At 48.5% G+C, this 65035-nt stretch overlaps 2 protein-coding genes across 2 annotated transcripts; both read left to right on the forward strand.

Moving 5' to 3' along the window:
* The first annotated feature begins 23841 nt into the window (after window positions 1-23841).
* LOC136479085 (ethylene-responsive transcription factor ERF027-like) lies at window positions 23842-25268 on the forward strand. The gene is made up of 3 exons (XM_066477062.1): window positions 23842-23860; window positions 24612-24892; window positions 25044-25268. The coding sequence occupies exons 1-3, from the start codon at window positions 23842-23844 to the stop codon at window positions 25266-25268; spliced, it is 525 nt and encodes a 174-aa protein (XP_066333159.1).
* Window positions 25269-25945: 677 nt separating this feature from the next.
* On the forward strand, window positions 25946-31948 carry LOC136481216 (protein REBELOTE-like). The gene is made up of 13 exons (XM_066478570.1): window positions 25946-26163; window positions 26272-26335; window positions 26698-26803; window positions 27009-27060; window positions 27143-27237; window positions 27889-27957; window positions 28097-28609; window positions 29142-29441; window positions 30078-30404; window positions 30630-30836; window positions 31107-31196; window positions 31313-31385; window positions 31471-31948. Exons 1-13 carry the CDS (start codon window positions 26046-26048, stop codon window positions 31485-31487), a joined length of 2031 nt encoding a protein of 676 aa, XP_066334667.1. The 5' UTR covers window positions 25946-26045; the 3' UTR covers window positions 31488-31948.
* The last annotated feature ends 33087 nt before the right edge of the window (window positions 31949-65035 follow it).

Below are 65035 nucleotides of genomic sequence, written 5' to 3' on the forward strand. Positions count from 1 at the left end.
TACTTCGCCCAGGCGCCTACCGATTGAAAACCATCAAAGGCGAGGTCTTCACCAACGCCTAGAACATTGAGCAGCTATGTCGTTTCTATCCTTAAAATAAGCTTACACTTTTCCTTATCAGTTTTTGTCTTAACAGAACCCCGATCCTTAGTGATTTCCGACCCCTGCAAATCGCGAGGGGTCAGACCTCACTCAGGGGCTGGCATGTGATCGTAACATATGTCATGTGTAATACAAGTATTGCGCTTGCAAAAAATCCCTGTGTTATACTTACAAACATTCTCTAAGTTTTCCATTCGCCTCGTAAACGAGTCTCGAGGGCTAAGATCTTGGGAACCAATTCTGAATACAACTGGTAGGACTGCGAGACACCCACGCCCCAGCGGCTGCAACCTCTTTGCTAACCAGTTCAATCAGAATTAGTTCGCCCACGTTCCTAGCTTCCTATGACTTAGACCATGAGAAGAGTTGGAAAGCGCTAAAATTACTTGCCATGAGCAAAGGATGTAATTTTGTTCATTTTTTGCACAAATTCACCACTTACAAAGTGATGTCATTACAAAAAGGAACAATATACTCAGAGGACTGTTTACTTGGGGGCTTCCCCACAACATTATTTCATTACAGTCTCGGCTCAGCTCTACCACAAGTGCTACTGCGGTCGCCGTGCCACGCTCTCCATCGGCGACATCTTCGCTGGATCCTCGAAGGCGCCACCATCTACGACGCCTCCGCCGGAGCGTCCGGGACTACGCCATCGTCGTCAGCCGCGACCCCCGGCAGCGACGCCACCGCCATGATGTCTGGAGACTACGCCATCATCCCCAGCCATAACCCTGACAACGGCGTATGGGCAGGAAACGCCTCCCGCCAAGGGAGGAGCACAGCGAACGACGACGCAGTCAACGACGTACGACGCCCACCGGCGCCTCCTTTCCTTCGGCAGCAGCGACTCCTCAGCAAGGGCCGCGCGCACCATCTCATCTACGTTGGATAACCTCCGGCTCGACATCACGCACCAGACTCACGAGCAAGTTTGTAAGTTCTCTATCTCTCTCTGGCATTACTCTTCCTCACTCAGGAACCACCGCGACGCACGGACGCGTTTGGCGGAAAGGAAGAAGGAGAGATAGCGGCTCGGAGGCAGAAGAGGAGGTGGGATGAGAACTCCTCTCCCCCTCCCTATTTAAAGAGGAAGCGCTGTAACTAAGGAAAGGCGAAAGGTCGGACAAAAAACCCTCTCCCTTCCCTCTTTTTTAATACGCAATCAATGCTAATTGATATCTGAGGGGACGCGCCAGAAGTGATGGGACGAACCTCGGTCTACGAGGCGTCCCTCTTTGGTCAAACTGAACACTGCCTGGGTATGGCCCGCCACTGACCCGCTCCGGACACGGCGATTAAGGCACCCACATAGGCAGACAACTTTTCGCCTCCCCATGCAGGACCACGGACGACACGACGACGGGACCTTTCAGATCTCCTGGGTTGGCCGTTCGGCCTAGAAGACACGACGAACGAACGACCAAAGAAAGATAAGCCTCTCAGCTTTCTCACTTTATGCGTTAAAATTCGTTCGCAAGATTCCGACCCCGTCAAATAGCAGGGACGCGAACATCACTCGGGGGCTGCCGAGGATGACTACCAGTCTAGACATCCTCTCCACCCGACCCCTCCGTACGCTTGAAACTAAGGGCGCGACATACAGGCACAAAGCTTTGAGTAAAACTAGACGAACTAGCAAACCCTATGCCCCGATAGCTACGGAGTTTCTGTTCACCAGAAAAATCATGCTCAACGCCCCTCGCGTCTCTAGTTTCGACGTCTGCCTTCCCAAAGAAGGGATCGGAGGGGTTCGCCTACAGAATCTCCCCCAAAGGAGAAGCTGTCAGGTTGCCTAAGTTAATCGAACAGCTCGGATTGTCACCGAGACACGAAAACAAAGAATAGCAATTCTTACGCAGGTTTTTCCAACCTCGTCACAAACGTCAGGGCCCGAACCCATCTGGTAGGAGCTTTTCCGCCACTCATACCACCAAGGTAACATCACCGCCTTTACTTTCAATTAAATCTTGCATTCAAAACATTTCATATGCAAAAAAAAATTGCATCCCAACGATTCGTGTCGCACCACGAAACGGCTGTCGCCTCATTTCGATATAGGCAACCACAGGCTGAGGTTCGAAGGTCGGCCCGCAAAGGGCTCGAGGCCGCCTCACGCCGAACAGAGCCAGGGAGAGATAACCAAGACGAGCCCCAGCGGCCCTGCCCGACCCCGCTCAGAAGCAAACCGGGACGTCTCGACCTTCTCTCGTTCGATTCTAACCTCGAGCCAAACCCACAGAATCTCCATCGAGGAGAGGCCATCGGGCCCCCTGAGCTTATCGAACGACTCAAGCATCTGCCGGGAGGCGGGTTAAGAAGTTGTGGAGTGCCACCAGAGGGCTCTGCCGACCCCATCAGCAAATGATGGACCCGGATTCCACACGAACGTACCCGTTAGCGAGCTCGTTGAGCGCGGTAGTCAAGCCATCGAGGCAAGTGTCGTTCACTCAGCCCCTCCGATTGCGAAAACCGAGGACGGGGTAACACGCAAATAACGGCCGACCCCTATCAGACCCCAATAAGGCTCGGGGGCTCGGGCCAAACAATGCAGGGACACAGGTTCAAAGGCCCCACCTTGCCGAGCCCATAGAGTCCCCAGTTGGGATTTCTGTTGGAAGACAGGGCGGGGATTATTGCGATGACATCCATTGTCACCAAAACCACGATTCCGGTCTCCAGTAACACCCGACCCCAGCAGGTGTGGGGGTTGGACCTTACTCGGGGGCTGTTAAGGTACGGCTACCTCATCAATCTCCTCGCATTATAATCAGCGGCATAATTCAGGGGAACATATTGGTAAGACCGTAAAAAATCAAATCGCAAAAAATCAAACAAAACGAAATTAAGACGCAAAAGCACGAAAGGCGTCCAGACTCGAAAAGTACCGACACTTGTCCACATATTACATATAAGATGTTCTCAAAATTGTTCGATTAATTACTCCCGCGGAGGGAGAACCATTTCTTTCAGACTGTCTGCCAGGTTCTTCGCAAGGGGAGCGACCATCTTCTCCATTTCCTCCAGCTCTTCATCCTCATAGGTGGACGGGAAGCCTTCGCTCATCACCTTCAGGTTTATTTCCTTCTCATAATGGGCGTGGGCGACGGTGAAGGCCTGGGTAATCCTGGCGTGAAAGGCACTCTCCTCAAGTTGGCCCACCTGAGGCGTGATACCTCCGACACGAGCCGCGAGCAGGCTGGTCTCCACCGGCTCCGTCACATTCAGGGCGTTAAGAACCACCCCGACCATAGCTTGTAGAAGATCGTGCTCATCGCTCTCAGCCTGAAGGGCCCTTCGCGTATAGGCAGCCTCTTTCTCCAGCTTGGTGGCGACGTTCTCAGCACTCAACCTTCCTTCCACCGTGTCACCAAGCTCCGCCCGGAGAGAGCGGACCACCTCGACGTCCTCGTCCACCTTCTGCTGGAGGGCTGTGGCCCTACTCTCGGCCTTCCGCCGGAGGTCCCGCTCCATCTCCAGCTCCTTTAGGACTTCACCGGTGTAACACCCCGGTGTTACGATCCTTTTTAGCGCCGCGATTTAGGCCTCAATAAAGTTTTCAAAACGAGTTTCTCGGATTTTTATTTAAAATGTATTCGACGCGATACGCGAATCCTGTGTGACGTAATTTCGCAAATTCGAATAAACGTCCAGGTAAAAATTTCAGTGCGTAAAAATAGTTAAGAATTGCTGAACGACAATTCTGGCCAATCGATAACGAACGGTTCGTTCTATTAGATTAAGCATGAAAAGCAATGTTTATAAATAAAATAAAATCCGTTAATAAATAGAACGATATATATATGTATATAGATTTAGAATCAAATTTAAATTCGAGCTTGCTGAATTTTTCCTGTGCCTAGACGTTGCAAATTGACTAAAGTAATAAACCATTATATATATATATATATATATATATATATATATATATATATATATATATATAGGTATCATGTGTATATATACACACGCACGTCACGACAGTCACTTTAATAAAAAAAAACTTGTAGCAGTGCTTGCCTGTGGCCTGTCTATGTCTGTCCCCGCTTCGTGCTGCTGCTGCCTTCTCTCTTTTTCTATTGATGCTGTCATGTATCATTTTTCATTTCCAACCAATCTTGTACTAGTACGGAGGAGAGACGTTGGGCGCGAATGCTGCTGCTGCTTGTCCGTTCTCCCTCTCTCTCTCACGAGTCTACTCCCTTGCTTTACCTCTGTCTACCCTATCTTGTCTCTGTCCAGCGCCTCCAGGTGGCTCCTGCTAATTAAGTCTGATGGATGGAGCACGCAACGCATGGGATCAGATCAGCAGGGGCAGGAGCATCCACGTCCACGGCCAATGTCAGAAAGTCCTCGGCAGCCCATACCCTGTCCTCTGCTGTCCTTGTTTGCCCGACCTTGTTTCTTTTTTTTTTCTACAGGCAAGCAGTCGGAGCCGTCCTTACCAACCTGCTTTTCCTCGGTTCCTGCCTCGCGCCAGCCATGAGCGCCCGAGCTCCTTGCGCGCGCGCCCCTCGGCTCTACGCAGCCGAGCCGGCCGAACCGCGACCGCCCGAGTCTCTTGGCCAGCTGTTTCCCCGAGCTGTCCCTGCTCTTTCCCTTGCTCAAGGCAGAAGCATCGACGATCTCTTCGTTTCTCTCTCGCGCTGCTCGCGCGGGCTCGTCTGCACCGCCTCGGCGCTGCCCCTCCGTCTTTGTTGTTTTTCCGAGCCGAGCACCCACCTAGGCGGCGTCCGCAGTCACAGCGCCTCCCCCCCCGCACTCGGCTCTCCCTTCCGTGCGTCTGCGCCCCTTCTCCCTTCTCTTCTCGCGCTGCTCGCGCGCGCTCCCATGCCGGGCCGCCCTTCCCTTTCCGCTGTTGACCCCGCACAGCGCCCGCTCGACCCACGCCGGTTCAGCTGCTCCACGGCGCAGCTCCTCCAGCGCCGGTGCTCCTTGTTGTTCCATGGCCGTCTCACCATCGCTCAGGCCGAGCATCGCCGTGCCTCGTGGCCATGCCGGTGCTCCGCCCTCGGCGTCCTGGACGCCCGCACCCCGCCATGCGTGAGTGCGCGAGCCTCGCCGTGCTGGACCGTTCCACCACACAGCCGCGCTCCCCGGCGTCAGCTGCGCCATGTCCACCGGCGTCGATGGCCGCTGCCGCTTGTTCATCCATCGCCGAGCCTCCAGCGCCCCTCCTCCTCCTCGGCGCCCGTGCCACGGTGCGCTGGTGTTCCCGCCGTGTCCCACGGCTGGACCGCATCGGGCCGTCTCTGGCGAGGCCATGGCCACTGCCGTGCGCCCTGGCTCGCGTGGCCAGTGGGCCACGGGCTGTCACGGGCCAGGCTGCGGGTGTCCGCAGGTGCGCCTCACCGCCGCGCAACTCCCGCGCTGCTCCCCTCCCAGCTCCTCTGCTCGACTCTACGATGAAGACAAGGTGAGGAAGGGTGGAAATCCAAGGAATAGAAATACGTAGGGTGTTTTCTGAAAAATACGTGACACGAGTGAATAGTGCCTATGTCATGCAGATTGATTTAAGTAAAGTGCGAGGGTCGAAATGCTATTTGGCAACGCTGATGTCTGGTCCTAGCCGGGTGGGCCGGCCTGCTCGCTGCGCCGCACGTGGGCCGCTGGCCTGCCTGCCGCTGGGCTGGCCGGTCAGTGCAGCGTCGAGTTGGGCTTGCTCACGCCCGCCTGGGCCGGCCGTTGGCCACTGACTGCGCCTGGCCCGTTGGCCTGCCGCCTGGGCCGCCCGCGCCAGTGCGCGCCTGCGGGCCGAGCTAGGCCTTTCGGCCTGTTTTCTGTTTGTATGTTTTCGGTTATTTTGTTAAATTAGTGCTCTTCAAAAATTGAAAATAAAGTGTAGAAAAATCATAAAAATGTGAAACCAGTTTTGTTAGTCTCCTAAAATCATGATCTACTTGTTAGTATATTTTGTTCACATAGTTTGATAATAATCTTAGGAGCTATATAATTAATTTGGGATACTTAATAATGTAAAAAGACAACTGGTAGGAATTGTTCTGATAAATTGGCAATAGTATTGAATATGAAATTTGTATAGTAGGGTCCTAGCAATATTAGGTACTCACTGTAAAGTTTGTAGCTCTGGAATAATGAGTTTGCTAAATCAATGATGATGCCATATTTCGAATAATGATTAAATCGACGGAATAAAATAAATAAACAACTTGGGTTTATGTAACGAAAATAATTGTTGGGAAATAACGTCTTATGCGACAACGTGTATATATAACCTAAGTACGGTCGTCGTTAGAACTAGCTCGTTAACTTGAGATGCGTAAGGCGTATTTATATGAGTCACGATTGCAGTCAATTAGTTATATCTTTGCATGGCATTACATTGCATATCATAATAGGGACGTCGATGGATCACGGAGTCGTCGGGAGTTGCTGGAGGAATGGTGCTTTTGGAGATCATGTCGCCATGATGGAAAGCTAACTTCTAATTATATTTTCCCAGGCAAGCCCCGGTGCATAACCCCTACTTTCTGCAGTTTAAATTATAATTGTGCATTAAGTTTTAAGGAGTTGAATGAAACCCACTTGCATATATATATCTTTATCCTATGAGTCTTACTAGTATGACAGGATCGTGTAGATTGCTATGCTACAGGACTCCGGTAGAAGTCGAGTGATTGCCTGTCACTCGCGAGATATAGGAAATATGTTACTATATGATTATCACCTGGAATATATAAAATGGTGGAAAGGAAAAATGGTGACTGGGCAGGGATGTGGTTTGGGTATTGGTGGGTGTAAGAAGTTGTGTCGCCGTGGAGGCGGGTCATAGCTTGGTTACACCGTTTCTCCCTGTCTGGTCGATTAAGGACCGATCGTGCATATGACTCTAGGCAGGTCACAGACTTATTATCCCGAGCACATACTTATGTATGGGCGCTTGGAAGACTTGTTGCTCTCTTGTCGCGGATCCGGCTCTTTCCGGACCGACTGTCTGGGTTTGTTTTTGGTGGAGGAGGTCCTTGCACCGCGCTGAGTCCGGGACTCAGGGGCGGGGGCTTGGAGTCCCAGTTTGGATGGGGACCTGGACACCCGGGACAGGAGAGTGATGGGTCGGTCCTGCTTGTGCCTAGGGTACAAGCGGGGCGTGTGTTTTCGGGGTACCCAGCTGGGGGCATTGATTCGCGAATCGCCGGGCTATCCGGTACGGCTTGTCTACGGTTTAGCATCGTAGTAAGAACTGAAAGATGAAAGATGGAAGATGAACAAAGGAAATCTGATTGCTTACCACTTGCTTGAAAGTAGCACAGGTGCTTACATAGAATGGTTAGTTAATGAACCAATGCGTCTATTAATAAAAATCAAATATAAGGGCGCACGCTTAGTAATGCTTTCTGCAAATGCAACCCACAAGCCAGATGGCCTTTCACATCCTTGGAGTCTTTTCTTTTCTCCTATCGGGTAAGTCTTGCTGAGTACAATTGAGTACTCAGGGTTTTATTCCCCCTGTTGCAGGTAACAGGTGGACGCTTGAGCTGACCTTTGTGTGTGGATTCCTCCTGGTGGGCTCAGAGAGGATTTCCTTTACGCTGCGATCGTAGTTGTTATGTATAACTCTCACCAAATGTTTTTATGAATGAAAGTACTACAATTGTGTCATCATTTACGTATCAATAATTCATCATGCCATGATTAGATATTTATTTCCGCTGTAATTCTGATCACATGCTTATATTCCGTTGTTTAATTAAATTGTTTATAACGCTGATAATATGATTACATTCCTCTATTATAATAATAAATGTTATACTCTGATGTACATGTAAAGTGATGTAAGAACTGGTTAAGAATGATGTAAGCTTTATTCTCTCATTTGTGATCCTGATGGCAAAAACGTGGATTTTCGGGTTCTCCCCTGGGGTGTGTCCGACGGAACCGAGTAATTTAGTGTTCTCCCTCGAGTGCTTAGTGTCTAATAGAAGACGAGCATTCATGTGAGGCATTAAATTAGGCGGTTCTGCCACAGGTGGTATCAGAGCATAAATGAGGAAATAAAGCTTCGAAAACCTTTTCTAAACTAAAATTTGACAACCTATTGTTGCAAAAGTTAGGACGTTTATATGCGAAGTTATATAAGTAGCCCTATTACTATGGTTATGTATCCAGGATAGATGGCACTTAGCTGACTTAGATAGGGTTAATCAAGTTTCTGCAGGTACACTGACTCGAGCATAGTCCGATAGTATCGGCTAGTTACAGGGAGAGAACGATGTGCCAAAACTTTGAGAACGGTTGCCCTATATGTGGCAACAGTGAAAGGACGTATAGGACGTGCATTCATGCATATCCTGCCTATGCATTGTAGTACTCGTATTACTTGTAGATACGCTATCCATAGGTGTCACGCGTGTCGTATTGTGCACGACTGACTCGTCCTGTTCTAGAGTTAGGTCTGAACTGTGGCTTCGTGTTTCGTGTTCGCCCGTGGTTCACGCCGGTCGTGACCCACGTCTCCCCATACCCCTTTCTGCGCTCTTGTCGAACCCTTGCCCTGCAGTCGTACTAGTCAATAATAGCATCGCACGTCGCTCGCCTCGAACGCACGGAAATTGGTCGATTCGTCGTAGTGACCCCGCGCGGGAACCCTAGTGAACCGCGCCAGGACCACTGAACGCTCTGCCTTTATAAGTAGAGCCTGACTTAACCATTGGTACCACCACTCGGCGCCCTTTAGCTCGCTTAGCTTTTCCTTTGAGCTAGCTTTTCGCTCAGCCTTCCTTGCAACCACCGCCCAAGATGGCAGGAGCCTGGGTTAGTGCTTACTGCCTAAACGTTGAGGGTTTTCCCAGAATCCTGCATGCCACCTTGCAAAAGCTCGGAGTCAATGATCGCCCCGAGTATGAGGGCCATGAGTATGAGGAGCATGGCACCGAGCGGTGTGAGGTTACCGTCTATATCGGGAAGAGTGAGGAGTTCCCCGACCGCACTGAAGCCTGGAGTGTGACCGCAACCGGGTTTCGCTTCGTCGACACCTACCAGGTTGTGGCCCGCAAAGCCTTGCGGTACCTCTGCCAGATCTATGAGGAGCCCATTGCTCGTACCCCCATGCGGTTCTTTCCTCCTTTGGACAAGAATCGGCGGGCATGGAGGGCCCGCATGGAGTTTTTGCAAGGACGAGATGTGCAAGAGGACAGTCCCACCGTGGTGCACTTGACCACGTACCTACTCGCTCTAGATGAGCAGTACGACCGTCAAGCCTTGGAGCTGAGGGCGTGTCTTCGGCGCGCCGAGGAAGCCGAGATCTTCAACCGGATGCTCCAGGTGCAGCTCGTCGAAGCACATGCCAGCGCTGCAGCTGCTGAGAGCCGAGAGGCTACCATGGAGGAAACTCTAAAGGAGGCCGAAGATCGGCATGTCCATCAGCTGCAAGTGGCCTATCTTGTCACCAGGGCCGAACGGAGGATGTTGGCTGCTGGAAGGTAGGATGCCCCGATCTTGGAAGGGATCCCTATCCACCCGCCCGAGAGAAGAAGAACCGGTGTTGCAGCACCGCCAGCACCTCCACCCTCGGAAGTGTCAGAAGAAGAACCCTTGATTCCTCTCACTCAGCCGTTGTCCCGTGAGGATGTAGATTAGTTTCCTTGGGACGTTGTACCCGTAGTAGTAGTGCTTGTTGTCGCTGTCCCCCGGTATTGTATTCTTGCCGTTGTTGTTCGTCCGTAGTTGTTGAGATCGTCCGACCGTAGGTGAATGCTACGTCGTGAATGTGAGCCTGAATGCCTGTACGTTGTACCCGTATAAGCCCGTTGGAACATGAATTTTATTTATTCGCTGTGTTTATTGCGTTCATCTACCTTCGTTAGGTGTGCTTAAGAGTTTCATGGGTGATATCAAGTGTGTTATAAGAGAAGTTGCCATTCAGATGCCAAGCAGATCAGCCGTGATTGGATGTTATTGGACATTGTATCAACTAATTGTGGATGTCCCCAACAGAACACTTGAATCTCTTTAAAACAAATCCGCCGTTGGATTTGAATTCCTTGTCCCTTGTTGCGAAGGGAACCTTTGTTGTTTGAATTTTTCCCTTGCGATACCCCCTTACTCTGTGGTCTATGACCCCACTGCCTTCATGGTGTGTAAGTTGATGATAGTTGCCTGGTTAAAAGCTTATGGTGCCGCGACGAAACCGAGGGCTCCGTGTGGAACAGCTGCCACATGTGACGCTGCTCGGCACGCGCTGGTATCGAGGTTGTTAACCAAGTACCTTTACCAAGTTACACCGCCGTACCATTTTGTTTTAAAGTTTTCTTCTTGAAAATGTTCGGGTGTTCAAACGGGAAATCCATAATGGGGATGCAAAAGTGTCTTTCAAGGTAAAAAGGAGATGGTTTGGAGAAAGAAAGTATGACATGATCTGGGTTTACAGAAAAGACGGATGTGGTCAAGGAAGGTCAGCAGTGGATAGTCGGGAGTTGTTGCAAAAGTCAGAGTGGACGTTTTGTCCCAAGCCCTGTGCTTAGTTGACCGTGCTATGCATGCCGGGTTATTTCGATGCGTGCCCTGCGAACGCCGTCTATGTCGGGATCGGTAGCATCCCATTTTTGCGTGGCCGCGGCATCGTGCAGTGCTCGCCATCTTTGTGCACTGTGCACTTCTCCTTTCCTAGCATCCGGTCGGCTCTCTACCCCGCACCGTCGTTCACCGTACCGGACCCCCACTCCATTTCCCTCTCTTTTCCTTCTTCTTTTGGTGACGCGACCGCCCGCACGCCTACCTCATCGAGCGGACCCCCTCTACTCTCCTTTATTTCCCCCTCCGCCGCTCGCACAGGAAGCGCACCATGTTTTCGACCTTATCTCCACAGCATGCACCGTCTGTGTATCCCATCCCCACCGCATCCGCCATCGGTGTGTTGCTTTCCCCTCTTCGTTCACCTCTATAAATACCCTTGGTCCTTGCTCTCCTTCTTCATCCCCATTCCTCTCGCTTTCACAGCAAAGCTACGAAATCCAGTCGACGTTGTGAAGCTAGGTTCGTCTGTCTGAGGTGATGGTGTGACCTGAGAAGAAGAAAGGATCCGGTTCGTCGAAGAAGTTCAAGTTCCCTTGGTTAGTTGGCCTTAGGATTCACGATGTTTTACTTCTCAGTCGACTGTTTTTGGATTTGTTGGTGCTACGCCATGTTTTGGATAATCATTATCTTGTTGTTTCTCCATTGCCCTCGTCTATCTCGACTTCTAGAGTAGGTCTCGGTTGTATAAGGTTGCTCTTAGCCATGTATCTCTAAAGCCCTGCGTGGTTTAGTTTTCGAAGTCATGTAACCTTTCGTGTAACCTCTGATCTATGAAATGTAATCGCGTTTTCCCCTTCTGGTTCTTGCTTTGAATCTCGGGACGAGATTCTCTTTTAGGGGGGGTTGGTTGTAACACCCCGGTGTTACGATCCTTTTTAGCGCCGCGATTTAGGCCTCAATAAAGTTTTCAAAACGAGTTTCTCGGATTTTTATTTAAAATGTATTCGACGCGATACGCGAATCCTGTGTGACGTAATTTCGCAAATTCGAATAAACGTCCAGGTAAAAATTTCAGTGCGTAAAAATAGTTAAGAATTGCTGAACGACAATTCTGGCCAATCGATAACGAACGGTTCGTTCTATTAGATTAAGCATGAAAAGCAATGTTTATAAATAAAATAAAATCCGTTAATAAATAGAACGATATATATATGTATATAGATTTAGAATCAAATTTAAATTCGAGCTTGCTGAATTTTTCCTGTGCCTAGACGTTGCAAATTGACTAAAGTAATAAACCATTATATATATATATATATATATATATATATATATGTATATATGTATATATATATAGGTATGCATGTGTATATATACACACGCACGTCACGACAGTCACTTTAATAAAAAAAAACTTGTAGCAGTGCTTGCCTGTGGCCTGTCTATGTCTGTCCCCGCTTCGTGCTGCTGCTGCCTTCTCTCTTTTTCTATTGATGCTGTCATGTATCATTTTTCATTTCCAACCAATCTTGTACTAGTACGGAGGAGAGACGTTGGGCGCGAATGCTGCTGCTGCTTGTCCGTTCTCCCTCTCTCTCTCACGAGTCTACTCCCTTGCTTTACCTCTGTCTACCCTGTCTTGTCTCTGTCCAGCGCCTCCAGGTGGCTCCTGCTAATTAAGTCTGATGGATGGAGCACGCAACGCATGGGATCAGATCAGCAGGGGCAGGAGCATCCACGTCCACGGCCAATGTCAGAAAGTCCTCGGCAGCCCATACCCTGTCCTCTGCTGTCCTTGTCTGCCCGACCTTGTTTCTTTTTTTTCTACAGGCAAGCAGTCGGAGCCGTCCTTACCAACCTGCTTTTCCTCGGTTCCTGCCTCGCGCCAGCCATGAGCGCCCGAGCTCCTTGCGCGCGCGCCCCTCGGCTCTACGCAGCCGAGCCGGCCGAACCGCGACCGCCCGAGTCTCTTGGCCAGCTGTTTCCCCGAGCTGTCCCTGCTCTTTCCCTTGCTCAAGGCAGAAGCATCGACGATCTCTTCGTTTCTCTCTCGCGCTGCTCGCGCGGGCTCGTCTGCACCGCCTCGGCGCTGCCCCTCCGTCTTTGTTGTTTTTCCGAGCCGAGCACCCACCTAGGCGGCGTCCGCAGTCACAGCGCCTCCCCCCCCCCCGCACTCGGCTCTCCCTTCCGTGCGTCCGCGCCCCTTCTCCCTTCTCTTCTCGCGCTGCTCGCGCGCGCTCCCATGCCGGGCCGCCCTTCCCTTTCCGCTGTTGACCCCGCACAGCGCCCGCTCGACCCACGCCGGTTCAGCTGCTCCACGGCGCAGCTCCTCCAGCGCCGGTGCTCCTTGTTGTTCCATGGCCGTCTCACCATCGCTCAGGCCGAGCATCGCCGTGCCTCGTGGCCATGCCGGTGCTCCGCCCTCGGCGTCCTGGACGCCCGCACCCCGCCATGCGTGAGTGCGCGAGCCTCGCCGTGCTGGACCGTTCCACCACACAGCCGCGCTCCCCGGCGTCAGCTGCGCCATGTCCACCGGCGTCGATGGCCGCTGCCGCTTGTTCATCCATCGCCGAGCCTCCAGCGCCCCTCCTCCTCCTCGGCGCCCGTGCCACGGTGCGCTGGCGTTCCCGCCGTGTCCCACGGCTGGACCGCATCGGGCCGTCTCTGGCGAGGCCGTGGCCACTGCCGTGCGCCCTGGCTCGCGTGGCCAGTGGGCCACGGGCTGTCACGGGCCAGGCTGCGGGTGTCCGCAGGTGCGCCTCACCGCCGCGCAACTCCCGCGCTGCTCCCCTCCCAGCTCCTCTGCTAGACTCTACGATGAAGACAAGGTGAGGAAGGGTGGAAATCCAAGGAATAGAAATACGTAGGGTGTTTTCTGAAAAATACGTGACACGAGTGAATAGTGCCTATGTCATGCAGATTGATTTAAGTAAAGTGCGAGGGTCGAAATGCTATTTGGCAACGCTGATGTCTGGTCCTAGCCGGGTGGGCCGGCCTGCTTGCTGCGCCGCACGTGGGCCGCTGGCCTGCCTGCCGCTGGGCTGGCCGGTCAGTGCAGCGTCGAGTTGGGCTTGCTCACGCCCGCCTGGGCCGGCCGTTGGCCACTGACTGCGCCTGGCCCGTTGGCCTGCCGCCTGGGCCGCCCGCGCCAGTGCGCGCCTGCGGGCCGAGCTAGGCCTTTCGGCCTGTTTTCTGTTTGTATGTTTTCGGTTATTTTGTTAAATTAGTGCTCTTCAAAAATTGAAAATAAAGTGTAGAAAAATCATAAAAATGTGAAACCAGTTTTGTTAGTCTCCTAAAATCATGATCTACTTGTTAGTATATTTTGTTCACATAGTTTGATAATAATCTTAGGAGCTATATAATTAATTTGGGATACTTAATAATGTAAAAAGACAACTGGTAGGAATTGTTCTGATAAATTGGCAATAGTATTGAATATGAAATTTGTATAGTAGGGTCCTAGCAATATTAGGTACTCACTGTAAAGTTTGTAGCTCTGGAATAATGAGTTTGCTAAATCAATGATGATGCCATATTTCGAATAATGATTAAATCGACGGAATAAAATAAATAAACAACTTGGGTTTATGTAACGAAAATAATTGTTGGGAAATAACGTCTTATGCGACAACGTGTATATATAACCTAAGTACGGTCGTCGTTAGAACTAGCTCGTTAACTTGAGATGCGTAAGGCGTATTTATATGAGTCACGATTGCAGTCAATTAGTTATATCTTTGCATGGCATTACATTGCATATCATAATAGGGACGTCGATGGATCACGGAGTCGTCGGGAGTTGCTGGAGGAATGGTGCTTTTGGAGATCATATCGCCATGATGGAAAGCTAACTTCTAATTATATTTTCCCAGGCAAGCCCCGGTGCATAACCCCTACTTTCTGCAGTTTAAATTATAATTGTGCATTAAGTTTTAAGGAGTTGAATGAAACCCACTTGCATATATATATCTTTATCCTATGAGTCTTACTAGTATGACAGGATCGTGTAGATTGCTATGCTACAGGACTCTGGTAGAAGTCGAGTGATTGCCTGTCACTCGCGAGATATAGGAAATATGTTACTATATGATTATCACCTGGAATATATAAAATGGTGGAAAGGAAAAATGGTGACTGGGCAGGGATGTGGTTTGGGTATTGGTGGGTGTAAGAAGTTGTGTCGCCGCGGAGGCGGGTCATAGCTTGGTTACACCGTTTCTCCCTGTCTGGTCGATTAAGGACCGATCGTGCATATGACTCTAGGCAGGTCACAGACTTATTATCCCGAGCACATACTTGTGTATGGGCGCTTGGAAGACTTGTTGCTCTCTTGTCGCGGATCCGGCTCTTTCCGGACCGACTGTCTGGGTTTGTTTTTGGTGGAGGAGGTCCTTGCACCGCGCTGAGTCCGGGACTCAGGGGCGGGGGCTTGGAGTCCCAGTTTGGACGGGGACCTGGACACCCGGGACAGGAGAGTGATGGGTTGGTCCTGCTTGTGCCTGGGGTACAAGCGGGGCGTGTGTTTTCGGGGTACCCAGCTGGGGGCATTGATTCGCGAATCGCCGGGCTATCCGGTACGGCTTGTCTACGGTTTAGCATCGTAGTAAGAACTGAAAGATGAAAGATGGAAGATGGACAAAGGAAATCTGATTGCTTACCACTTGCTTGAAAGTAGCACAGGTGCTTACATAGAATGGTTAGTTAATGAACCAATGCGTCTATTAATAAAAATCAAATATAAGGACGCACGCTTAGTAATGCTTTCTGCAAATGCAACCCACAAGACAGATGGCCTTTCACATCCTTGGAGTCTTTTCTTTTCTCCTATCGGGTAAGTCTTGCTGAGTACAATTGAGTACTCAGGGTTTTATTCCCCCTGTTGCAGGTAACAGGTGGACGCTTGAGCTGACCTTTGTGTGTGGATTCCTCCTGGTGGGCTCAGAGAGGATTTCCTTTACGCTACGATCGTAGTTGTTATGTATAACTCTCACCAAATGTTTTTATGAATGAAAGTACTACAATTGTGTCATCATTTACGTATCAATAATTCATCATGCCATGATTAGATATTTATTTCCGCTGTAATTCTGATCACATGCTTATATTCCGTTGTTTAATTAAATTGTTTATAACGCTGATAATATGATTACATTCCTCTATTATAATAATAAATGTTATACTCTGATGTACATGTAAAGTGATGTAAGAACTGGTTAAGAATAATGTAAGCTTTATTCTCTCATTTGTGATCCTGATGGCAAAAACGTGGATTTTCGGGTTCTCCCCTGGGGTGTGTCCGACGGAACCGAGTAATTTAGTGTTCTCCCTCGAGTGCTTAGTGTCTAATAGAAGACAAGCATTCCTGTGAGGCATTAAATTAGGCGGTTCTGCCACAACCGGCCTTCTCATTGGCCGCGGCATTCCTCTGCAGCAGCTCGTCTCGCTCTTTTTGGAGTCTGGCAATCTCCTCTCCATCCAGCTTAGACCTCGCCGACAGGTCATCGAACATCCCGTGCGCCTCCTCCGCATCCTGACGCGCCTAGGCCTCCCGCTCCTGGACGATAGCAAGCTGGGCGGCCATGTTTGCTCGCAGCCGGGCCTCCTCGGAGAGGCGATCCCGCTCCGCCTTCTGCTCACGGAGGAATTGGGATTTTTTCCGGCTACGAGCAACAAGAATCTGAGGAGGAAGAAGACTGATATCAGAAATGCGAAAACACAAAAACATACGAAGAAAGAAGAAAGCCCAGAAAATACCTGAGTGGTAGGGATAACGATCTCACGGAGGGCTCCTCTGGCCTGGTCCAGGGCGTTCAGCATGGTCGAGATCCCGATGTCAAGACCTTCTCGCTCCATACTCTCGGAATGATCATTGAGCGAGAAAAGAGCCGACGTCAGGTCTTGAGCAGCCATCCACTGGAGCGGCGGCTCCCCCCGCGTAGGGGAGCGGCTTCCTCCCGACAAAGGGGCCGGTGGCGGCTCCCTCCTGACCCTGTGCGGCACCACCGCCGCACTCAAGGACCCTCCGGCTGGACCCTCCTCCGTCTAGACCACTTTGAGCGCCATGGGCAGATCCACGTGGGCGCCTGGCGGTGCGGATTGCACCATGCCCTCGGGTGCCACCACGACCGCGCCTGGCTGATCCTGGCTTGGCGCAATCACGATCACCTTCACCGGCAGTATGCGGTCCTCGGCGGGCTGTTCCACGCCCGCCATGGAAGAAACCGCTCGCTCAGTAACCTCCGCGGGCGTGGGAGCCACCATGGACGCCGTCGGTTCGGCCAACGTGGCCCCAACATCGGCACCACTCCTGCCCGAAACAGGGGCGACTCCAGGCGACGCCGTCTGTCCCGCTTGAAGGGCGAGACTCTTCTTGGGCGCCAGCCCCAGGGGGTGACCCGTCCGTAAGAACCTACACAAAGGTAATAACCGTTAAGTCAAAATAAAAATGAAAAAGGATGAAAACAGAGGAATCAAAAGCTTACGTTGACGTCCTCGGCCGGCGGAAGCGTTTTGGGGACGGATCCCCAAATCCCTGCCCTGACTCGTCCGGACAGGACCGTTTCGTGCCTACCCCCTGCTCCGGGGCAGGGGGGTTCACCTCGTCGGGCGCGACGCCGGGGTTGCTCCCCTCCATCATCTCGTCGGGCGTGGCACCGAAGCCGTCCCCCTCCATTATCTCGCGGGGCGCAGCACCGGAGCTGCTCCCCTCCATCACCTCGCAGGGCGCGGCATCAGAGCTGGACGCGGCTCCGGTGCCACCCTCCTCCACGATCGCCTTAGGGCCGGCGACAGCAAGCCCGGCGTCCCCCGTCCACCGATCCTCGGCCGGCACGCCGTGCGAAGCGGCGGACTCGCTGGCCTCCACTGACCTCATTGATTCACTTCCCTCCGCGTGAAAAGCGAAGGGCCCCTGCACAGGTGGGTGGCCACTCGTCAGCATTTCCTCATCCTCCAGGACGCCCCAATCTACGTCGATGGCTACCTCGTCGTCGTCATCATCATCATCATCATCGTCGTCATCCTCACTGCTCACGTCCTCTCCCCGATCCCGTGCCTCCTGCTTCAGTCGTTTCGCCTTCTTCATCTCCTCCTTTGCCTTCTTGTCCCGCTCGGCCGCGAGTCGATTCGCTGCCGCCACAACCTTGTCCTTCGGCAGCGGGGCTGGACTATCCTTGAAGACTAGCCCCCTCGGCTAGCCCCAACATTACAAAAGCAAGTGTTAAAAAAGGGAGATTCAGGAGAAAGAAAAGAGTGCGGGAGAAGAGGGCTTACGAATTCGAAGAACCCAGGCTCCGGCCGCATTGGAGGATGCCCGAGCACCGGATACACGATGTCGAGGACCCTGCCGGCGGAATCCTTCGTCGGCTCCGTCGCCTCCTTGATACACTGCGCCACTTCCGAATAAGGGAGCGCCTCGTCAACGAGCACCGTCCCCTCGAACGATATCCCGGGCATCATCTGATGCAGGGGAAGCACACGCGCCATCAGTGGTGCCACCCTCGTCGCGTGGTAGGCACCGATAATCCCCGACCCCTTTACACCCCGACCCTTCAGGGCATAGAGGGCGGAGAGAAGGTCGGAGATATGTTTCTTGTCTTTAGACTAGACGCCCCAGCCCCATGACTCCGGAGCATCCACAATAAGACGTCCGGTGTACTTCAGTAGGGTGGCACTCACATCATCCCTAACATAAAACCACTACGAATGCCATCCCTTGTTGGATGTAGCCAGACACATGTACGGGTAACCCTTCGACCGGGTATGGCGCAGATGAATGCTGGCGCACCCCATCGGCGCGTTCACTTCTTTCCCCCCAATCTTCCTCTTCGACAGACTAATGCTAAAGAAATACCGCCACAGATCAAAATGGGGATCGATCCCTAGGAAACCCTCGCACAGGGCAACGAACGCCGCCATATGCGGAATCCCATTGGGAGTGAGATGCTACAGCTCTACCTCATAGTAATCTAATAGCCCCCGAAGGAATCTATGCGCGGGTACCCCGAATCCCCGCTCATGGAAGATGGCAAAGGAGACAACATACCCTTCAGGCGGCACCGGCTCACCCTCGTCGCCGGGGAGTAACCACTCCTGGACGGTGGATAGCGGGCGGAGAAGGCCACGGCGGACGAGGCCCTCCAGACGCCGGGAAGTGATGCTTGATCTGCCCCACAACTCCATTGAAGCAGTAGGGGGGAAGGGCAGGCGCGAGCTTAACGGCGGCTGGAACACGAACGCAGGCCGGTCGACGGTGGCGATGCGGGCGCGAGAGGCTAGGAAGATTGGCGGTGGATGTTTCAGAACGCAAAGGAAGGGGAGCGAAATACGGGACCCTAGGGGCGAACCCCGTGGTTTTATAGGGGGCGACGGACGCGAGAAGGGCAACCGTCCACCTCGATCTCCGGGCCTGCCACGCGCGCCACCGCGTCACGTCGCGGGACACGCGCCCGCAGTCCCTATCCTCTCATCCCAAAAATCTCGGCGGACGGTTCGCCTTCCCCAAGCGAATCCGGACTCTCTACCCACCGGGGAAGCACAAGCCACAAAGGCCTGTTCTTTTCTCTTTGGCCCACCTAGGGCCCAGCAACTCGCCGGCCGGCCCAACTAAGAAGGAATCCACGAACAATCCGCCACCAAGGGAAAAAGCACCAGTTAGGACGGCCCCGAATCAGTCCCCAGCGAACGGGACGCCATGACCCACTCGGAAAAACACCTAGTTGATGAAAAACTAAGTCCTCCAGCCTTACCCGCGAAGGGGCCGATACAACCCCCCGGGCGACTCTACTTGAGTCACCCGGGGGCTCGGGGGCTACACCCATCGGGTGCGCTCGCGCGCACCCTCCGGCAAATTAGCTTCGACGAAATCAAAAACAAGCGAGCGCACCCTCCGGCAAATTAGCTTCGATGAAATCAAAAACACCCTCCAGGCAGTTTTACCCGAATCACCTAGAGTCTCGGGGGCAACTGTCGGGGACCTAATACCAGGGTACCCCAGAAGGTGGAACCGATAACCACCGAACGTGAAAAACTTCTGAACGCATAAGGGCTCCATGTCATCCCTTGTTCGAGTGACAAGAGTTCGGTTCCGCCTCGCCCGACACCTTTGGGACGGGCTCGGTCTCGCCCGAGGGCCGAGGGATAAACTCCGTCTCACCCGACGCCTTAAGGGCAGGCTCGGTCTCGCCCGAGGGCTGAGGGATGAATTCCGTCTCGCCCGACCCCGGAGGGGCGGGGTCAGCCTCACCCGACGCCTTTGTGGGATAACCCTGCCTCGCCCCAAAAGCTCAAGGCTAATCTCCGTCTCGCCCGGCGCGTATAGGGCGGGCTCGGTCTCGCCCGAAGGTAAAGGGATGGATTCCGCCTCGCCCGATCCCAGAGGGATAGGGTTAGTCTCGCCCAAGAGATAGGGATTGGTCTCCGCCTCACCCGACGGCCCAGAACGAGCCTCGCCCTGATCGATATCTATCCCTCATAATGATGGGTACAGGACGAGACAAGACGTTCGGGTCAACCATGGCTCCAACGACCATACCCTGCGCCCTGGCAGGAAAAGGACTGCCAGGGAACGACAGGACTGATGCTTTAGACCCTTCCGGGCGCCGCAGAGCCCAAAAGGTATTACAGGTGCGTGCATCTCACCCTGTAGAGTTGTAGGCGCCGTCTTCAGCTCTGGGACACGGAATCCAAACGAAGATATACGACAACCGCTACGCTCCAAGAATGGATTTGCTATCTCCACAAACAACGGATATTCCGTCACCACGCTGTGGACCCGAGGGAGCGGCGCCCTATTCCCGATCCCTCAGGTCCTCCCAATCAGAAGGCCTTGGCCACGGCGCTACACCGGACCCCGACCCCAAATTCTCCCAACAAGGAATCATGGGAACCAGAAGGCGTGCGGAGCAAGGCTGGAGGGAGGCTCATAAGTCAAAACCACTGTACTACAGCCCATACCCTGCGGGCAGCATTCTGTGATTAATCTGACATCCTACAGAGACATCGACAACATGGTAAGCATTTATCTTCCTTCGCACTCATCAGAATGGAGGACCTGACCAGGTAAACGTGAGCCACATGACTAAGTAGAGTACTCATCCTGGAGCCCTCACCCTTGTAAAGCTAGCCCCTTCATCTATAAAAGGGGATGCGCTTCCTCCATTAGAGGGGACGGAAAAATAGGACAGAACAATAAAACGCACTCATACACACAGCTACGAAGCTCTTGACCACCTTACAATCCTTCCATCAGAGACTTGGGACCAGTCCCTCTCTCGACAGTTTGTACCCCTTACTACAGACCGTTCACGGTGCTAATAACACAAGCAGCAGCAAACTGGACGTAGGGACGTTCTGCCCGAACCAGTATAAATCGTGTGTCCTTTAGCGCACCATCCGAGCCTAACGCGCATTACTATAAATTTACTTGCCGGTGCTTGTACGAAACACCGACAGTTGGCGCGCCAGGTAGGGGGCTTTGCGCGTTCCAAATCAGGTCTCGGATGGCCACCCACGCAATCACCTGGGCCCCGGGCGCACACGTGCGTTTCGGCGACCTGGATTTCATCATCACACGTGCGTCCGGTCGTTTTTAGTAAACTCCCCGAGGCATGTTTTTTCGACCGGACGCAGACCAGCGTCCGGTGCTCAACCCTTGCCATTGTGCCGTCTGACAGCTCGACCGGACGCAGCCTTTCAGCGTCCGGTCGCTGAGTGACCCAGCGTCCGGTCAGTAGACCGACGCCAGCATCATTTCGACCAACTCTATTTCAACTCTAACTTCTTCACCCTTGCTCAAATGTGTCAACCACCAAGAATCTTGCATCCGGTGCAATGGAAAATAGACGTTTCATTTTTCCAAAAGCGCCGAATCCCGCCGAGCAAGCTCGGCGGGAGGGAGAGAAGGACCCAAACCCATCTCAACCCTGCAAACACCTTGTGCACAAGTGTTAGCATATTTTCACAAATATTATAAGGGTGTTAGCACTCTACTAGATCCTAAATGCATATGCAATGAGTTAGAGCATCTAGTGGCACTTTGATAACCGCATTCCGATACGAGTTTCACTCCTCTTAATAGTACGGCTATCTATCCTAAATGTGATCACATTCACTAAGTGTCTTGATCACTAAAACAAAATGGCTCCTATATTTTATACCTTTGCCTTGAGCCTTTTGTTTTTCTCTTTCTTCTTTTCCAAGTTCAAGCATTTGATCATCACCATGCTATCACCATTGTCATGATCTTCGTCATTGCTTCATCACTTGTAGTAGTGCTACCTATCTCATAATCACTTTGATAAACTAGGTTAGCACTTAGGGTTTCATCAATTAACCAAAACCAAACTAGAGCTTTCAGCGTGGAGTCTTCCTGATGAAAGCAAACACACTAACTGCAAGGTGAAGTATGCCCACTTAGTCTCCGGGCCTGAGTCATGTGGTGCCAGGGTTAGAAAGTAAAAGAATAGTAATAGACTAGCCGAGCAGGCAGCCAGTCCCCCGGCGTAGCCTCGAATTGAGAAAAAATACATTCACCGCAAAGTGAAGTGTGCCCACTTAGTCTCCGAGTCTGACAGTAGGTGCAAGCGAAGGCTAGACCAGCTAGTCTAGCTGTGAGAGTTCGAACCCTCTCGGAGGCGAATTTGTTGGTTAGAGGAGGCGCAGTTTAGCTGCGCGTTGGAAAAATTATCCTCGTCTGTCCCACGTCAAAACACAGGTCTAAGGTTGGCCCAGTCTCACGGAGGCTGCGGTGCCGCTGTATATGGGTGGGGCAGAGGTTCGGAGATTTTCTTGATCTGCGTGAGAAGATCTTCTTAAACACAATGTCCGGGGGCTATTTTTTTTAAATAGATGTGGTGGATGGTGAGAGCGTAGAAGTTGATTTATTTATGGACAAATTTTCAGCCTACAAATCTATTCTTTAAGGGACGAAGGGAGTAATAATTATATATAAGTACCAATAATATTTATAATTAATATAAATATCGTCAAACTAATCATGAAATATACTTTTACAATAAATTTATATTTACAGATGTATAAATGTGGACACTATTTTTTATAAATCTAGAAGTCTAAGATTAATTAATTTCTTGAAAAGTGATATTTATATTTTTTATATAACATAGATGTAGACGTGTATATATATATATGTAAATAAATAAATAAACTGGCTCGCGACGTGGCCCTGTTTTTCCTCCTTAATCTGATGGCGATGTTGGCGGCCGTTGCCCGTTGGGTTTGGCAACCGCGACTTTTTTTCCTTTTTGAAAGGGGGAAACCGCGACTTTTTGGCGTCGAGGAGGCGAATCCGCGTGCGCTCCGCGTGCGTGTGACGGGCGTGACGGCTAGGCTGGATATCGAGCCAAGTGCAGTGACGGCAGCGCGCAACGGCCGGCCGGCAGCCGCCTCGTTGTGTCCGCGCACCGGGCCCCGTCGTTGGATACTTGGATGGTCTCGCTCTCGCGACGCGCTTTTGCATTGGGCCGTCCGCCGTGCTGAGCCGCCGTACGGCTGTGGGCTGTGTGGCCTGTTGGATGGGAGAACGAAAAGACGGTCGCTCTCGGCTGCTGGTTTTTTCTTACGTAGGGCCTGTCTAGGGCGTGTTTAGTTCCGAAAATTTTTGGCTTTGGGTTACTGTAGCACTTTCGTTTGTATTTGGCAAAAATTGTCCAATTATGGACTATTTAGGCTTAAAAGATTCGTCTCACGATTTCTCGACTAACTGTGTAATTAGTTTTTTTTTCGTCTACATTTAGTACTCCATACATGTGCCGGAAGATTCGATGTGATGGTTACTATGCAAAAATTTTTGGCTTTTGGGTGGAACTAAACGGGGCCTTAGAATCCAAAAATTTTTGCGCAGTAACCGTCACATCGAATCTTACGGCACATGCATGGAGTACTAAATGTAGACGAAAAAAAAACTAATTACACAGTTGGTCGAGAAATCACGAGACGAAACTTTTGAACCTAATTAGTCCATAATTAGACACTAATTACCAAATACAAACGAAATTCTATAGTGAGCCAAAATCCAAAAATTTTTGGATCTAAACGGGGCCGCAGTAAAGATTGCACCTGAGATTGTGACACGATGGTTCGATGATACGCATGCCGTGGGTGTGGCCCGTGCTAATGTTGTTTCGTGGCTATTCCTTTTTTGGCGGCGCTATTTGTTCTGTTTCCGATGTTTTTTTTCTGTGAAAATAAATTGGTTCATATGAAAGATCTTCGTTAACGGCTGTCCCAGTATGGCACAAGGCCATGGCGGAGCTATATGGAGGTCATCTGGGCGATGGCCCCCTTGCTACATGCAATTAGTAGAAATTCTGTTCATAACCAGTAGTAAAAGTCTGCACTCCTTGATTTCTTTTTAGGGAGTGTTCGGCTGGCTGTAAAGCCGCTGGTGCTGATTTGTATGGCTGATTTTTTTAGAGAGAAAAATATTGTACCATGGCTTATAAGCCAACAAATAAGTTAGCTGATAAGACCAGCCGAACACTCCCTAGCCCTGCATGGTTGTGTCTCCCAAGGTGCTCATAGTTGCTAGTCTTCTGCTACTCTTTTAAGTCATCTCTCAGGTCTCAATGTAGCTCCAACACAGCTTGTTCGTCGCTCACCTGTAAAATGGCCCCTCCTTTGGTTTGGAGGCGAGCTCCGCCACTGACAAGGCAACATGCAGCCAGTTCGTTTCGACTGAAACTATTATGGATTATAAGCCATAAGTACTGCTGGCTGGTTTAGTGTGAAAGAAAAATACTGTTCCAGCTTATAATCCACGATTGTATAAGCCAAAACGAACAGGCAGATGATTAGCTTAGAATGTGTATATGTGTATATTTGTGCGTTATTTAGATCTGAGCCTGTACATTGTCAGAGCATCTCCAAGAGTTTGGCATAGTTTGTTCCGCAAAATATAGTGTTTGCTAACTCCTAAATAATTATGGGGAGAAAGAAGAGAGACCATCTCCAATAGTATCCATAATTGACTTCCAAAATATCATATTTGTGGACCACACACTGATCCTGTTCAGGGGCTCAACTTCCGCACCTGGCCGCGTCGCGCCCTGTGCCGGCGTCCACCTCCGCGGACGACATCCGCGCCGCGGCCGCGGAGGCCACCGCGTCGCTGCTGCAGCAGCCTGATCAACAGGCGGCGGCCCGTGGCAGTGCTCCTGGATGCGGCATTGCTCCCGTGGCGGCTAGGGCAGCGCAGCAGCAGCAGCAAACCGGCGGGATGAGCAGCGCCGCGGCATATACAAGGAGGCCAGCAGGCCACCGAGGACGAATCAGCCTTCTCCCGGCCGGGTACGCCGTACGCGCGCATGCATCGCGGCCGCGACACATGACAGCGGCGCACCGCGCGCGAACCGGGACGGCCGTCGCTGCCGCGCCAGCCGCTCCACTTGAGCCGAGGAGCGCGCGCATATGCTGCTGGTGGCGGCTTGTATTGACGAGATGAGCAGCAGCACACCGGCGGGATGAGCAGCGCCGCGGCGCAGCAGGAAGGCGGCGGTGGCAGCGCGCGGAACCCCGACTTCCTAGACGAGGAGGCACTGTTCGAGACGCCGCAGTACCTGCGCAACATGGCCGCGGGGATTATGATGAGCCCCCCGCGGTTCGGCCGCAACTCGTCGGACGACTCGCCGGACCACCCGTCGTTAGATGCCGGGGACAGCCTTTGGAGCTAGCGTGATGAAGGAGAAGGCGCGGGGAAACTCCGGCCGCGCGCTCGCAGGCCGCGCGTATTTTTGCGTCCAATAGACGGTGATTTTGCGGATGCCAAAAGATGGGGTATCATTGAAGATGAGTTTTTCTCATTTTTTCAAAAAACATAGATAGAGAAAGGACATGGAGTACTCTTGGAGATGCTCTTACGAAATAAAAAAAATAAGATGTCAATAATTAGGCATCTAATTTTATGAGTTTGGGGCTGCTGGTCTTATTCATCCATGGTTAATTGGTTAGGCACACACAATTAAGCTAATGGTTTAGCTTAGTAATCCTAAATGATACAACTCAGGCGAGAGTGAAGAAAATTATTTTGAGAAGATGACCAGGCACTGAAATACTGCTTGACATTAGAGCATTGGCCATGGTCATTTTGGATTCCTTTATGGGCCACAAGTATAGACGCAACAAGGAGAGGGCACGGGCGCTCCAGACTTGAGGATAGCTTGACCTGAATTTTGATCAGGTAAGCAGCCTCGCTGAGATGAGAATGAGATGGCAGGCTTTTTTTGGTGTAGGCCTTCTTGGGCCAGGGCTTCATCCCAGGGTCGTCAGTTAAGTTGGACCCAGCCCAAACATTTCAACACTTACGGCCCATTTCTGGGGCAGTAAGCATTCCATTAAGGAATCCATTCATCTCCGAACCCCACGAGGACAGACGCGCAGCCCAAACCCTAAACCCTACCCGCCGCTTCTCCCCATCGCTGCGCTGTCGTCGGGGAGACGCCGAGGCGGCGATGGCGAAGAAGCTGGGGAAGAAGGCGCGCAAGTTTGCGCGCAAGAACCTGCAGTCCGCCGCCAAGCGCAACCGCAAGATCCGCAACCAATTCAACCACCGCCGAGGACCCCGCAGAGGCGAGTCTCTGTCCCCCACGCTTCTCACCTCCGCTCCCTTGTTTGCTTTGCCTGTGCGTGCGAGACTGCAAGGGGGTCTAATTGAGAGCTTGCTCGAGTTGGTTTCAGGTGGGAGCGCCGGCCGGGAGGATGGGGACGAGGACGTGCCGCAGCGGGTCCACGATTCCACCATGTAATTCACCAATCTTCTCTTACCACAATGCTCCGCCAGAGTAATTTGGCTCGTTGGAATGCTCTGTTCTTATATTGTAGTCCACAGTTGGGTGCTAGTGGTTTTGCTTGGCAAGTTCACCTGACGTGGTTGCAAAGATTTATTATTTCCCTTTCTTCTTGTTGACTACACACCTGCTATGTTGCAATAACATAAGTAACAATTTAGATGTTCATGATTTGTCCTGGCTTCTCTGCCTTCAGCTGTCTGGAACCAACCTAGTTTGTTAATAACCAGGAGAATGATTTGCACTAATTCAGCCGCCATATTCTTTCCTCTATTTAACATTTCAAATAACTAAGCTCAAAATGCTTTTCCTGTAGGGTCACCAATGATGAAGATGCTACTTTGATCCATGGCTTGGAGTTTCCAGAGGATGATGCTGAACTAGATGCTGATCTGTCTGACAGTGATGGTTATCTATCTGAGGTATGTTTGTTTGTCCTGTTCACATCCTTATACCAAGCTTACAAACAATGATGCACCCTACGAGTTTTAGCATCCCCACACTGCAACAGCATCTATTGTTCCATTGTTGGAAGGTTTTGCTTGGAAGAGTTTATGCACGTATCAGTACATCACAGCTGGGTCACTACTTGCTTTTATAACCAACTGCTTAATTTGTGATATGCAGGATCCTGAATGTCCATACTATTCTGACAGCGAGGATGAGAAAGCTGATAAAGGTTAGTGTGTGTTGTTGTAACACTAATTTAGCTTGGCCTGTGCTTGAGTACTAGTTTCTAAATATTGCAATGTTTTGTGTAGATTGTATCATGGAAGATGGTTTGGACAGACAGAACGATGACATGAATCGGGATATCAAAAAGCAAAAGAAAAAGTTGAAGAAGTTGCTGGATAAGGTTGAACTTCCATTCACCAAAAGAGCTAGGCATGCTAATTTAAAATTATATCAAAGTTCTTACAATTGCAGTCTGTATGCTTCTGGATATCTTGCTTCGTTGCAGCTCAATAGTTTCTTTTTGCCGCCATAGAAAAAAATTCAGAACTACTCTTTAGCGGGTCTTATGTTTGTATGCCATTTTATTTACATACAGGTTTTCAGCATACAGAACTCTATCATATAAATGATAATGGGGACTTGAAGAAAATGCGTGCACAGAAAAATGTTGGCAAAATTTCTGTAGGCTATAGCTAATTGAGTTATTTGTAACATAGTATGTAACTGTATACTTTATGCTCAATTGATTGGTAAGCTAATTTTTACATTAGGTCAGTTCTGCTCTGAACTTATTTAGTAAACTAGTAATTGAAGTGTATTCAGTGCATCTATTCTTAGATACAGTTTGTGGTTGTAGTTATGTAGGGATTATGCACTAATTCCAGTGAGTTTTTTATGTTACAACCTATTCAAGATGCTTTGAATTACCTGCTACTGTCAAATAAGAAACAACTATGAAATGTTAGTACAACGTCAAGTGGAATTCTAGGATCGTGATGTGCATTGCTTATAGTGATTTCAATATGGATTTAAGTATTTGTCTTGTTTGTAGGACCCTGAATTTGCAAATTTCCTCGAAAAATGGCAGTCGGAGTTGGAGAGCTACAGAAGTAATAAAGAAGTAAGTATTGGTAGCTGTTCCTTTAACTTCTACGAAATGCAGATAATACTTTTTGCATGTTCTGTTTGCATTGTTGTTTCTAAATAAACCTGATCTCACTAATTTTTTTTTGTTGTGAATCTTTTTAAATTTCCAATAGGACTCTGATGAAGATGGAATGGATTCTATGGATGATGATGATGACTCAAATGATGGAAATTCCCCAAATGCTAAGGTCCTTAAAAGCAAGACTATAAGTGAATGGTGCCTGTTAGTGTCAAAGGATCCTAAGTCACCTGCCTTGCGTAATTTACTAAATGCTTTTCGGGATGCTTGTCGGTATGGTGTTCACTCTGATGGCCTCTCGATGCAGAGATTTCAAAATGCCAGGGTGTTTTATCAAATAATAACATTTGTCCTTTCTGAGTCGGACAATGTTTTCCGTGCTCTTTTGGAAATTCAAGATGATGCTAACAAAGGAAAAATTATGAATCTGAGAAATTCAAAGAAATGGCAAACTGTTGATCCTCTCCTAAAGTCCTACTTACGGAGTTCTCTTGATCTACTTAGTCAACTTACTGACAACAAAATACTTGCCTTTGTTTTGACTCGGCTGAGAGCATCAGTGGTTCTTTTTTCTGCATATCCATCAACATCCAGTAGACTTGTCAAGGTACTGCTATCTTTTGATGATGTTACTTGCTAAGAGTGTAATTCAGTTTTGCATATTTATTTATTACGAAGGTAATTCATGTCTAGATCTAGTCGAGGCAATATGTGTTAACAAAGATAATATGTTTGTTTTAGACATGTTGGCTAGATAGACCCTTATTATTATACGAAAATTGTGATAGTATGATGGTAATAACTTAATAGGCATCCTTGAGTTTTAGTCATCCGTTTCGGGTATACAATCTTATAAACATTTAGAAGGAATATTCTTTCAAAACCTTTATGTGGTTATTATTTGTATATATATTAATTTGACAGCTCTTTGAAGAATGATACTACAATGTTTGGTATTTGGTGATATTAATACATATCTGATTGGTCATGGATCCTTGGTGCTTAGGGTTCAAAAACTCACATGGTGTTCAATTACTACATAGCAATGTGAAGATTGGAGCTACATTTTTAGTTTGTCAAATTAATTTCCATTCTTTTGCTGTGATTTTAACTTGTTATATATGCTGCAAACACTGCAGATTTTATTTCGCTTGTGGGCAAGTGGTGATCAGAGCTTGTCTCTGTCGGCATTTCTTATGATCCGAGAAGTATCTTCACTGTTACCCGACTGTTTGGATCTCTGTTTAACTAAATCCTACAATACATACCTTGCCAGTACCAAGCTTGTGAATGACAGAAACACAAAGCATATTTATTTTCTGATTTACTGTCTGGTGGAGCTGTATTCTCTTGATGTTCAGAAATCATATGAGAGGGCAGTAACTTCCGTGGAGCAACTGAATGCTATTCTTAGACAGGCATCTAAAACCAAGGAAAAGGTATGCCACAAAGCTTATATCAGAACATGCATGTGCACGTAGTTTAACTCTAGACCTGGGTGTGAAGTTTCACTGTATCCTTTCCGTGCAGTGTCATGGGGCCTTATTAGGTATACATAACTCTCAGGCAGATTCTTGGGGCCTTCTTGAGTATTCTTAGGTCTTTTTTAGGTATTGTGGAGACTGGGTCCCATGCATCCAAGTAGGGCCCAAGAATGTGTCTGGATGCCAGTTATATTATTACACTTTCTGATGTATTAATCCAACATGGATTCCATCTAGTCCAATAAGACTGGACATTATTTTATTCTTTCCTGTTTGGAGAGGTTGAAGAGGATTTTTACAATTGTTACATGCTCAAAATGATGGGTTGAGTTCCCATGCTACAACATATTTGTTATGTTGTCCTTGACACAACTTTTTGGCTGTTGAAAGTTATCATGTTAATGGAATTTTCTCTGTAAGCCTATCTAATGATCTGTTGTGATAGTACAAGAAGATCCTTGTATTTGATATACATGCCCAAACGAAAACAGAGAAAATTCTACCTGTGCATGTTGTAGCCTGATGATGATGTCTTTTATATTTTCTTTTGGTATTTTACATGAACGATTGTTTCCTTGCTTGTGTCTGCAGGAAGATCTCAGGAAGATAGATAACTGGCAATATATTAGTTGTGTCAACCTATGGGTTCGGTTTCTGTGTTGTCACTACAAGGATTACAATCTCCATCCCTTATTTTCTGAAGTTCTTCAAGTAATAAGAGGAGTGGCTCACTTATTCCGAGGCACAAGGTACTTACCGTTGAGATTGAGGCTTGTGCAGATGCTGAACGAGCTTTCCACCTGCAGTCAGATGTTCTATCCGATTCCATCATTGCTATTTGACTGCCTAGAATTTAGAGAAGTCTCTCAGAAAGAACAAACACAAAGAACAAAGATCAACTTCTCATCGCTGTTGAAGGTATGCCACTTTTACTGGAAACAATCTGGTTGATGATAACAGTTAGAACATTTAATGTTTCATTATGTCTGTTCTGAAATCACGAAAAGGTCATATTACTACCTTATCAAGTAGATATGCATCTTTTCCGCGCCCTGTGAATTACAACTGCACTAATATGATGAAGTTTGTTTATGCTGACTTGCTGAGAATGGTTTAGATTAACTGCTATTTCTTCACATTCAGGTGCCAAAGAACCTGCTGAAATCAAGGGATTTCCAAGAGTGTTGTGTTCTTTCAGCGATTCAGGTTCTATCAGCACATTTTGCCCAGTGGAGCTACCATGTTTCCTTCCCAGAAGTAGCCACCATTCCTCTATTCCTCTTGAAAAGGCTACATGAGCAGACAACAATTGAATCACTTCACCATCCTATTAAGCGATTGATAGACCAGGTGAACACACAATCTAAAATTCCTTTTGTGTATGTCAGCATCCTTGCAAGATCTGTTGAACACGTTAGTCTGCAAAGACCTCTACACATTGCATGGGGTCATTCAATATATTCGTCATGAACATTGAATGTGAATATATGCAACATTTATGCTTTCTGTCTTGCTATTTTTATGACTCTGGAAGAAAAGTATATCCTTCTATTCGAGTGAATTGCACATCCGTTTCATCTGCTGTACTTCTGATGGCTGCTTCAACTGCTGAAATCACAGGTGACTGAGAACAAGGATTTTATACAAAGGAAAAGAGAGGTGGTATCCTTTTCACCAAATGGCAAGGCATCAGTTGATAGCTTCCTTCAGGTAGGATTTGCCCAGTCGATGCAATGTTCCTCCTTCCTAGTCAAAATTGCTTCACATCCACTATTCAACATTTCGACCAGCTGTGTTTGCTGAAAACATATTATTGTTGAACGCAGGAGGAGAAGTTCAGCAGAAACGCTTCATTCACTCGATTTTATGCATCCGTAGCTGAAAACTGTCAAACAAAAGGTAATATTGTAGAATCCATACAATATAGGTAATAAGCAGCATCACTGCAAATTACCAAGCCGTTGACACTGTTGCTCGGCTGCAGGGAGAAAAACACTTTAAATGCCAAGGGGATTTCTGAGAGCCATCTGGAATTGTTTGTCCAACATGCGAGGGCCACGAGGAAGCACTTCAGTGTAGAACATGTGATCTAATTACCGTGGCATTCTAGTGCAGATATATATGCTGAGGCGGCTAATGCACGACCTCCACTGATGCTGCTACCCAATGAGGCAACAATTCGTATGAGGCCTCGTGCATTGCATGCTCAGCAATTTTGTGCGATTGTAGCTTTGTGTTGCGTTGTACACTACCTTAATTCTAAGCGAGTTGTCAAGTGATGAATCAAATTTGCTGCTGCTTGAATATGAGATGAGGGTTTAGTTATGTGTCCATACTGTTGAATGTTGTCATTGCACACAACAGGTGATGCATTTTTATCAGAAACGCACCCTTTTGGGCTTGCTGTACCCCAAAAGAGGCCGTCTTGCAGGCCCATATATAAGATGTTTACGTCTGTTTCATGCTTTTCCTGCCAAACCCGATTCATACATAAATTACGAACAAAGTCTACATCACCTTTGAGGTTTGGACAGGTGTCTATCAAACCTCCCAAAGTATAAAATCAGGTATTGAACACATTAAAGATTGCAAAACCGGTCAATTTACCCCTTGGTGGTTTTGCTAGGCGGTTTTGTTTGCGTGGCAGTCCAGGCTGTATGTGTTGGACACGTTGGCGCTTAGGCCCGCTTGTCAGATGCTTGTTCTTTTCCAAATACACGTGCTCAGGGCGGATGGAGCAGGGTCAACGGCACGATCACTGCGGATGGAGCGGGGGCGCCACCGGACGGAGCAGGGGCGGTGACCATAGCGGACAGGGGAGCCGCCATGTCTCGCTCACTCTTCCTCTCTCTGCCATGTCTCAAGCTCTCCATCTCTCGCTCACTCTCCCTGCCTGCTCTCTCTGTTCGTCGCTTCCATGGAGAGCAGCAGCCGCCGCCGGCCAAAATTCGCGAGCTCCACCGCACCTTCCCCAAATTAGTCGCAACCGTAGCTTCACCTTGAGCCTCTCTACATCCCAGGCCTAACCTCGCTGAGTTTCTTCCGAGGTAAAGGCTGCCGCTGGTGTTTTTCGCATCGCCGTCGCCGTCGCCATACACGAGCCAAAAACAGAGCTCCCTTCGCCTATTTTCTTACACCAGTGGGTAGCTATAGAAGTTGCCTAGCAAATGAACCCATAGCGAGAGCCAGCCGCGCCCTGTCGTCAACGAATTTTGGAAATCTGCAGCCACTGGGACGCCGTCGTGGCCGCTGTTAGAAGTTTTACTTTGAGTCATGTAAAGTTTTTTGTAATCCCGTTGTAACTTTTTAGTTGTGTCGCAGTAAGTTTTGGCTGCCGGCGGCTGCTGCTCTCCATGGAAGCGACGAATAGAGAGAGCAGGTAGGGAGAGTGAGCGAGAGATGCAGTCATAGCACGGGCGCAACACGACACATGCACAGGCAGCAGCGGGGCAGCGCAGTGCAACGCGTACAACGCGTTCTCGCGGTTCCATGCGGCGGCTCTCGATGTGGAAGCGGCGGCAGCGGTAGAGGAGGCCGAGGGAGGGGCATGGGAGGTGGGGGAGGAGGCCGTGGCGAGCTCACCTCGGCCTGCAGCTGAGCACCGCAGTGGGAACGACGGCGACGCTACGAGCTCCCAGCTTGTGTATGGCGAAACTCAGCGAGGCTAGGCCTGGGAGATCGTCGCTGCTGTGGTGTCCGGGGCACTGCCGTCGCTCGCGCCTCGGAGACTGCCACCGCGTGGCCAGGCTGCGGCGGGAGGAGCTAAAGGTCGAAGGAGCTAGAGGTAGGGGATGACGGGTGGGGACCACCTGTTGGTGAGAGAAGGACAACGGGGCCCACTCGTAAATCGTCCACATCAACGTCAGAGTCCACCTCAGCACGCCAACATGGCAAAACTGCCTAGCAAAACCACCCCAGAGGGTAAATTGGTCAGTTTTGCAAATTTTAATATGTTTCAATACCTGGTTTTATACTTTGAGGGGTTAAATAGACGTCTCTCCAAACCTTAGGGGTGATGTAGATTTTTTCCCATAAATTACCCTGATTTACTGGCCGTGCGTTTGTCGTGTTTTATTAACCAACTTGATTGGTTTGAGGGCACATTTCTTTACCTTTTGCTATTTTTAAGCTTCCTCCCTGGTGTACCGGAATCTCAGACCACAAGCTTGTGGGTTTTTGGCACCATGTCATAAATTTCATCATGATCTTTATGGAAAATAAATAACAATATACATTTCTCAAAATAAACAAATGAAGCTGACTGACCTATCTCTAGGTACACATAAACATCAAAATGAAAAAAAAAATCTCTGATAATTAAAAATAAAATACCTCAGAAAAAAGCAGAAAAAGAAAATATATGGATAACTATAGGGAAAATTATGAAGCTCGAAATGGATCGCGCTGCACGGGATCCACAACACGCCGGGCTGGCCATGCCCAAACTGCTGCTCTGCCATCTCCAGCAGTGCTCTCTTAGCATACGCACCGGCACCAGGATCCTCTGGCCATGCACGGAGTTGAGTCTTGTTCCGCCGTTAGCGTGCCCTTCCTAGAGCGTCCTACATCTCCTTTTATAGATGAAGAAAAAGACGCATGTTACACGAGAGAAAGAGTGTCGGGTTTATAAATCTGGGGTCCCTCATGGACCGGCTTCCCAGCAATAGCTCGGCCCAGCAGATGACGTTGCGAACGACGCGCAAACTCCTGGGCCGACCCAAACACCTAAACAACAGGCTAGAAGGGCGATCCAATCTTCGACCGGAAGGCCTCGCTAAGGAGGAACACCGCTCGCTTCCGACTCCGGCCCGCCTTTCTGACCGGAAGGCCTGGCCAAGGAGAAACAATGCTCGCTTCCGACTCTGGCCCGCCTCTCCGACCGGAAGGCCTGACCAAACACCGCTTCCGAACTCCGACCGGGGATGCACCGAACCCCTGCTTACAACTCTTCACCGACTGGCGCAATCGGAGCCAACTGGGACCAACCGACCGGGGACGCCCGCTCGGTGAGGACCAGGACACGGACGGAGCAAGTAGGGCTGGGCACTCAAGTCAACCGCAATACCGAGGACCGTACCCTGTACACCTACATGATAGTACCGACAGAACATGTCAGAAGAGTGCCCAGCAACCTTCCAGGCATGTCAGAACCCAAGCAGTGTTGTGGACGCCGATATTTGCCCTACAGTGTTGTGGATGCCTGCAAACTCTCATACCAGACGAGCACGGTAAAACCCCTTGCATGCCTCTAGGCATCAACAGTATGCCAGGCACCGACGTCTGCCATACCGGAAGAAGACGGCGCAACCTCCCACATGCATCTGACATTAACAGTGTTATGGGCGCCTACAATCATCTTGTATCCGACGGCGTGGGCAACGAGACTTACACACTCTCGCTCTCTTGTAAGGCCATCCCCTTCATCTATAAAAGGGGGTGCGCTCTCTCCCAAAAGGGAGAATCAGTACACGACAACTCGAACAACACACATGATCCGAACGACCAAGGATCCCAATGAACAACAAACGTTCGAACACTTAGCACATAGCGGAGCTCCCGTCACTCTTGGCCCTTCAGACCAGAGTCCGACCGGACCTCTTGTACCCCTCATCTTTCTCCCTTCCGTTTGTAACCCCACAGCAAACTTCGAGCACCTGGCCTCAGGAATAAAGTCATCGACCGACTCAAACTGGATGTAGGGCACGTTGCCTGAACCAGTATAAACCCTGTGTCATTGAGTGTTAGGCCACATCCTATCACAACGTATGACAAAACTACAAGTATTTACGCGTTGGTCATTTTCTGCACCGATAGTTGGCGCCGTCCGTGGGGAAGACATTGTACGTTCACACTTTTGGTCATCGGATGGCCCACTTTTCCGCCACCTTCGCCATGGCGGGCTCAAGTGATAAGACTCGCTTCGGCTCACTAGGGTTCCCCGCACTCCCACCTGTTGGGATGCGAGGGCCTCCCGTCTTCGAGCCGTCCCAGGCCTTCCTCTTCGGAAGCCTGGACTTCGTCGCCGACCGGCTCGACGTACTACACCTCCGCGAGGAGGCACTTGTTCCGGCACCCATCGGAGGGGTGCCCTCCATCGGCTCTGGGACACCCGACAACTTCAACGACGAGGCGCCTGTGCTTCATTCCGAGCAATCGCTCTGCTCAAACCCCGCTGTGAGTAATATACATGCAGTTATTTACTCGCTATTTACTATCTTCTGCCGATTCTCCGGAGGTACCCCGCTGTCCCTACCGCAACCGCCATTCGACCGGTCCCCCTACGGCCTCGTGTCCCCCGCGGACGCGTACGCCCGGGGGCTCCGAAAGATGCTGACGTCGCCTCCTCTCACATCCAAATTCGTGGGGATGGCGAGCTATGCTCCCACCTATTTCTACGAACTCGTAGACGACGAGGTTGAGAGCGATGGCTCTAGCATCGGCGACGTGGCACCTAGCCACCGTCCGTCCTAGGAGTGCGCTATGGCGGACGCTTCGGGACAGCCGTCGGTGGTAGCGGAGTCCCTGCAGACTCACACCCCTCCGGACCCTCGTGCGGGGGCCCTCACGCTCGCACAAAAGCATGACGAGGAGCTACGACAACGATGATAGAACCAGCCGCCACCTGCACCGGCGCGCTCGGCGCACCACGCTGCGCCCCGTGCGCGTAACCCGGTGAGCGGCGCCTAGGGTCGCGCCCGCCAGGTCCAGCGCAACATCATGGACGGAGGGAACTATCTCCCATAGTTCGCTCGGGCTGGCCAGAACATCACCGCCGAGGCAATGCTTCTACGCGGCCTTCCCGAGCCGAACGACCCCCAGGAACAGGCAATCCACCGGAACCTCCGAGCACTGGTGGAAACCATCGCCGTTCAACAGGCGGAGAGCTCCGCATCACGACACCGACTCGCGGCCTGTCTCCCCACCAGGGGAGTAGGGATGCACCAGATAAATTGCTCCTCCTGCTCACCGCTACAGCCGCCGAGCATGGTACAGGAGGCCGCATCTGCGCCCCGGCCTGACCTGGCGCCCGCTCCGCACCGACTGCCTGTGCACAAGTGGTTTGGGCCGAACCAAGACGCTCGCAGTGTCGTTAGCAATCGGCGTCGGTACCGACATGATGATGACGTCCATCGAGCGATAGTGAGGGCAGGCGACACAGACCCCGGCCGAACCATCGCGGGGAGTGGTGAAACGCACCCTAGGCGCGGTCACCAGCCGGACGACCAGAGTCCCAGCCTGGATGGCCCGGGACCACGGGCCTTTGGCCGACACATCCAGAGAGTGCCATTCCCACAGTGCTTCCGACCGCCTACCAACATCACCAAGTATACCGGGAGACAAACCCTGGTATATGGCTTGAAGACTTTCGGCTCTCCTGCCTAGCCGGTGGAGTGGATGATGACCACTTCATCATTCAGTACCTCCCTATCTACGTAGGGGAACATGTTCAAGCTTGGCTCGAATTCCTCCCGCGTGACAGCATCCGTGACTGGGCGGACCTAAAGAAGGTCTTCGTCGAGAACTTCCAAGGGACATATGTCCGCCTAGGAACTCCTAGGACCTCAAGAGCTGCCAGCAGGAGCCCAACGAGTCTCTGCGGGATTACATCCACAGGTTCTCAAAGCAGTGCAACTCCCTTCCTGATGTCGTCGACGCGGACATCATCAGCGCATTCCTCTCTGGGACAACCTGTGAGTCCCTGATCCACAAGCTTGGTTGCCTGAAGCCCCGTACCACCCGTGACCTGCTCGACGTCGCCACGAACCACGCCTTCGGCGAGGAGGCGGTCAGAGTGGTCTTCAACGGAGTCCGGGACAAAGGCAAGGCCAAGCGCGAGGATTAGGATGAGGGCCCCTCCACGCAGAGGGGCAAAAAGAACAAGAACGATCGGTGGAGTGGTGGAGTGGCACATGAGGGCTATGCTGACCCTGTCATGAACGACGGACCCGGACTTCACTCGAACATGCCCGTTAGCGAGCTCACTGAGTGCATCACTCGAGCCATCGAGGCAAGCGATGTTAGCTCAGCCCCTTCGGTTGCGAGAAATCGCGGACGGGGTAACGCACAAATCTCAACCGACCCCTACCAAGCCCAATGGGGCTCAGGGGCTCAAGACACCCAAACGCCTCAGCTGTGCCTGGGTCCACAACTCTGACTCGCCCGATCCCACGATGCGCCTGACGCCTGGATTCATAACTCCAACTCGCCCGATCCCCCGGCGCGCTCGACACCTGGATCCATGAGTTCGTCTTGTCCGATCCCTTGGCACGCCCGATGCCTTGGTTAGAGACTCCGACTCGCCTGATCCCTAGATCTGCGACTCTGATTCACCCAGTCCCTCGGCCACGACCAAACACCTAGGACCACTCTCCTGGAAATGATGGGCCAGAAACTGGAAAAGGGAGGCTACGCCCACCAAAGTGCACACACTCACGCCTGCTGACAAAAACCCCCCAGGCGATTCTGCCTAAATCGCCTGGAGGTTCAGGGGCTACACCCGCGGGTGCGCTCGCGCACACCCGCTGATAAAACAAAACTCCCCCCACAGGCAACATGAAAACCCTCCAGACGATTCTACCCGAATCACCCAGGGGCTCAGGGGCTACACCCGTGGGTGCGCTCGCGCCCACCCACCGTCAAGACAAAAATCCCCCAGACGATTCTACCCAAATCACCCAAGACTCGGGGGCTCCTGTTGGGTTCATAAACCCGGGATCCCTCATGGACCGTCTTCCCAGCAAAAGCTCGGCCCGGCAGACGACGTTGCGAATGACGCGCAAACTCCTAGGCCAGCCCAAACACCTAAATAGCAGGCCACAAGGGCGATCCAATCTTTGACCAGAAGGCCTCGCTAAGGAGGAACAATGCTCGCTTCCGACTCCAGCCCGCCTCTCCGACCAGAAGGCCTGGCCAAGAAGGAACAACACTCGCTTCCGGCTCTGGCCTACCTCTTCGACCGGAAGGCCTGGCCAAACACCACTCCTAAACTATGACCCGCGTCTCCGACCAGGGATGCTTCGAACCCCTGCTTACAGCTCTTCACCGACTGGCGTAATCGTAGCCAACTGGAACCAACCGACCGGGGACGCCCGCTTGGTGAGGACTAGGAAACGGACAGAGCAAGTAGGTGTGGTAGAACCGCCTAATCTAATGCCTCCCAGGAGTGCTCGTCTTCCATTAGACACTAAGCACCCAAGGGAGAACACCAAATTACTCGGTTCCATCGGGCACACCCCAGGGGAGAACCTAAAAATCCATATTTTTCATCAGGATCACAAATGAGAGAATAAAGCTTACATCATTCGTAACCATTTCTTACATCACTTTTAATACAATATTAGAGTGTAATATTGATTGTTATAACAGCAGAATATAATCATATTATCAGAGTTATGAACAATTTAAATTAACGGCAGAATATAAACATGTGATCAGAATTACAATGGAAATAAGTGTCTAATCATGACATGATGAAGTATTGGTATATAAATTATGACAATAGATTATAAACTTTTATTTATAAAAACATTTGGTGAGAGTTATAAATAAAAACTATGATCATAGCGTAAAGGAATCCTCGCTAAGCCCACCAGGAGGTATCCACACACAAGGGTCAGCTCTAGCATCCACCTATCACCTGCAATAGGGGGAATAAAACCCTGAGTACTCAATTGTACTCAGAAGACTTACCTGATAGGAGGGAAGAAAAGACTCCAAGGATATGCAAGGTTATCTGGCTTGTGGGTTTATTGCATTTGCAGGAAGCATTAATAAGCATGCGTCCTTATATTCAATTTTTATTAATAGCCGCATTGGTTCATTAACTAACCATTCTATGTAAGCACCTATGCTACTTTCAAGCAGGTGGTAAGCAATCAGAATTTCCTTCTTCCATCTTTCATCTTTCAGTTATTACTACGGTGCTAGAGTTAAGACAAGTCATACCGACTCGGCGGTGATTCGTGAACCAATGTCCCTAGCTGGGTACCCCGAAAACACGTGCCCCGCTTGTACCCCGGGCACAAGCAAGACCAACCCATCACCCTCCTGTCCTGGGTGTCCAGGTCCCCATCCAAACTAGGACTCCAAGCCCCTGCCCCTGAGTCCCAGACTCAGTGCGGTGCAAGGACCTCCTCCACCAAAACAAAACCCTGACAGTCGGTCCGGAAAGAGCCAGATCCACGACAAGAGAGTAACAAGTCTTCCAAGCGCCCATACACAAGTATGTGCTCGGGATAATAAATCTGTGACTTACCTAGCGTCTTATGCAACGGCCGGTCCTTAACCAGCACAGATAGGGAAAACAATGTAACCAAGCTATGCCCCACGTCCACGGCGACACAACTTCTTACATCCACCAATACCCAAACCATATCCCTGCCCGGTCACCATTTTTCCTTTCCACCATTTATATTTTCCAAGTGATAATGATATAGTAACATATTTCCTATATCTCGCGAGTGACAGACAATCACTCGACTTCTACTGGAGTCCTATAGCACAGCAGCTACACGATCCTATCGTACTAGTAAGACTCATAGGATAAAGATATGTATATGCAAGTAGGTTTCATTCAACTCCTTAAAACTTAATGCATAAATATAATTTAAACTGCAAAAAAGTAGGGGTTATGCACCGGGGCTTGCCTGGGTAAGATATATATATTAAAAAGTTAGTATCTGCATCTTCCATTGCATCATCTCCTGGAGAGAATATCATTACACCATCTTTGGATTCCCACTCATCCTTCACTGGATCCATTGATCCATCATCGTACCTATATGATATGCATTGATGCAAATGCATAGATGTAAATAACCAATGACAACCGAAATGCTTAGAAATCCGATCACGCCTTATAAGCTAACGAGCTAGTTCTAACGACGACCGTACTTAGGCTACATACCCATGTTGCCGAATCAGGCGTTATTCCCCAACAATTATTTTAGTTATATAAATCCAAGTGGTTTCTTTATTCAGTTCTATTGATCTAATCTTTATTTGAATTAAAGCATCATTATCTATTTAGCAACTAGTTATTCCGGAGCTACAAAAATTACAGTGAGTACCTAATATTGCTAGGAGCTTACTGTACAAGTCTCAGATTCAACAATATTACCAATTTATCACAATAATTCCTACAAGTTCACCTTTTTTACAATATTAAGTATCTCAAATTAATTATATAGTTTCCAAGAATATTATCAAACTATGTGAACAAAATATACTAGTAGATAGATCATGATTTTAGGAGACTAACAAAATTGGTTTGGCATTTTCATTATTTTTCTATGATTTACTACGAATTTTACAAGTTTATGTACGAAACTAAATTAACAATTGCTTAAGAAATCTAAAAGGGCCCATGTCCATCAGGTCAGCCCAGCGGATACGCGGCCCAGGCGCACAGCGGCGGACGACCCATAGATGCGCAGGCAGCGGGCAGCCCAAAGGCGCACGCGGCAGGCCGGCCCAGCGCAGGCACGAGCGGCCCAGACAACGTCGGTAGGCCGGTGCTGGCACGGTCAGGCCAGGTGCGCAGGACGCGGCCCAACAGCCGGCCCACGCGGGGCGCGCGCGGGCGGCCCAGTCGCATCGGCAATAGGCCGACAGCGCGACGCGGCCTAGAACGGCGGACACGCGGTCCAACCGACGAGCAGGCCAGCCCAATAGGGAAGGCCCAGCGGCGGCAGCGCCATTATGCGAAGACACCCCTGCGTTTTCTTAAAACTAACCCGCAGGACATAAGTACTATTTACTTGAGTCACGTATTTAACATTGAGAACACTGTATAAACTTTTGGTTTGGATTCTTACCCTTCTCCTACCAAGGGAGAAGCAGAGGAGACACGGGACAGGCGAATGATAGTGGGGACGACCACGGGGTGGTGCGGCACGCTCGCGCGCAGTGGCCGGCGATGACCGAAGGCGCAGCAACGCCGGATGTGGAGCGGTGTGGGGCCATGCCGCCTTGGCACGTGACGTGAAGGGGGGTGCTGTGGTGCGCGGAGATGGAGGTGAAGCGGCACGGGACTCGAGCGCGGCGACCGGTGGCTGATGGCATCCGAGGGCTACGGCACGGCGGCTCCGGCGCGGTACACGGCGCGGACCGAGGCAAAGGGGTGCGCTCAGGGAAGGGACGACACCGGCGAGGCGCTATGGCTCAGTTGGGTGCGGGCGTGGTAGCCTGGCTCGAATGCGCGGAAGGGCAACACCAAGGTGATGTGGGACACGTGGGCTTGGGCGCGCCTGCGGTGCGGATGAGGTGCCTGGGAGGGTAGCGCCGTAGACCATTGGGTCCAGTGAGGGGCCAAGGGCGCACGCAAATGGCGGCGTCGACGTGAGGCAAACAGAGGGAGGGCGAAGCAGGGACGGTGGCCCGGCAATGGCACTCTTGGGCTGGGGCACCTCCTCCTTGGCTTAGCAGGAAGGGAGAGGGAGGGGAGAAAGCAACGCGCGACGGACGGACGGACTGGAGTTGGGATGCCACCCCTCAGCTACATAAAAAGAAAGGGAGAGAGAGAGGGGAGCAATGCTACCGACACGGAGGTGACCTGGCCTGACTTTCCTGACACATCGGGACTTGAAGTTTTGCTCGCTAGCCACGACAGACAGCAGAGAGCACGACAAGAGGCACAGGGTGAAGCGACGGAACTGGCAGCGAGGAAGGAAAACAAGCAAAGTAGTACACGACAGCAGCAGTCCAGTCAACTCATCCATCAACACACACATTGTACTGGTGAGGTAGGTGAGGCGAGTGGCCAACAACACTCTCATTATTATTTCAGCTCTCAAATTTTCATTTAACAAACCGACTATTTATATTTTCATACACGGCTAAAGCACTAAAGTTTGTTACTCGATATTTTAAATGCAACCAAAATCATGCTCTGAATTTTACTTAAGTACTATATACCAGTCATATCATATTTTTGTTTATAAACATTGTTTTTCATGCTTAATCAATTAAACAAGCCGTTCGCTATTTATCTGCTAGAACCGTTATCGGACATTCCTAAATATTTCTACGCACTAAGGAATTTAACTTGAGCATTTATTTGAACCCACAAAACTGAGTCACCGGATCCACTCATCGCATAAGTACGTTTTAAATCAAAAATTCTGAGAACTCGTTTCAAAAATTTTTACGTAGGCCTAAATCACGATGCTAAACGAGCTTGTAACACCAGGGGTGTTACAGTAGGGCAGGGCACTCAAGTCAACCGCAATACCAAGAATCGTACCCTGTACATCTACATGACAGTACAAACAGGACATGTTAGAAGAGTGCCCTCCAACCTTCCAGGCATGTCAGAACCCAAGCAGTGTTGTGGGCGCCGACATTTGCCCTACAGTGTTGTGGGCGCCCGCAAACTCCCATACCAGATGAGCATAGTAAAACCCCTTGCATGCCTCTGGGCATCAACAGTATGGCAAGCACCGATGTCTGCCATACCGGAAGAAGATGGCGCAACCTCCCACATGCATCTATCATTAATAGTGTTATGGACGCCTACAATCATCTTGTACCCGACAGCGTGGGCAACGAGACTTAGCATACGTACTCTCTCTCTCTCTTGTAAGGCCATCCCCTTCATCTATAAAAGGGGGTGCACTCTCTCCCAAAGGGGTGAATCAGTACATGACAACTCGAACAACACATACGATCCGAACGACCAAGGATCCCAACGAACAACAAACGTTCGAACACTTAGCACATAGAGGAGCTCCCGTCACTCTCGGCCCTTCAGACTAGAGTTCGACCGGACCTCTTGTACCCCCATCGTTCTCCCTTCCATTTGTAACCCCACAACAAACTTTGAGCACCTGGACTCAGGAATAAAGTCATCGATCGACTCAAACTGGACATAGGGCATGTTGCCTGAACCAGTATAAACCCTGTGTCATTGAGTGCTAGGCCACATCCAATCATAACGTACGGCAAAACTACAAGTATTTACATGTTGGTCATTTTCTGCACTGACAAAGAGAGAGAAAAGCATGGAGGAAGAAGGCCTCCGGGGTCATGGCGCCCTACATCTCCTTTACACGGGTCCCATCGGTCCTATACACGAGCGTCGCCAGCCGGTTATGGCGCTCCATTCCATCTTGGTGGGCGGCATGGCTAGCAGATACCCCCATCGGAAGTCATACAGGGATTAGGTAGCATAGTGCTAGCATGTCCAACATTGTTGGCGACGTGAGTCCTTAGGTATGGCCCATCATGGTCGTAGGTCACGTCAGGACACGCCTACTCTCTTTCTGGTGTCAAAAGTTTGACCCTAGGTTCATACTCTTAGACCCGTAGTGGTTGGAGGCGGTATGGACCCCTGTTGGGCGAGGTGGAATCCCCATTCGAGGGGTCTGGCGAGGCAAAGTCTGCGCCCAAGGGGTCAAGCGAGACGGAGCCCGCGCCCTCAGGGTCAGACGTGATGGAGCCTGTGCCTTCGGGGTCAAACATGATGAAGCCTGCGCCCTCAGGATCAGACATTATGGAGCTCGTGCCCTTAGGGTTGGGTGAGACGGAGCCCGTGCCCTTGGGGTTAGATGTGATGGAGCCCGTGCCCGAGGGGTCTAGCGAAATGGAGCCCTTGCCCTCGGGATCTGGCGAGACAGGGCCCACGCCCTCAGGGTCAGGCATGACAGAGCCCACGCCCTCGGGGTCGAGCGACACAGAGCCCATACGTTTAGGGTTAGGCGAGACCAAAATACGCTCTTGACCATCCGGGCGAGTTAGCGTTCATGGCCATCAGCTTCCTTCTTCCAGGTATCCCAAATACTGATACCCGACAGTAGCCCCTGAGCCTACGGAGGAGTAGGATACTCCTTCGAAGGCTTTTTTAGACAAAAGGATTCTAAGGGTCTTGATCTCCCTTTGCGGGCCACGGGATGTCTTGGTAGGGTCGCGATTCCTTTCTGTCACGTTTGGACTCTTCGAGAGCATGCAACTGTGAAATTTGGGGGGTCGAAAAAGATCTCTCTTGATCCTGATCCCTCCCTAGGATCTGATTGATCTGCCATTGTCATGCAACCGTGTATTCGTTCTCCTTGAAAGTCTGACTTCCCTTGAGCCCCCGCGCATAGCAAGGGTTCGGTCGAGGGGTTAGCTCATCTTGTGATCATCCTCCCTCAAGCGTTTTTTCGATAAAACAGGGGGGCTGAGCCGTGCCATGTTTTTCCTCGATGGACGAATCATGGTGCTCGATGAGCTATTAATGGGCTAGTTCGAGTGGGCCCTGGCTTTTCGTTCATGGGGGTATGGCATGGGTCAGCTGGTGACTGACTCCAGATTCCTGGCGACCAATCCATAGAGTTCTTGGGTCCGTTCAACCAGTTCCAAGGGCTCGTTGCCTTTCTTTAGAAAAAACCATAGACCATGCTCTAGCCAAGACCCGAACGTGGGCCGAGATGCCTGTGGCGCTCGTGCGCCTGGGTACCGGTCGCTAGCAGGCCCATCCCTTACCACCCCTCACTCTAACGGTGCCCTAGAGCAGTTGTGAACCTGTTGGTGGGCCAACCTTTGAACTCCTAGGCCTTAATGGACCATGGGAGCATTTTCATCTCCGTATCCCATCTTACCTATGGCGATTTTCAACCCATCGAGGGGGCGAACCACTGTTCGGTGCACCCTTCGAGGAGCGGCTAGGGATGATGAAGAGCCATGGCCTATAGAAGGATCTTGGTGAGGTGAAGGCCTCCCTCCTGAAGGAGAGCAACGAGCATGATGCCCTATGCATCACCATCTAGCAGGTTTGCGATGACCTCAAGCTGGCCCCGGAGTAGGAGATGAGCTCGCTCACGGTCCACGCCGTTCGGATTACGGATCGGGAGCGCGAGATCGCGAGAGATGCGTGTAACACCCTTTATAACACCCTAGGTGTTTGGCTTCCACTAATTGCATTTCATTTCATAAACATGTGCATCATCTATCTCATCATGCCTTTGTTACTGAAACATGCATATGCAACATTTTCCAATTGTGTATGTTTCATACTTGAGTGTTGTGAATAGTAATGGTGTAACATGTGAATGCAACCTGAGTTTCTTATACCATGAAACATGGCAACATGGTAGAAATGTGACACGTATAAAATAACCACAAGGTCATGAAACATGTGAAACATGGAATTGAAACATATGAATGAATTGCTTGTTTTAATTTCTTTATCACATGTGATCTTTAGAAGTGGTATAACAATTTGGTAAAGTGGTTGATCATGGTCTATTACACCTTAACTATACTTAGGTTACTTGTTGGGACATTGTTCATGTAGATCAAAATGACCAAAATGCCCTCAAGTGGAGGTTTGACTTGAATTGACCCTTGGAGTGTCACTGTTTGACTGATTGAAAAGACCAACTTAGAGATCTTGCATGGCTGTGCACTCTTTACCAAAATTGTAGCCAATTTATCAAGGAACAAAAGTCTCAATATGACCATCTCATGAAAATGGCTAGAACATGTTCAAACAAGGCCCACAAGTCAGATGTCCATGCTGATTTCACTGAAAAATTTGTCTAAGTCTTAAACTGCATTTTCAGTTGGATCAGGCCAACTTGGGCTTCATGTAACTGCTGATCCATGGTGAATTAGGGAATGGTCCTTGAAAAGAAGTTGTAGATGGATGGTAGACCTACATTTTTCATATACACCATTTTTGCAAAGGTGCAGTAGATTAGCTGTGTTGACACGTTGAAATAACGCTGTCAGACGGTTTTCTTCGTCTGAATGGATGCTACAGTGACTGACCAATTTCAGAAAACGCCCGACGCGTGTGTGCCACGCGTCGCTGGTCGTCTGAGCATGCTGCCACGCGCCGCGTGCCTCCTGGCGCTGCTGGCCGTGACAAGAGCACCCCGCGCGCCTGCCCGACGCACTCACCGCGCCATTTGCTTTTCCTTTCTCCTTCCCCGCGCGCTGCGCCAAGCCACAGCAGCCGTCCACCATTACCGACCATGCGTCGCCGTCGTCATGCGCGCTCGCCACCACGAAAACGCGTTGCCCAGTCCGCCTGTAGCCTCGCCGTGGTCTCCTCTACCTTCTCCACCCCACCATCGGTCCGATTGCGCCGTGGTAAGGGAAAAATCGCAGCTTCGTCCCACCGCCGCCATGGCTGTTCTCGCCGGCGTTGTTGCTCCACGTGGACAACCACCACCATGACCCTCCCATCCCCTCCTCTGCCTCACGCTAGATCCTAGGTGCACTGCTGAAGCTCGTAGAGCCTCACGTTCGAGACGTAGCGCCGTAGCCTTCGCCGGAGCCGGACATGCCGCGGCCGTGCTCTGCCGTGCTCGTCGCCAACCCTGTAGTCGCGGCCATAGAAGTGATTGAGGGCACCACTAGATGCGCACGAGTGAGACGAACACAGTAGCGCCGTTGGTCTCGCCGGAGAAGCCACCGACGGCGAGTCACGCCGTCGTCTTCCTCCGTTCCCCTGTTTCTCTCGCTGACGCGCGGGTCCACCTTGTCAGTCGCTGAGGCTCAGGCGGGAGCCAGCTTGGGCAGAGCCGTGTTTTGGGCCGCGCCAGCGCGTGTTCGCGGGCCGCCGGATCTGTCGGGCCGGCCCAGCAGTAGAGTTAGGTTTTCCTTTTTGTCTTATTAATTGTTTTTCACAAGATTTATGTATAGATTCAAAAATGTGTAACTCAAGTTTGGTAGATCCAAATGTTATGGTTCCAATTTTGTTGAGTTCCTGGTAAGGTCTATTATTTAATAAAAATATTATATGAGCACATGTTTTAGAAATTTTGGATGAATAAAATAGGACTTTGAAATGTGTTTTTAGATGCATGCAAACTTGTTTGAATTTTATCTTGAGTTTCTATGGTCCAAAAATTATGAAATTTTGTGGGTAATCTGTTATTGCTTAGTAGAATCTCTGGAGCTAGTGCATGTATAGTTTTTGAGTTATAGAATTTCTTTTTATCAATGGATGGATCTTGTGTGAATTTTCATAATTTTTCTATAGATCCAGTATAGGTAAAATTTGGTGAGTAAGGTTCTTATGATAGAATGATGCTAGGAAAATGTGAAATCTGTTGCTTGACACTTTTCATTAGGGTTTCCTAATTATGCTAAAAATAGGCATGCCACCTGTTATTTTGGGTACAGCAAGTTTTGCTTGCCCAATGGCTTTGAAATTTTTATGGTAGTCTATGTGAAGCATGAGATAGCTACTATAATTTTTGTAGATTTTTATGAATAGTTTTACTATATATTGCTTTAATCACCTAATTAACTAAATAAATGTGAAAAGGATATTAAATAATTTATTTAGAAGTTGGTACTATACTTTCTAGTGTTTTTCTAGTATGCAAAACATGTTGGTTAACTTGGCTTGGTCAAATTATGCTTTTGCATCATCATTAAATAATTAAGTTAGTAATCCTGTCATTTCTGGACAGATTCTAGGTTTACTGGAAGTCGATTTGATTAACGTGAGAATCATGCTTTGATGTTTACAAACGATTTGTAGAAAATTTCATAAGCTTTCCAGAATGTCCTCATACAAGTCATTTGGAATTGTAGAACTTTGGTTGTGATTGAATTAAGGGACTACTTGTATGCATATGAAACTTTAAATGTTAAATTATGTATACCTTTACTATTTCTAAGTTGTGGTAATGTTCCTAGGTGTTAGGCCTTTAACCGAAGATGAGCATCTTTATCTTAGGTTATGCAAGTTAGGTAAGTTGATCTTGTTCTTTAAGTTAAGTTAGATACATGCTTAAAGTGATTTGAATAGGGCTAGTCTTACTCGGTAAACGAGTGTCCAGTGATGTTTTCGGTAAACACTTACTGTGATTCATTCATCATTGAGCATCATGTCATTCCTTATGCATCCATGATATTTATCTTGTGCATCGGCATGCAATAGGTGTACCGGAAGGAGTAACCCTGCTGGAATTCGAGGAACCGAGCGAGCAGCAGCAGCCGACACCGGAGATTCAGGAGGAGCAGCCTTCAGGAGAAGTGCCAGACAAGGTCGCCGTTGAGTGCCCGGACCACCGTCCTTGCAACTTTGTGAAAGGCAAGCCCCGGAGCATATTAAGCCTCCTAATTTCCAAAATGCAGTTACAGTATTATTGTTACATATATATTGTTGCATTAAGTTTAGGTGTTGGATGCAAACACTTGCTGCATTGGTTATCCAATCATTGTCTAGATATTGATACCCTGAATCCTATGTAGCTCAGGCTCGTGTAGTGCTTAGCCCTGCTTTAACATGGTAGAAGTCAGGTGATTTCCTATCACCTGCGAGATATAGGAAGATACATATGGCACGGTTGGCTATATTTGCTATCGTGGAAAAGAACCAGTCTTAAATTGAAATGAAGACCGGACGGAGGCTTGCCAATTTGCAGTGACTCCGTCTGTGTTGATTAAGGACTGAATCTTGGAGCCTTTCCTGTTCATGTTGAACACATGCCTCTCTCTTAGTTGGCCAGGTCTGGAGACCGACCACGAAGCTGAGTAGCTCACCTCAGGCCAGGAGTCAATAAGTATAAAGTGCGCCTCGGAAGGGAGCCGTAGGCGTGAGTCCAAGGGCAGGTGATTTAAAAGTCCTGATCGTCCTGGCAGAAGGGTAATCCCTGAGAGTGCTGGCGCTGATCGAACCCGCAAATTTGGTTCCTGAGTTGTTCCAAAGGTGACCCACGGCTACCCTTGCTAAGTATGCCAGGGTGAGAGTTAGGAATACCCCCTCAGCTGAGTTGTAATTCGATTCGAGTCGCCGTCTCTCCCAGTTAGTGAGAACTTGACGGGCTTATCTCCAAAGTAGATACACTTAATAACATAATGGTTCGGAAATGATGATATGATGATGACAACCTTATTATACCTACTATGGTTAATATTGTTTGCTCCTAATAAGTGAGTGCTCTAGTACAGGTGCTAATCTAGTGGACAGGTAAATGATGTTAAGCTTGATGCTAAGTTTAAATTGGTTACGATAATCATAAGCTCTTCTATGCAACTGTGTCAAGCTAGCCCACCCCATAAGCCTTGCATGACCCTTGGTGTCTTTTATTTCTGGTTTTGACGGGTAAGTCTAGCTGAGTACCTTCTTGTACTCAGGGTTTATCTCCCACCTATTGCAGATGACCAGTTCTACTTTGGTTGCTGCAAGTACTGTCTTCTCCCAGCTGGGGATGAAGACTAGACCGTTGGGCGCGGTCTCTACTAGCTCTCGTACCTGATAATGCTTTTGTGGGATATGACTCAGACTTGGCAATGTAATTGAAAACTATGATGTTTTGTACCAAACTATGTTGCTTCCGCACACTCAAACTTGGTTTGTAATATTCTATTTAAACTCTGATGGATGTATCCAAATGCTTATTATGAAATGTTGTAACAGATGGTGTGTTGTGTTGAATCACTACGATCTTGGTTTGTATGTCGAGAGTTGGTTGAAATCCTTCATGATTTCCGGACTACCGGGATTATGGAAGCTTAAGTACAGGAATTTGATCGCTTCGGTGATTGTTTTTGTACTTACGTTCTTATGATTTGGTCGGTTCTGTTACAGCTGGCATCAGAGCAAGATTCGACACTAAACATGTCATTTGTGTATTTAAAACAAAAGTATTTGTGAAAATCCTAAATTAAACACTAAGTATTGCCAGTGGTCAAATCCCTTATGCCCAAATAAGGACTCTTAGGTGGCTTATTAAAGTACTAACTTCGGGGTTCCTGCTTGTTTCTGTTTCGTCGTCCATACGGCGTGATATTGTATGGATGCCATCCGCTTGGGTGGTAATGTATGGATCAAAATACCTCTACGCTCTGGTAAGTAGGAGTTGTGAGGGCATGACCGTCCAATCGTCGGTCTAGGGGAGAGTAGTTGTGGTTGCTCGCATACTTACATGTTCGATCATGTATCTATGAGAGTACTTAAATGTAGGTATCTCTGACGGGTAGCTGTGATACTAGAGTATATGCATCAGGGGATGCATGTATGAAAGTATTTAGTTTACTGCTTGTTTTCTATGCTTTTTGGGAAATTATTGGGCTGAAATGAAATTTTCTACAGGTACACTAACAACGTCTCGTTGTAGATCGACTAGCTATCGTATACGAGAGAACGTATGTATGCCACCATATATTTCGCTAGCCTTTAACTTGTTCTAGGTTTGTGAGGACGTACGGATCGTGCATGCATCATGTTCAAGCATACATGGCATTTCTTGCATTATTCCCTCCCTTAAAATATGATTGTTCCGACTAATTAAATTTTGTATCCCTTAAATGATTCTCCCCTTACGTTGCAACTTTTTGCTACAGATGGCGCGCACGAAACGCACTGCTCGCAAGTCCGCTGGAGGCAGGGCGCCTCGTCACTATTTAGCTCCTCGCGAGCCCCATCCTGAGCCTACTGAGGCGGAAAGGCTGAGGGCAGAGCTAGCCCGGGTGACTGCTGAGAGGAATGCGGCTCAGCACCGTTTGGAGCAAGTAACATAGGAAAGGGACCAAGAGACCCTTGAGGTTTAGAGGTTGACAGTTGCTCACCGCAACTGTGAACGCATGTTGATTCACGTGATGAACCAACGGAATGAAGCCTGGCACGAAGAGAATGTGTTGAGAGCACGACAGATGGAGCTAGAGCAGCAGTTGGCAGTTGCCGAGGAGTACAATGACAATCTCCATGAGGAGGTTCACCTGTTACACAATCAGCTTCACCCTCTCCTGCCCCCTGATGTTGAGAATGACAATGAGGATGAGATGGGCTCTGGTGTCATCATGGCTGAAGGTGATGATGACATGGAGGTCAATGGACCTAAGGACGTTCCACCTGATGAGGAGGAAGATGAGGAGTTAGAGCCTGCTAGTGATGAAGATGGAGGAGAGATCTTCGACACTGACTCCGAGGATGATGCGTAGTTTAGCTTACTACTTAGCTAATGCGCTAGAGCTAGTCTTTTGTTGATCCTCATGCATGAACGAGTAGCTTTGTATCAAGTTAATCGTTGGATGTAATATCGAACCCTATGTTACCCTTGATGTAAGTTTGGAACCACTATGGCTGGGATGTAACCTATCGAACGTATTATGCTCCACGTATGTGAGCTTTTGATGAAATTCGTCTTTGCGGTCTATGGATCTCAATTGTTGGTTAAATTCATCGCATTTATGTGTCAATTGACACGCTTGATGAGTTGTGTGATTGTGATGAATGATTGTGCCTCTGTTGATTATATAAATTATTCTCTCCAACGGGCTCAGTTTGGCATAATTATACAATTCATCTACAAAAGTTCCCACATCGTCAGTGCTCATTGGCTATACATTTTGCAGATGGCTTATAACCTTCGTCGCGGTCGTAGCATGGGAGATGAGGAACAACCACCTCCTCCACTGCCCACACCAGCTGAGCTAATGCAGACGGTCGTGGAAAGTCAGCGCATGCTAGCTGAGGCGATGCGCCAGATGGCTAACCGTGAGGATTGGCATGTCCGCCAGGGACCCGAGCCGAACCAGTACAGCAGCTTTAAGGACTTCATGGACACAAAGCCTCCTATCTTTCATGAGGCAGAAGAACCATTACAAGCTGATGAATGGTTGAGCACGATAGAGCAAAGGTTTGGATTGCTCCGTTTGACTGAAGGAATGAAGGCTTCGTATGCAGGACACCAGCTCCAAGGCCCCACAGGCATCTGGTGGACCCATCACAGGACCACCTTCCCTGCTAACATTGAGATAGTTTGGGACCAGTTCCAGGCAGCTTTCAGGGGACACTTTATCCCTCCTGGTCTCATGGCCATTAAGCATACTGAGTTTATGAAGCTAACCCAAGGCAACAAGAGTCTTAATGAATACCTCCAGGCATTCAACAACCTAGCGAGGTATGCTCCCGAGTTTGTCGATACTGACGCCAAGAGAATAGCTAGCTTCAAGAGGGGACTTTCCCCTAAACTGATGAAATCTATGGCAACTGCAAGTGTGTCACCTTCAATGAGTTTATCAGTGACACCCTGACTCAGGAGAACAATGATAAGATATATGCTACTTCCAAGACCCGTAAAAGAAATTTTGAGGTTGGTGCTTCTCAGTCTAAGGCTCCAATGGTATCCAAGACCCCGTACCATCCACCCAATGCTAATGTCCGGTACCGCCCACCTCAGAAAAAGAATCAAGCTAAAACTAGTTTCCGCAAGGGGTACACAATTTCCTTGCCAAAGAATACCTCTGGGCAAGGTAGCTCCAATGCACCACCAGCAAACAGGCCGTGCTGGAACTGTAACTAGCCTGGTCATTGGGCAAATAAGTATCCCTATCCTTCCAAGCAGAATGCTCAAGGAAACGTCCGTCAGGGGCGTGTTCACTACACTACTATGGAGGAAATTCCTGCTAGTGAAGTGGTCACCGCCGGTAAGTTCCTTGTTAATGATCACCCTATAGTTGTGCTCTTTAATTCGGGTGCTTCGCATTCCTTTGTGAGTTCTACTTTTGCATCTAAGCATAAGATGAATGTGATTACAATTGTCAAGGGTGGTTATTGTATTAGTGCTACTGGAAATAATATCCTAACTAACCAAGTAGTTAAAGATGTAAAGATTGAGATTGGGGATCGAGAATTCCTTATGGATCTTGTAGTTCTACCGGGAGTAGGAATTGATATAATCCTAGGAATGAAGTGGATGAGCGGGAATGAAGTGTTGATCGATACCTCAACTCGTGTGGTAATGTTGAGGGATCATGTGGATAAGAAGGGTTTTCTAGTGCAGTTACCTCGTGATATCTCTATCCACAATACAGCCAATGCTACCCTAGCCAAAGCCATTGAGGATCTACCGGTTGTCTATGAGCTTCTAGATGTCTTCCCTGATGACTTGCCTAGATTACCTCTGGACCGTGATGTAGAATTCAAGATAGAACTCATTCCGGGTACGGCTCCTATTTCTCGAAGGCCCTATAGAATGCCGCCCAATGAGTTGGCTGAGCTGAAGAGTCAGTTGTGTGAGCTATTGAAGAAAGGTTTGATTCAACCTAGTTCTTCTCCTTGGGATTGTTCGGCTATATTTGTGAAGAAGAAGGACGAGTCTTTGCGCATGTGCGTGGATTATCGCCCCCTTAATGCTGTTACTATCAAGAACAAATACCCTCTTCCTCGCATCGATATTCTGTTTGATCAGCTCTCCAAAGCTAAGGTATTCTCCAAGATCGATTTGAGGTCTGGCTACCATTAGATCAAAATTTGTCTTGAAGATATACCAAAGACAACTTTCTCTACTCATTATGGCTTGTTCGAATACCTCGTCATGTCCTTTGGGTTGACCAATGCTCCGGCACACTTTATGTACCTGATGAATTCTGTATTCATGCCGGAATTGGACAAGTTTGTCGTCGTGTTCATTGATGATATCCTTGTATATTCTCAGAATGAAGAAGAGCATGCTGAACATCTAAGAATTGTTCTAACTCGGTTGCGTGACAACCAGCTTTATGCTAAGTTCAGCAAGTGCGAATTCTGGTTGAACAAGATACCTTTTCTAGGTCATGTGTTATCTGGTGATGGAATTTCGGTTGACCCTACTAAGGTGCAAGAAGTCCTTGAGTGGAAGGCACCTACTACGGTCACAGAAGTCCGAAGTTTCCTGGGTTTGGCTGGCTATTATCGTCGCTTTATCCCGGATTTCTCAAAAATCGCCAAGCCCATGACTCGACTGCTTCAAAAAGATGAGAAGTTTGTGTGGACTCCGAAGTGTGAAGAGGCTTTCCACACTTTGCGGACCTTACTAACCTCTGCTCCTGTATTGGCACAACCTGACATCGAGAAGCCTTTTGATGTCTACTGTGATGCATGTGGCACCGGTTTGGGGTGTGTTCTTATGCAGGAGGGCCAAGTAATTGCTTATGCTTCGTGCCAGCTTTGAAAGCATGAAGTGAACTATCCTACTCATGACTTAGAGCTAGCCGCGGTTGTTCATGCCCTGAAGATTTGGAGACATTACTTGCTGGGTAATGTGTGCAACATCTATACTGACCATAAAAGCCTCAAGTACATCTTTACTCAAACCGAGTTGAACATGCGTCAACGACGATGGTTAGAATTAATCAAAGACTACAACCTTCAAGTGCACTACCATCCTGGTAAGGCAAATGTGGTTGCTGATGCCTTAAGCAGAAAGGCCCATTGCAATTCCTTAGTTAGTGAAGACTTTCATCTGTCACACCTCCTTCATCCTGTAGTACTCCACAATATCACTGTGGATTGGTCTCTTAGAAGTCGAATTATAGAACTCTAGAAGACTGATGTGGGTGTGTTTCACATCAAGCAGAAGATGAAAGAGAAAGAGACCAAGCACTTTAGGGTCGATGACAAAGGAATTCTCTGGTTTAATGATAGGCTTGTGGTACCCAAAGGCAAAGAACTTAGAAATCAAATTATGGCTGAAGCCCATTCTTCTAAATTGTCCATCCATCCTGGTAGCAGTAAAATGTATCAAGATCTCAAGCTGTATTATTGGTGGACCAAGATGAAGAAAGAAATCATAGCTTACGTGGCAAGGTGTGATAACTATTGCAGAGTCAAGGCTATTCACATAAGGCCCGGATTATTGCAGCCACTCTCTATTCCTGGCTGGAAGTGGGAAGAAATTAGCATGGATTTTATTGTTGGATTACCCACTACCAAAAAGGGTTGTGATTCCATCTGGGTTATCGTAGATCGTCTAACTAAATCTGCTCACTTTATTCCGGTCAAGTCTACCTATCACCCTCACAATTATGCTGAGATTTACTTTCAACAAGTGGTACGTCTCCATGGTGTACCCAAATCCATTGTTTCTGATCGAGGACCGCAATTCACGGCTCGCTTTTGGGAGTGCTTACATCAGAATCTTGGCACTCATCTAATCCGTAGTTCTACCTATCATCCACAAACATCAGGACAGACTGAGCGTGTTAATCAAATTCTTGAGGACATGCTTAGAGCTTGTCTTATCTCTTGCAAAGGCTCTTGGGAGAACTGGTTACCTCTCGCTGAATTCTCTTATAACAACAGTTATCAAGAGAGTATCAAAATGGCTCCTTTTGAAGCTCTTTATGGCCGCAAGTGTAGAACTCCTTTGAACTGGGTGGAACCTGGGGAAAGAAGATTCTATGGTATTGATTTTGTAAAAGAAGCCGAAGAGCAAGTGCAAACTATATAGAAGAATATGATTGCCGCTCAGGCTAGACAAAAGAGCTATGCTGACAAGAGAAGAAAACCTATTGAGTTTGAAGTAGGTGATCATGTTTATCTGAAGGTATCCCCTATGAAAGGAGTAAAGCGTTTTGGAATTAAAAGAAAGCTTGAGCCTTGATATGTTGGACCTTACCGCATTATCGAGAAAAGTGGAAGAGTAGCCTATAAACTCGATCTACCTCGTGAGATGGGAGCTATATTCCTGGTATTCCATGTGTCCCAGCTGAAGAAGTGTCTCCGTATTCCCGAGGAAAGAATAGCAACAAGAAAAGTCAACTTGAAATCTGATCTTTCTTATGAGGAGAAGCCCGTGCAAGTTCTGGATACTCAAGAAAGAGTGACTCGTACACGAGTGGTTAAGTTATACAAGGTAGTTTGGAGTAATCATAGTGAACGGGATGCGACATGGGAGAGGGAAGATTATTTAAAAGAAAATCATCCAACTTTCTATACTAAATGGTACGCTTTCCAAATCTCGAGACGAGATTTTTCTAAGGGGGAAGGCTATAACACCCTAGGTGTTTGGCTTCCACTAATTGCATTTCATTTCATAAACATGTGCATCATCTATCTCATCATGCCTTTGTTACTGAAACATGCATATGCAACATTTTCCAATTGTGTATGTTTCATACTTGAGTGTTGTGAATAGTAATGGTGTAACATGTGAATGCAACCTGAGTTTCTTATACCATGAAACATGGCAACATGGTAGAAATGTGACACGTATAAAATAACCACAAGGTCATGAAACATGTGAAACATGGAATTGAAACATATGAATGAATTGCTTGTTTTAATTTCTTTATCACATGTGATCTTTAGAAGTGGTATAACAATTTGGTAAAGTGGTTGATCATGGTCTATTACACCTTAACTATACTTAGGTTACTTGTTGGGACATTGTTCATGTAGATCAAAATGACCAAAATGCCCTCAAGTGGAGGTTTGACTTGAATTGACCCTTGGAGTGTCACTATTTGACTGATTGAAAAGACCAACTTAGAGATCTTGCATGGCTGTGCACTCTTTACCAAAATTGTAGCCAATTTATCAAGGAACAAAAGTCTCAATATGACCATCTCATGAAAATGGCTAGAACATGTTCAAACAAGGCCCACAAGTCAGATGTCCATGCTGATTTCACTGAAAAATTTGTCTAAGTCTTAAACTGCATTTTCAGTTGGATCAGGCCAACTTGGGCTTCATGTAACTGCTGATCCATGGTGAATTAGAGAATGGTCCTTGAAAAGAAGTTGTAGATGGATGGTAGACCTACATTTTTCATATACACCATTTTTGCAAAGGTGCAGTAGATTAGCTGTGTTGACACGTTGAAATAACGCTGTCAGACGGTTTTCTTCGTCTGAATGGATGCTACAGTGACTGACCAATTTTAGAAAACACCCGACGCGTGTGTGCCACGCGTCGCCGGTCGTCTGAGCATGCTGCCACGCGCCGTGTGCCTCCTAGCGCTGCTGGCCGTGACAAGAGCACCCCGCGCGCCTGCCCGACGCACTCGCCGCGCCATTTGCTTTTCCTTTCTCCTTCCCCGCGCGCTGCGCCAAGCCACAGCAGCCGTCCACCATTACCGACCGCGTGTCGCCATCGTCGTGCGTGCTCGCCACCACGAAAATGCGTTGCCCAATCCGCCTGTAGCCTCGCTGTGGTCTCCTCTACCTTCTCCACCCCACCATCGGTCCGATTGCGCCGTGGTAAGGGAAAAATCGCAGCTTCGTCCCACCGCCGCCATGGCTGTTCTCGCCGGCGTTGTTGCTCCACACGGACAACCGCCACCATGACCCTCCCATCCCCTCCTCTGCCTCGCGCTAGATCCTAGGTGCACTGCTGAAGCTCGTAGAGCCTCACGTTCGAGACGTAGCGCCGTAGCCTTCGCCGGAGCCGGACATGCCGCGGCCGTGCTCTGCCGTGCTTGTCACCAACCCTATAGCTGCGGCCATAGAAGTGATTGAGGGCACCACTAGATGCACATGAGTGAGACGAACACAGTAGCGCCGTTGGTCTCGCCGGAGAAGCCACCGATGGCGAGTCACGCCGTCGTCTTCCTCCGTTCCCCTGTTTCTCTCGCTGACGCGCGGGTCCACCTTGTCAGCCGCTGAGGCTCAGGCGAGAGCCAGCTTGGGCAGAGTCGTGTTTTGGGCCGCACCAGCGCGTGTTCGCGGGCCGCCAGATCTGTCGGGCCGGCCCAGCAGTAGAGTTAGGTTTTCCTTTTTGTCTTATTAATTGTTTTTCACAAGATTTATGTATAGATTCAAAAATGTGTAACTCAAGTTTGGTCGATCCAAATGTTATTGTTCCAATTTTGTTGAGTTCCTGGTAAGGTCTATTATTTAATAAAAATATTATATGAGCACATGTTTTAGAAATTTTGGATGAATAAAATAGGACTTTGAAATGTGTTTTTAGATGCATGCAAACTTGTTTGAATTTTATCTTGAGTTTCTGTGGTCCAAAAATTATGAAATTTTGTGGGTAATCTGTTATTGCTTAGTAGAATCTCTGGTTAAAATTTTAGAGCTAGTGCATGTATAGTTTTTGAGTTATAGAATTTCTTTTTATCAATGGATGGATCTTGTGTGAATTTTCATAATTTTTCTATAGATCCAGTATAGGTAAAATTTGGTGAGTAAGGTTCTTATGCTAGAATGATGCTAGGAAAAATGTGAAATCTGTTGCTTGACACTTTTCATTAGGGTTTCCTAATTATGCTAAAAATAGGCATGCCACCTGTTATTTTGGGTACAGCAAGTTCTGCTTGCCCAATGGCTTTGAAATTTTTATGGTAGTCTATGTGAAGCATGAGATAGCTACTGTAATTTTTGTAGATTTTTATGAATAGTTTTACTATATATTGCTTTAATCACCTAATTAACTAAATAAATGTGAAAAGGATATTAAATAATTTATTTAGAAGTTGGCACTATACTTTCTAGTGTTTTTCTAGTATGCAAAACATGTTGGTTAACTTGGCTTGGTCAAATTATGCTTTTGCATCATCATTAAATAATTAAGTTAGTAACCCTGTCATTTCTGGACAGATTCTAGGTTTACTGGAAGTTGATTTGATTAACGTGAGAATCATGCTTTGATGTTTACAAACGATTTGTAGAAAATTTCATAAGCTTTCCAGAATGTCCTCATACAAGTCATTTGGAATTGTAGAACTTTGGTTGTGATTGAATTAAGGGACTACTTGTATGCATATGAAACTTTAACTGTTAAATTATGTATACCTTTACTATTTCTAAGTTGTGGTAATATTCCTAGGTGTTAGGCCTTTAACCGAAGATGAGCATCTTTATCTTAGGTTATGCAAGTTAGGTAAGTTGATCTTGTTCTTTAAGTTAAGTTAGATACATGCTTAAAGTGATTTGAATAGGGCTAGTCTTACTCGGTAAACGAGTGTCCAGTGATGTTTTCGGTAAACACTTACTGTGATTCATTCATCATTGAGCATCATGTCATTCCTTATGCATCCATGATATTTATCTTGTGCATCGGCATGCAATAGGTGTACCAGAAGGAGTAACCCTGCTGGAATTCGAGGAACCGAGCGAGCAGCAGCAGCCGACACCGGAGATTCAGGAGGAGCAGCCTTCAGGAGAAGTGCCAGACGAGGTCACCGTTGAGTGCCCGGACCACCATCCTTGCAACTTTGTGAAAGGCAAGCCCCGGAGCATATTAAGCCTCCTAATTTCTGAAATGCAGTTACAGTATTATTGTTACATATATATTGTTGCATTAAGTTTAGGTGTTGGATGCAAACACTTGCTGCATTGGTTATCCAATCCTTGTCCAGATATTGATACCCTGAATCCTATGTAGCTCAGGCTCGTGTAGTGCTTAGCCCTGCTTTAACACGGTCGAAGTCAGGTGATTTCCTGTCACCTGCGAGATATAGGAAGATACATATGGCACGGTTGGCTATATTTGCTATCGTGGAAAAGAACCAGTCTTAAATTGAAATGGAGACCGGACGGAGGCTTGCCGGTTTGCAGTGACTCCGTCTATGTCGATTAAGGACTGAATCTTGGAGCCTTTCCTGTTCATGTTGAACGCATGCCTCTCTCTTAGTTGGCCAGGTCTGGAGACCGACCACGAAGCTGAGTAGCTCACCTCAGGCCAGGAGTCGATAAGTATAAAGTGCGCCTCAGAAGGGAGCCGTAGGCGTGAGTCCAAGGGCAGGTGATTTAAAAGTCCTGATCGTCCTAGCAGAAGGGTAATCCCTGAGAGTGCTGGCGCTGATCGAATCCGCGAATTTGGTTCCTGAGTTGTTCCAAAGGTGACCCACGGCTACCCTTGCTAAGTATGCCAGGGTGAGAGTTAGGAATACCCCCTCAGCTGAGTTGTAATTCGATTCGAGTCGCCGTCTCTCCTAGTTAGTGAGAACTTGATGGGCTTATCTCCAAAGTAGATACACTTAATAACATAATGGTTCGGAAATGATGATATGATGATGACAACCTTATTATACCTACTATGGTTAATATTGTTTGCTCCTAATAAGTGAGTGCTCTAGTACAGGTGCTAATCTAGTGGATAGGTAAATGATGTTAAGCTTGATGCTAAGTTTAAATTGGTTACGATAATCATAAGCTCTTCTATGCAACTGTGTCTAGCTAGCCCACCTCATAAGCCTTGCATGACCCTTGGTGTCTTTTATTTCTGGTTTTGATGGGTAAGTCTAGCTGAGTACCTTCTCGTACTCAGGGTTTATCTCCCACCTGTTGCAGATGACTAGTTCTACTTTGGTTGCTGTAAGTACTGCCTTCTCCTAGCTAGGGATGAAGACTAGACCGTTGGGCGCGGTCTCTACTAGCTCTCGTACCTGATAATGCTTTTATGGGACATGACTTAGACTTGGCAATGTAATTGAAAACTATGATGTTTTGTACCAAACTATGTTGCTTCCGCACACTCAAACTTGGTTTGTAATATTTATTTAAACTCTGATGGATGTATCCGAATGCTTATTATGAAATGTTATAACGGATGATGTGTTGTGTTGAATCACTACGATCTTAGTTTGTATGTCGAGAGTTGGTTGAAATCCTTTGTGATTTCTGGACTACTGGGATTATGGGAGCTTAAGTACAGGAATTTAATCGCTTCGGTGATTGTTTTTGTACTTACGTTCTTATGATTTGGTCGGTTCTGTTACACCCTTGGTGTTACACCCTAAATCATTTACTAAAACATGTCATGAGCATCATGTTTATGTGTTAATACATATGATAGAAAGTGTAGATAAATTTCTTGTAACTTAAAATGATCAATAAAAAAGCTAAATAAAATTTGATCCAATAGTTCATGTATATCAAGTACGGTTTAAAACCAAATTTTATTAAGCAAAAATACTATAGAACATATGTGCGAAACTTAAATAAAGTTTGAATTACAAACATTATAGATGACAATGAAATACTTGCTGTCGAAAAATCACATTACTAGCTAATATTTCTACTAGCCTAGAAATTGCAAATGGAAATCAAGTTCAGCTCTAAAACTTAGAAAATTTCCAAGTTTGTCAACAGCTAGACATTGCTATGTTTAGCAAATTATTTTGAGAGATTGGGTTAAGGGGTGGTGTAGTGTTATACCTTGATTCAGTAGTCTCATATGCCATCTTGAATATGGTGAAGGTGGTTAAGGTCTAGAAGCAATCATTTTGTTTTTATAGGCACTTTAAAATTTGTGCACAACACGGTTTTGGGCTGGTTGGCCACGTGGGCGCGGTCACCATGCTCTGGTGTTCGGTGTCTCCCTGCTGGCTATCCAGCATGCACATACGCTACCGTGCATGGCTGACCATGGCTGCTCTGCCCTGGTTGCTGCGCTGCTGCTGCTTGCGCAGCCGGGCGGTGCTACCGCCGGCCCCGCCACGGTGCCGCACTTTGACTTGCCCTACGCCACGTCGTAGCCGCTACTGGTGCCATCACCTCGCCATCATGTCCGTGCCTCCCTCTGCATCTCTATGCCACTGCTAGCCTAGTGCGATGTAGCCTCTGTCGCGCGCACATGGTCGGGCTCGTCGTCGCCTTGTCATTAATGGCACTACGGTGCGCGGGCCACACCAATCGTGAACGTGCACACCTGTCTACTAGCACCTGCGCGTGGGCCTCCACAATCACGTCGACTACGTCCTGCCAAGGCGAGGACGAGCCAAGCCCACCTGCCGCTCCCCCTCTCTCTCTTTTTCTCTCTTTCTCCCTCTGCTACCGCTGTCGAGCCACACCATCAAATTACCCTACGAATGATCACCTCCATTCAATTCCTCGTATCCGTGGCTTCACCATCATGTCCTCTCGCTTCCTGACCCTACCCAGTATTGAACCATGCATGGCCAAGCTCTAATTTGGAGTTTTGCTCACCGCCGTGCCGATAAGGCCATGTCCGGCCGTGGATGTGGGCAGCCCTCCTACCGTCCCTCCCGAACCAATTCACTTGCGCCACTAGCTTCACCTTGCCTCCCTCTCCACCTTGCCTCCCTCTCCACCTTGCCCATGTCAGTAGAACCGCTACCACCTCCTCATCGTCGCTGACACGACCAAGCCGCATGGCCGCACATGGCTAGTCTTCCTCCATCATCCTACGCCCCAACCGTCACCTTGGCCTAGTTCATGGTAGCCTCCTGATGCTCACGTGCTAACCAATTAGGCTTGTAGCTATCCTAGGTCACTAGAACAGTGGAGCCACCATCGCGGATGGCCACGTGCTGCTATAGGCTTCCCCAACCAGTCGTGTCACCCCGTAACGCTGCTTAGCGTAGTCGCTCGGGTCGGAGATGGTGACCGGCCCGTTAGGTTGTTTGTCGCAGGTCCCAGGTGGCCGGCACAGCCACGCGGTGCCACCGGCAGCTGCGCCACCATGCATTGAGTTGCCAGGGGTGCGCGCAGGGGAATTCCTGGAAAGCCAGAGGGTTAAGTGAGAAGGTTTGAGAGCGAGGGAAATAGCATTGGGACTTAGTTGTAATTTGGAAGAAGTTCGAGGTCTCTTTGGCAAAGGTGTCGACGCGCACAGGATTCCCCGCCGTGCACCGTCTCCGCGTGGGCGGGCCTCACACGGGCTGCGCCTGTGGGCCACTATGCGTGCGCTGTGTCGCATGGGCCATGCGTGTGGGCCACGCGGGAGATTTTGTTTTTCTTTTCCTAAGGAATTAGAAATAGTTTTCTAATTTAATTTTTGAGCTGATCTTTGGTAAATCATATAAAATCAGGTAGACATCCAAAAATTGTGAAACAAATTTTGTTAGGTTCCTAAAATTGTGCTCTATCTATTAATGTATTTAGTTCATATATATACATGTTGATACTAGGAGCTATTAAATCATTTGAGGAAGCTTAATATTATTAGGTAAAATATTGTGGGAATTTTTGTGATAAATTGGTGATAACTTTAGTCCTGAAAGTTTTATGGTAGCTTCATTGTATTATTATGTGCTAACTGTAATTTTTGTAGCTTTAGAATAGACTAAGCATTAGGGTAGTTAAATGCTCTTTATTTCAAATATGCATTAAATCGTTAGTAGAAATAAAGATATATCCTTTATTTGTAAAGCTAGGTGTTTGTTAGTTGAACCCAACACTTTGCTTAGTAAAGGTGATAGTTAGCTTAGTATCTTAGTCATTAGATCTAGCTTAGTAGCTTAGTATGCATATTCTTAGTTTAGGAGTTGCTATTGCTTAAATGCTAAGTGTTGCATCATGATCGCATGCATGTAGAGAACGAGTTGGCGAAGATCATGACCACCGGTGAGCATGAGTTCAAGGAGATCATCGAGGAGTATGAGGAGAAGATTCTCATGCAGGAGGAGGTCCCGGAGCCACCACTGACTGACTCAGCTGACACCACGTCTGTCCAAGGCAAGCCCCGATGCATAACCCCTTATTTTTTGGATAATCATTGTTTATATATGTTATGTGCATTTACATTACAGGAATTTTTTGAAAACCACCTGCATAGATATAAGCATCCTATGAGTCCTACTAATATAGGTTTGAGTAGCTACTATGCTTAGGTTTTTAGTAGCGTGAGTAACCTACTATTACTCACAAAAGGTGATTATTATTACTCTCATAATAAAATGATGAAAGGAAAAATAGAGATAGGGCAGGGATATGGTTTGGATATTGGTGGGTGTAATAGGTTGTGTCCCACAGCCAATGGTGCTTAGCTTGGTTACACTATTTTCCCTATTCGTTTAGATTAAGGACCGTCCGTTGCTGTGGGTGGTAGTCAGGTCACAGACTTATTATCCTGAGCACATACTTGCTTATAAGAGCGGGAAGGCTCGTTACACTCTCGTCATGGGTTCCGGCTCTTTTTGGACCGACTGATTGGAGGCGGGGAAAGGTGGAGGTCTAAGCACCATATTGAGACTGGGTCTCAAGTGTGGGGGCTTGGAGTCTAAGTTTGGACGGGGACCTGGACCCCATGACAGGAGTGGAATGGGTTGGTCTTGTTTGTGCCTAGGGTATAAACGGGGCATGTGTTTCGGGTAACCAGCTGGGATACATTGGTTCGCAAATCACCGTTTGCATAAGATGGTACGACTTGGCTATGATCTAGAACCGTAGTAAGAACTGGAAGATGAAAGATTGTGAAATGGTTCTGATTGCTTAACCCTTGCTTGAAAGTAGAACATGTGCTTATCTAGAATGGTTAGTTAATGAAGTAATCATGACTGCTAACAAAACCTGACTATAAGGATGAACTATTAGTAATGCTTTTCGCAAACAAAAAGAAAATAGCAAACCCATATTGCCTATCATATCCTTGAGAGTCGGGAAACTATTCCCACTAGTCGGGTAAGTCTTGCGAGTACATTATGTACTTAGGGTTTATTTACCCCTATTATAGGTGCAGATTGAGGAGTATCTCTTGTGTGGAGGATTCTTCTAGTGGGCACAGATGGATCCTTGTATCATTTCCGCTAAATGTTTATTTTTATTCCACTGTTTAATTATCGCACTCTGAACTCTAGTATTGTAATACATAATCTCCCTTGGGGTATGCTCGACGAAACTGCCCGTCGTAGCTCACTTTCGAGGTGTTTAGTGTCGAGTGGAAGACGAGTGCCTCCAAAAGCATGTTATTTTGGGTGGTTCAACCATGGGTTCCCAGGGAGCATGTAGGTGCCCTAGAAATTTCCCATAAAGATCTCCTTCAGATTCGCCTAGCTTTGAATCTGGTTGGGCGGAAGGTGCTCCAGCCATGTTCATGTCAAATAGGCTAGGAACAAGGGGAGGTTGCGGATAATGAAGTAATCACTATCCACACCGCCGGCTTGACAAGCAAGCCAATAATCCTTAAGCCATAGGCCAGGGTTCGTTTCCCCAGA

The sequence above is a fragment of the Miscanthus floridulus genome, chromosome 9 (genome assembly GCF_019320115.1).
Source record: "Miscanthus floridulus cultivar M001 chromosome 9, ASM1932011v1, whole genome shotgun sequence".
NCBI classification, from domain to species: Eukaryota; Viridiplantae; Streptophyta; class Magnoliopsida; order Poales; family Poaceae; genus Miscanthus; species Miscanthus floridulus.

What these genes read in the sequence shown, in the direction of transcription:
- LOC136479085 (XM_066477062.1), top strand. An exon ending in TTCTCCCGGCCGGGTACGCC is followed by an intron (nt 24,893 to 25,043) that starts GTACGCGCGCAT and finishes CGAGATGAGCAG; the next exon opens with CAGCACACCGGCGGGATGAG.
- LOC136481216 (XM_066478570.1), top strand. Translation starts at nt 26,046, where the DNA reads ATGGCGAAGAAGCTGGGGAAGAAGGCGCGCAAGTTTGCGCGCAAGAAC. An exon ending in CGGGTCCACGATTCCACCAT is followed by an intron (nt 26,336 to 26,697) that starts GTAATTCACCAA and finishes CTTTTCCTGTAG; the next exon opens with GGTCACCAATGATGAAGATG. An exon ending in CATCCAGTAGACTTGTCAAG is followed by an intron (nt 28,610 to 29,141) that starts GTACTGCTATCT and finishes CAAACACTGCAG; the next exon opens with ATTTTATTTCGCTTGTGGGC.